The 71,446-nt window shown below is 37.0% G+C and overlaps 19 non-coding genes across 19 annotated transcripts; 18 read left to right on the top strand and 1 right to left on the bottom strand.

The window, feature by feature from the left end:
* Nucleotides 1-32,225: 32,225 nt before the first annotated feature.
* TRNAN-AUU (transfer RNA asparagine (anticodon AUU)) lies at nt 32,226-32,299 on the bottom strand. Its single transcript has one exon. It is a non-coding gene; the product is annotated as a tRNA-Asn (tRNA).
* A 6,335-nt stretch (nt 32,300-38,634) lies between these two features.
* Nucleotides 38,635-38,798, top strand: LOC135020321 (U1 spliceosomal RNA). The gene has a single exon (XR_010217758.1). It is a non-coding gene; the product is annotated as a U1 spliceosomal RNA (small nuclear RNA).
* A 152-nt stretch (nt 38,799-38,950) lies between these two features.
* On the top strand, nt 38,951-39,113 carry LOC135020294 (U1 spliceosomal RNA). Its single transcript, XR_010217737.1, has one exon. It is a non-coding gene; the product is annotated as a U1 spliceosomal RNA (small nuclear RNA).
* Nucleotides 39,114-39,759: 646 nt separating this feature from the next.
* LOC135020333 (U1 spliceosomal RNA) lies at nt 39,760-39,923 on the top strand. Its single transcript, XR_010217769.1, has one exon. It is a non-coding gene; the product is annotated as a U1 spliceosomal RNA (small nuclear RNA).
* A 152-nt stretch (nt 39,924-40,075) lies between these two features.
* On the top strand, nt 40,076-40,238 carry LOC135020308 (U1 spliceosomal RNA). Its single transcript, XR_010217749.1, has one exon. It is a non-coding gene; the product is annotated as a U1 spliceosomal RNA (small nuclear RNA).
* Nucleotides 40,239-40,909: 671 nt separating this feature from the next.
* Nucleotides 40,910-41,073, top strand: LOC135020325 (U1 spliceosomal RNA). Its single transcript, XR_010217762.1, has one exon. It is a non-coding gene; the product is annotated as a U1 spliceosomal RNA (small nuclear RNA).
* A 152-nt stretch (nt 41,074-41,225) lies between these two features.
* LOC135020276 (U1 spliceosomal RNA) lies at nt 41,226-41,388 on the top strand. Its single transcript, XR_010217719.1, has one exon. It is a non-coding gene; the product is annotated as a U1 spliceosomal RNA (small nuclear RNA).
* Nucleotides 41,389-42,059: 671 nt separating this feature from the next.
* On the top strand, nt 42,060-42,223 carry LOC135020344 (U1 spliceosomal RNA). The gene has a single exon (XR_010217780.1). It is a non-coding gene; the product is annotated as a U1 spliceosomal RNA (small nuclear RNA).
* A 152-nt stretch (nt 42,224-42,375) lies between these two features.
* LOC135020278 (U1 spliceosomal RNA) lies at nt 42,376-42,538 on the top strand. The gene has a single exon (XR_010217721.1). It is a non-coding gene; the product is annotated as a U1 spliceosomal RNA (small nuclear RNA).
* Nucleotides 42,539-43,209: 671 nt separating this feature from the next.
* Nucleotides 43,210-43,373, top strand: LOC135020257 (U1 spliceosomal RNA). The gene has a single exon (XR_010217701.1). It is a non-coding gene; the product is annotated as a U1 spliceosomal RNA (small nuclear RNA).
* Nucleotides 43,374-43,525: 152 nt separating this feature from the next.
* LOC135020275 (U1 spliceosomal RNA) lies at nt 43,526-43,688 on the top strand. The gene has a single exon (XR_010217718.1). It is a non-coding gene; the product is annotated as a U1 spliceosomal RNA (small nuclear RNA).
* Nucleotides 43,689-44,361: 673 nt separating this feature from the next.
* On the top strand, nt 44,362-44,525 carry LOC135020320 (U1 spliceosomal RNA). The gene has a single exon (XR_010217757.1). It is a non-coding gene; the product is annotated as a U1 spliceosomal RNA (small nuclear RNA).
* Nucleotides 44,526-44,677: 152 nt separating this feature from the next.
* Nucleotides 44,678-44,840, top strand: LOC135020293 (U1 spliceosomal RNA). The gene has a single exon (XR_010217736.1). It is a non-coding gene; the product is annotated as a U1 spliceosomal RNA (small nuclear RNA).
* Nucleotides 44,841-45,511: 671 nt separating this feature from the next.
* LOC135020319 (U1 spliceosomal RNA) lies at nt 45,512-45,675 on the top strand. Its single transcript, XR_010217756.1, has one exon. It is a non-coding gene; the product is annotated as a U1 spliceosomal RNA (small nuclear RNA).
* Nucleotides 45,676-45,827: 152 nt separating this feature from the next.
* LOC135020268 (U1 spliceosomal RNA) lies at nt 45,828-45,990 on the top strand. Its single transcript, XR_010217711.1, has one exon. It is a non-coding gene; the product is annotated as a U1 spliceosomal RNA (small nuclear RNA).
* Nucleotides 45,991-46,661: 671 nt separating this feature from the next.
* Nucleotides 46,662-46,825, top strand: LOC135020337 (U1 spliceosomal RNA). Its single transcript, XR_010217773.1, has one exon. It is a non-coding gene; the product is annotated as a U1 spliceosomal RNA (small nuclear RNA).
* Nucleotides 46,826-46,977: 152 nt separating this feature from the next.
* On the top strand, nt 46,978-47,140 carry LOC135020284 (U1 spliceosomal RNA). The gene has a single exon (XR_010217727.1). It is a non-coding gene; the product is annotated as a U1 spliceosomal RNA (small nuclear RNA).
* Nucleotides 47,141-47,811: 671 nt separating this feature from the next.
* On the top strand, nt 47,812-47,975 carry LOC135020324 (U1 spliceosomal RNA). The gene has a single exon (XR_010217761.1). It is a non-coding gene; the product is annotated as a U1 spliceosomal RNA (small nuclear RNA).
* A 152-nt stretch (nt 47,976-48,127) lies between these two features.
* Nucleotides 48,128-48,290, top strand: LOC135020286 (U1 spliceosomal RNA). The gene has a single exon (XR_010217729.1). It is a non-coding gene; the product is annotated as a U1 spliceosomal RNA (small nuclear RNA).
* Nucleotides 48,291-71,446: the final 23,156 nt, after the last annotated feature.

Here is a 71,446-nt window from a genome sequence, read left to right as displayed (position 1 = left end):
TTGACAAAAACAAACTACATTGTCACCAGAAGAGCAATACAAAATGTACAAGTGATATATTAAAATCATATTTCCAGCTTGAATTTCAATGATGCATTGGGGCAACGATTTTGTGAGAAACATCTTCACCCTTAAATAAAGATTTTCTTAATTCCTTACCTGTGTGCTGATTAGATATCACCTTGTTTTCATATTAAACAGACTTCCACATGAGAAAGCAGCAAGGATGCAGTGGCGTTAATGTTTCCTGGTGTCAACCTGTATTATTTCAGTAGACATTGAAATGAGGATGCATCTTGCTGCCTTTCCAATGAAGCAAGTTTAATTTAGTAATAGGTGAAAAACCATCCTTACAAAGGTGTTAATCAGAGACTTGGCTTTGTGGACACTTTTCAGAGAACAAATTTGTTAGCATAAAAATAAAGCCAGAAAATGAAGAGCTGTTTAATCACGCAATTTGATTTTTTTGCCAGCATATTTCTTTTTCTCTGCAACCCACTGCTAAATTGTGCTTCCTAGATGTTTTTATAAAATCACTGAATCAAATCTAACTCTGATTACATCAGAGAAGGCCAGGTACCCTACACCATAACAGGGGGTATGAAATTTGACTTGTCTACTTAAAGATCACCAAAATCTGATAACAAGGTCAATTGCGTCCCTGGGTGGGATTGAACCACCAACCTTTTGGTTAATAGCCGTACACACTAACTGATTGCGCCACGGAGACACTTTGCAAAAGTTCATACTGACAAATGCTAATAAGCATTCATCTAAAATGTTTCCTAGAAAAACTTTAAAAAGTCAATAATCTGGAGAGTTTTTGTAAGATGTTTCTTCTATCAACCAACGAAGAAACACATTGGTACTTTCCCATGATGAGTGAGTGCTTCAGGATCTCTGGCACTTACATGTGCAGCAGAGTACAGCAATGGAAGCATGCTGGGCCCATAACCCAGAGGTAGGCAGATTGAAACTATCCTCTGCTATATGCGTTTTTTTGTTTGTTAATTAAAGTAATCCAAAACTGGGATTGATATTTTGGCTCTTTTATTTTTACTTAAAGTACAATAACTTTTACCATTTTAATTTGTTTTAATAGTATATTGACAGTATTGTTTTCTTTCAAAAATCCACTTCATTTTCTTTACCCTATTATTAAAATGGTAATTGACAAAAACAAACTACATTGTCACCAGAAGAGCAATACAAAATGTACAAGTGATATATTAAAATCATCTTTCCAGCTTGAATTTCAATGATGCATTGGGGCAACGATTTTGTGAGAAACATCTTCACCCTTAAATAAAGATTTTCTTAATTCCTTACCTGTGTGCTAATTAGATATCACCTTGTTTTCACATTAAACAGACATCCACATGAGAAAGCAGCAAGGATGCAGTGGCGTTAATGTTTCCTGGTGTCAACCTGTATTATTTCAGTAGACATTGAATTGAGGATGCATCTTGCTGCCTTTCCAATGAAGCAAGTTTAATTTAGTAATAGGTGAAAAACCATCCTTACAAAGGTGTTAATCAGAGACTTGGCTTTGTGGACACTTTTCAGAGAACAAATTTGTTAGCATAAAAATAAAGCCAGAAAATAAAGAGCTGTTTAATCACTCAATTGGATTTTTCTGCCAGCATATTTTTTTTCTCTGCAACCCACTGCTAAATTGTGCTTCCTAGCTGTTTTTATAAAATCACTGAATCAAATCTAACTCTGATTACATCAGAGAAGGCCAGGTACCCTACACCATAACAGGGAGTTTGAAATTTTGACTTGTCTACTTAAAGATCACCAAAATCTGATAACAAGGTCAATTACATCCCTGGGTGGGATTGAACCACCAACCTTTTGGTTAATAGCCGTACACACTAACTGATTGCGCCACAGAGACACTTTGCAAAAGTACATACTGACAAATGCTAATAAGCATTCATCTAAAACGTTTCTTAGAAAAACTTAAAAAAGTCAATAATCTGGAGAGTTTTTGTAAGATGTTTCTTCTATCAACCAACGAAGAAACACATTGGTACTTTCCCATGATGAGTGAGTGCTTCAGGATCTCTTGCACTTACATGTGCAGCAGAGTACAGCAATGGAAGCATGCTGGGCCCATAACCCAGAGGTAGCCAGATTGAAACTATCCTCTGCTATATGCATTTTTTTGTTTGTTAATTAAAGTAATCCAAAACTGGGATTGATATTTTGGCTCTTTTATTTTTACTTAAAGTACAATAACTTTTACCATTTTAATTTGTTTTAATAGTATATTGACAGTATTGTTTTCTTTCAAAAATTCACTTCATTTTCTTTACCCTATTATTAAAATGGTAATTGACAAAAACAAACTACATTGTCACCAGAAGAGCAATACAAAATGTACAAGTGATATATTAAAATCATCTTTCCAGCTTGAATTTCAATGATGCATTGGGGCAACGATTTTGTGAGAAACATCTTCACCCTTAAATAAAGATTTTCTTAATTCCTTACCTGTGTGCTAATTAGATATCACCTTGTTTTCACATTAAACAGACTTCCACATGAGAAAGCAGCAAGGATGCAGTGGCGTTAATGTTTCCTGGTGTCAACCTGTATTATTTCAGTAGACATTGAAATGAGGATGCATTTTGCTGCCATTCCAATGAAGCAAGTTTAATTTAGTAATAGGTGAAAAACCATCCTTACAAAGGTGTTAATCAGAGACTTGGCTTTGTGGACACTTTTCAGAGAACAAATTTGTTAGCATAAAAATAAAGCCAGAAAATAAAGAGCTGTTTAATCACTCAATTGGATTTTTCTGCCAGCATATTTTTTTTCTCTGCAACCCACTGCTAAATTGTGCTTCCTAGCTGTTTTTATAAAATCACTGAATCAAATCTAACTCTGATTACATCAGAGAAGGCCAGGTACCCTACACCATAACAGGGGGTATGAAATTTGACTTGTCTACTTAAAGATCACCAAAATCTGATAACAAGGTCAATTACGTCCCTGGGTGGGATTAAACCACCAACCTTTTGGTTAATAGCCGTACACACTAACTGATTGCGCCACAGAGACACTTTGCAAAAGTACATACTGACAAATGCTAATAAGCATTCATCTAAAACGTTTCCTAGAAAAACTTTAAAAAGTCAATAATCTGGAGAGTTTTTGTAAGATGTTTCTTCTATCAACCAACGAAGAAACACATTGGTACTTTCCCATGATGAGTGAGTGCTTCAGGATCTCTTGCACTTACATGTGCAGCAGAGTACAGCAATGGAAGCATGCTGGGCCCATAACCCAGAGGTAGGCAGATTGAAACTATCCTCTGCTATATGCATTTTTTTGTTTGTTAATTAAAGTAATCCAAAACTGGGATTGATATTTTGGCTCTTTTATTTTTACTTAAAGTACAATAACTTTTACCATTTTAATTTGTTTTAATAGTATATTGACAGTATTGTTTTCTTTCAAAAATTCACTTCATTTTCTTTACCCTATTATTAAAATGGTAATTGACAAAAACAAACTACATTGTCACCAGAAGAGCAATACAAAATGTACAAGTGATATATTAAAATCATCTTTCCAGCTTGAATTTCAATGATGCATTGGGGCAACGATTTTGTGAGAAACATCTTCACCCTTAAATAAAGATTTTCTTAATTCCTTACCTGTGTGCTAATTAGATATCACCTTGTTTTCACATTAAACAGACTTCCACATGAGAAAGCACCAAGGATGCAGTGGCGTTAATGTTTCCTGGTGTCAACCTGTATTATTTCAGTAGACATTGAAATGAGGATGCATCTTGCTGCCTTTCCAATGAAGCAAGTTTAATTTAGTAATAGGTGAAAAACCATCCTTACAAAGGTGTTAATCAGAGACTTGGCTTTGTGGACACTTTTCAGAGAACAAATTTGTTAGCATAAAAATAAAGCCAGAAAATAAAGAGCTGTTTAATCACTCAATTGGATTTTTCTGCCAGCATATTTTTTTTCTCTGCAACCCACTGCTAAATTGTGCTTCCTAGCTGTTTTTATAAAATCACTGAATCAAATCTAACTCTGATTACATCAGAGAAGGCCAGGTACCCTACACCATAACAGGGGGTTTGAAATTTTGACTTGTCTACTTAAAGATCACCAAAATCTGATAACAAGGTCAACTAGGTACCTGGGTGGGATTGAACCACCAACCTTTTGGTTAATAGCCGTACATACTAACTGATTGCGCCACAGAGACACTTTGCAAAAGTCCATACTGACAAAGGCTAATAAGCATTCATCTAAAACGTTTCCTAGAAAAACTTTAAAAAGTCAATAATCTGGAGAGTTTTTGTAAGATATTTCTTCCATCAACCAACGAAGAAACACATTGGTACTTTCCCATGATGAGTGAGTGCTTCAGGATCTCTTGAACTTACATGTGCAGCAGAGTACTGCAATGGAAGCATGCTGGGCCCATAACCCAGAGGAAGGCAGATTGAAACTATCCTCTGCTATATGCATTTTTTTTTTGTTAATTAAAGTAATCCAAAACTGGGATTGATATTTTGTCTCTTTTATTTTTATTTAAAGTACAATAACTTTTACCATTTTAATTTGTTTTAATAGTATATTGACAGTATTGTTTTCTTTCAAAAATCCACTTCATTTTCTTTACCCTATTATTAAAATGGTAATTGACAAAAACAAACTACATTGTCACCAGAAGAGCAATACAAAATGTACAAGTGATATATTAAAATCATATTTCCAGCTTGAATTTCAATGATGCATTGGGGCAACGATTTTGTGAGAAACATCTTCACCCTTAAATAAAGATTTTCTTAATTCCTTACCTGTGTGCTAATTAGATATCACCTTGTTTTCATATTAAACAGACTTCCACATGAGAAAGCAGCAAGGATGCAGTGGCGTTAATGTTTCCTGGTGTCAACTTGTATTATTTTAGTAGACATTGAAATGAGGTTGCATCTTGCTGCCTTTCCAATGAAGCAAGTTTAATTTAGTAATAGGTGAAAAACCATCCTTACAAAGGTGTTAATCAGAGACTTGGCTTTGTGGACACTTTTCAGAGAACAAATTTGTTAGCATAAAAATAAAGCCAGAAAATGAAGAGCTGTTTAATCACTCAATTGGATTTTTCTGCCAGCATATTTTTTTTCTCTGCAACCCACTGCTAAATTGTGCTTCCTAGCTGTTTTTATAAAATCACTGAATCAAATCTAACTCTGATTACATCAGAGAAGGCCAGGTACCCTACACCATAACAGGGGGTTTGAAATTTTGACTTGTCTACTTAAAGATCACCAAAATCTGATAACAAGGTCAATTAGGTCCCTGGGTGGGATTGAACCACCAACCTTATGGTTAATAGCCGTACACACTAACTGATTGCGCCACAGAGACACTTTGCAAAAGTACATACTGACAAATGCTAATAAGCATTCATCTAAAACGTTTCCTAGAAAAACTTAAAAAAGTCAATAATCTGGAGAGTTTTTGTAAGATGTTTCTTCTATCAACCAACAAAGAAACACATTGGTACTTTCCCATGATGAGTGAGTGCTTCAGGATCTCTTGCACTTACATGTGCAGCAGAGTACAGCAATGGAAGCATGCTGGGGCCATAACCCAGAGGTAGGCAGATTGAAACTATCCTCTGCTATATGCATTTTTTTGTTTGTTAATTAAAGTAATCCAAAACTGGGATTGATATTTTGGCTCTTTTATTTTTACTTAAAGTACAATAACTTTTACCATTTTAATTTGTTTTAATAGTATATTGACAGTATTGTTTTCTTTCAAAAATCCACTTCATTTTCTTTACCCTATTATTAAAATGGTAATTGACAAAAACAAACTACATTGTCACCAGAAGAGCAATACAAAATGTACAAGTGATATATTAAAATCATCTTTCCAGCTTGAATTTCAATGATGCATTGGGGCAACGATTTTGTGAGAAACATCTTCACCCTTAAATAAAGATTTTCTTAATTCCTTACCTGTGTGCTAATTAGATATCACCTTGTTTTCACATTAAACAGACTTCCACATGAGAAAGCAGCAAGGATGCAGTGGCGTTAATGTTTCCTGGTGTCAACCTGTATTATTTCAGTAGACATTGAAATGAGGATGCATCTTGCTGCCTTTCCAATGAAGCAAGTTTAATTTAGTAATAGGTGAAAAACCATCCTTACAAAGGTATTAATCAGAGACTTGGCTTTGTGGACACTTTTCAGAGAACAAATTTGTTAGCATAAAAATAAAGCCAGAAAATGAAGAGCTGTTTAATCACGCAATTTGATTTTTTTGCCAGCATATTTCTTTTTCTCTGCAACCCACTGCTAAATTGTGCTTCCTAGATGTTTTTATAAAATCACTGAATCAAATCTAACTCTGATTACATCAGAGAAGGCCAGGTACCCTACACCATAACAGGGGGTATGAAATTTGACTTGTCTACTTAAAGATCACCAAAATCTGATAACAAGGTCAATTACGTCCCTGGGTGGGATTAAACCACCAACCTTTTGGTTAATAGCCGTACACACTAACTGATTGCGCCACAGAGACACTTTGCAAAAGTACATACTGACAAATGCTAATAAGCATTCATCTAAAACGTTTCCTAGAAAAACTTTAAAAAGTCAATAATCTGGAGAGTTTTTGTAAGATGTTTCTTCTATCAACCAACGAAGAAACACATTGGTACTTTCCCATGATGAGTGAGTGCTTCAGGATCTCTTGCACTTACATGTGCAGCAGAGTACAGCAATGGAAGCATGCTGGGCCCATAACCGAGAGGTAGGCAGATTGAAACTATCCTCTGCTATATGCATTTTTTTGTTTGTTAATTAAAGTAATCCAAAACTGGGATTGATATTTTGGCTCTTTTATTTTTACTTAAAGTACAATAACTTTTACCATTTTAATTTGTTTTAATAGTATATTGACAGTATTGTTTTCTTTCAAAAATCCACTTCATTTTCTTTACCCTATTATTAAAATGGTAATTGACAAAAACAAACTACATTGTCACCAGAAGAGCAATACAAAATGTACAAGTGATATATTAAAATCATCTTTCCAGCTTGAATTTCAATGATGCATTGGGGCAACGATTTTGTGAGAAACATCTTCACCCTTAAATAAAGATTTTCTTAATTCCTTACCTGTGTGCTAATTAGATATCACCTTGTTTTCACATTAAACAGACTTCCACATGAGAAAGCAGCAAGGATGCAGTGGCGTTAATGTTTCCTGGTGTCAACCTGTATTATTTCAGTAGACATTGAAATGAGGATGCATCTTGCTGCCTTTCCAATGAAGCAAGTTTAATTTAGTAATAGGTGAAAAACCATCCTTACAAAGGTGTTAATCAGAGACTTGGCTTTGTGGACACTTTTCAGAGAACAAATTTGTTAGCATAAAAGTAAAGCCAGAAAATAAAGAGCTGTTTAATCACTCAATTGGATTTTTCTGCCAGCATATTTTTTTTCTCTGCAACCCACTGCTAAATTGTGCTTCCTAGCTGTTTTTATAAAATCACTGAATCAAATCTAACTCTGATTACATCAGGGAAGGCCAGGTACCCTACACCATAACAGGGGGTTTGAAATTTTGACTTGTCTACTTAAAGATCACCAAAATCTGATAACAAGGTCAATTAGGTCTCTGGGTGGGATTGAACCACCAACCTTTTGGTTAATAGCCGTACATACTAACTGATTGCGCCACAGAGACACTTTGCAAAAGTCAATACTGACAAAGGCTAATAAGCATTCATCTAAAACGTTTCCTAGAAAAACTTTAAAAAGTCAATAATCTGGAGAGTTTTTGTAAGATGTTTCTTCCATCAACCAACGAAGAAACACATTGGTACTTTCCCATGATGAGTGAGTGCTTCAGGATCTCTTGAACTTACATGTGCAGCAGAGTACTGCAATGGAAGCATGCTGGGCCCATAACACAGTGGTAGGCAGATTGAAACTATCCTCTGCTATATGCATTTTTTTTTTGTTAATTAAAGTAATCCAAAACTGGGATTGATATTTTGTCTCTTTTATTTTTACTTAAAGTACAATAACTTTTACCATTTTAATTTGTTTTAATAGTATATTGACAGTATTGTTTTCTTTCAAAAATCCACTTCATTTTCTTTACCCTATTATTAAAATGGTAATTGACAAAAACAAACTACATTGTCACCAGAAGAGCAATACAAAATGTACAAGTGATATATTAAAATCATATTTCCAGCTTGAATTTCAATGATGCATTGGGGCAACGATTTTGTGAGAAACATCTTCACCCTTAAATAAAGATTTTCTTAATTCCTTACCTGTGTGCTAATTAGATATCACCTTGTTTTCACATTAAACAGACTTCCACATGAGAAAGCAGCAAGGATGCAGTGGTGTTAATGTTTCCTGGTGTCAACCTGTATTATTTTAGTAGACATTGAAATGAGGATGCATCTTGCTGCCTTTCCAATGAAGCAAGTTTAATTTAGTAATAGGTGAAAAACCATCCTTACAAAGGTGTTAATCAGAGACTTGGCTTTGTGGACACTTTTCAGAGAACAAATTTGTTAGCATAAAAATAAAGCCAGAAAATGAAGAGCTGTTTAATCACTCAATTGGATTTTTCTGCCAGCATATTTTTTTTCTCTGCAACCCACTGCTAAATTGTGCTTCCTAGCTGTTTTTATAAAATCACTGAATCAAATCTAACTCTGATTACATCAGAGAAGGCCAGGTACCCTACACCATAACAGGGGGTTTGAAATTTTGACTTGTCTACTTAAAGATCACCTAAATCTGATAACAAGGTCAATTAGGTCCCTGGGTGGGATTGAACCACCAACCTTATGGTTAATAGCCGTACACACTAACTGATTGCGCCACAGAGACACTTTGCAAAAGTACATACTGACAAATGCTAATAAGCATTCATCTAAAACGTTTCCTAGAAAAACTTAAAAAAGTCAATAATCTGGAGAGTTTTTGTAAGATGTTTCTTCTATCAGCCAACAAAGAAACACATTGGTACTTTCCCATGATGAGTGAGTGCTTCAGGATCTCTTGCACTTACATGTGCAGCAGAGTACAGCAATGGAAGCATGCTGGGGCCATAACCCAGAGGTAGGCAGATTGAAACTATCCTCTGCTATATGCATTTTTTTGTTTGTTAATTAAAGTAATCCAAAACTGGGATTGATATTTTGGCTTTTATTTTTACTTAAAGTACAATAACTTTTACCATTTTAATTTGTTTTAATAGTATATTGACAGTATTGTTTTCTTTCAAAAATCCACTTCATTTTCTTTACCCTATTATTAAAATGGTAATTGACAAAAACAAACTACATTGTCACCAGAAGAGCAATACAAAATGTACAAGTGATATATTAAAATCATCTTTCCAGCTTGAATTTCAATGATGCATTGGGGCAACGATTTTGTGAGAAACATCTTCACCCTTAAATAAAGATTTTCTTAATTCCTTACCTGTGTGCTAATTAGATATCACCTTGTTTTCACATTAAACAGACTTCCACATGAGAAAGCAGCAAGTATGCAGTGGCGTTAATGTTTCCTGGTGTCAACCTGTATTATTTCAGTAGACATTGAAATGAGGATGCATCTTGCTGCCTTTCCAATGAAGCAAGTTTAATTTAGTAATAGGTGAAAAACCATCCTTACAAAGGTGTTAATCAGAGACTTGGCTTTGTGGACACTTTTCAGAGAACAAATTTGTTAGCATAAAAATAAAGCCAGAAAATGAAGAGCTGTTTAATCACGCAATTTGATCTTTTTGCCAGCATATTTCTTTTTCTCTGCAACCCACTGCTAAATTGTGCTTCCTAGATGTTTTTATAAAATCACTGAATCAAATCTAACTCTGATTACATCAGAGAAGGCCAGGTACCCTACACCATAACAGGGGGTATGAAATTTGACTTGTCTACTTAAAGATCACCAAAATCTGATAACAAGGTCAATTACGTCCCTGAGTGGGATTAAACCACCAACCTTTTGGTTAATAGCCGTACACACTAACTGATTGCGCCACAGAGACACTTTGCAAAAGTACATACTGACAAATGCTAATAAGCATTCATCTAAAACGTTTCCTAGAAATACTTTAAAAAGTCAATAATCTGGAGAGTTTTTGTAAGATGTTTCTTCTATCAACCAACAAAGAAACACATTGGTACTTTCCCATGATGAGTGAGTGCTTCAGGATCTCTTGCACTTACATGTGCAGCAGAGTACAGCAATGGAAGCATGCTGGGGCCATAACCCAGAGGTAGGCAGATTGAAACTATCCTCTGCTATATGCATTTTTTTGTTTGTTAATTAAAGTAATCCAAAACTGGGATTGATATTTTGGCTCTTTTATTTTTACTTAAAGTACAATAACTTTTACCATTTTAATTTGTTTTAATAGTATATTGACAGTATTGTTTTCTTTCAAAAATCCACTTCATTTTCTTTACCCTATTATTAAAATGGTAATTGACAAAAACAAACTACATTGTCACCAGAAGAGCAATACAAAATGTACAAGTGATATATTAAAATCATCTTTCCAGCTTGAATTTCAATGATGCATTGGGGCAACGATTTTGTGAGAAACATCTTCACCCTTAAATAAAGATTTTCTTAATTCCTTACCTGTGTGCTAATTAGATATCAACTTGTTTTCACATTAAACAGACTTCCACATGAGAAAGCAGCAAGGATGCAGTGGCGTTAATGTTTCCTGGTGTCAACCTGTATTATTTCAGTAGACATTGAAATGAGGATGCATCTTGCTGCCTTTCCAATGAAGCAAGTTTAATTTAGTAATAGGTGAAAAACCATCCTTACAAAGGTGTTAATCAGAGACTTGGCTTTGTGGACACTTTTCAGAGAACAAATTTGTTAGCATAAAAATAAAGCCAGAAAATGAAGAGCTGTTTAATCACTCAATTGGATTTTTCTGCCAGCATATTTTTTTTCTCTGCAACCCACTGCTAAATTGTGCTTCCTAGCTGTTTTTATAAAATCACTGAATCAAATCTAACTCTGATTACATCAGAGAAGGCCAGGTACCCTACACCATAACAGGGGGTTTGAAATTTTGACTTGTCTACTTAAAGATCACCAAAATCTGATAACAAGGTCAATTAGGTCCCTGGGTGGGATTGAACCACCAACCTTATGGTTAAATAGCCGTACATACTAACTGATTGCGCCACAGAGACACTTTACAAAAGTCCATACTGACAAAGGCTAATAAGCATTCATCTAAAACGTTTCCTAGAAAAACTTTAAAAAGTCAATAATCTGGAGAGTTTTTGTAAGATGTTTCTTCCATCAACCAACGAAGAAACACATTGGTACTTTCCCATGATGAGTGAGTGCTTCAGGATCTCTTGCACTTACATGTGCAGCAGAGTACTGCAATGGAAGCATGCTGGGCCCATAACCCAGAGGTAGGCAAATTGAAACTATCCTCTGATATATGCATTTTTTTTTGTTAATTAAAGTAATCCAAAACTGGGATTGATATTTTGTCTATTTTATTTTTACTTAAAGTACAATAACTTTTACCATTTTAATTTGTTTTAATAGTATATTGACAGTATTGTTTTCTTTCAAAAATCCACTTCATTTTCTTTACCCTATTATTAAAATGGTAATTGACAAAAACAAACTACATTGTCACCAGAAGAGCAATACAAAATGTACAAGTGATATATTAAAATCATATTTCCAGCTTGAATTTCAATGATGCATTGGGGCAACGATTTTGTGAGAAACATCTTCACCCTTAAATAAAGATTTTCTTAATTCCTTACCTGTGTGCTAATTAGATATCACCTTGTTTTCATATTAAACAGACTTCCACATGAGAAAGCAGCAAGGATGCAGTGGCGTTAATGTTTCCTGGTGTCAACTTGTATTATTTCAGTAGACATTGAAATGAGGATGCATCTTGCTGCCTTTCCAATGAAGCAAGTTTAATTTAGTAATAGGTGAAAAACCATCCTTACAAAGGTGTTAATCAGAGACTTGGCTTTGTGGACACTTTTCAGAGAACAAATTTGTTAGCATAAAAATAAAGCCAGAAAATGAAGAGCTGTTTAATCACTCAATTGGATTTTTCTGCCAGCATATTTTTTTTCTCTGCAACCCACTGCTAAATTGTGCTTCCTAGCTGTTTTTATAAAATCACTGAATCAAATCTAACTCTGATTACATCAGAGAAGGCCAGGTACCCTACACCATAACAGGGGGTTTGAAATTTTGACTTGTCTACTTAAAGATCACCAAAATCTGATAACAAGGTCAATTAGGTCCCTGGGTGGGATTGAACCACCAACCTTATGGTTAATAGCCGTACATACTAACTGATTGCGCCACAGAGACACTTTGCAAAAGTCCATACTGACAAAGGCTAATAAGCATTCATCTAAAACGTTTCCTAGAAAAACTTTAAAAAGTCAATAATCTGGAGAGTTTTTGTAAGATGTTTCTTCCATCAACCAACGAAGAAACACATTGGTACTTTCCCATGATGAGTGAGTGCTTCAGGATCTCTTGCACTTACATGTGCAGCAGAGTACTGCAATGGAAGCATGCTGGGCCCATAACCCAGAGGTAGGCAGATTGAAACTATCCTCTGCTATATGCATTTTTTTTTGTTAATTAAAGTAATCCAAAACTGGGATTGATATTTTGTCTCTTTTATTTTTACTTAAAGTACAATAACTTTTACCATTTTAATTTGTTTTAATAGTATATTGACAGTATTGTTTTCTTTCAAAAATCCACTTCATTTTCTTTACCCTATTATTAAAATGGTAATTGACAAAAACAAACTACATTGTCACCAGAAGAGCAATACAAAATGTACAAGTGATATATTAAAATCATCTTTCCAGCTTGAATTTCAATGATGCATTGGGGCAACGATTTTGTGAGAAACATCTTCACCCTTAAATAAAGATTTTCTTAATTCCTTACCTGTGTGCTAATTAGATATCACCTTGTTTTCACATTAAACAGACTTCCACATGAGAAAGCAGCAAGGATGCAGTGGCGTTAATGTTTCCTGGTGTCAACCTGTATTATTTCAGTAGACATTGAAATGAGGATATATCTTGCTGCCTTTCCAATGAAGCAAGTTTAATTTAGTAATAGGTGAAAAACCATCCCTACAAAGGTGTTAATCTGAGACTTGGCTTTGTGGACACTTTTCAGAGAACAAATTTGTTAGCATAAAAATAAAGCCAGGAAATGAAGAGCTGTTTAATCACGCAATTTGATTTTTTTGCCAGCATATTTCTTTTTCTCTGCAACCCACTGCTAAATTGTGCTTCCTAGCTGTTTTTATAAAATCACTGAATCAAATCTAACTCTGATTACATCAGAGAAGGCCAGGTACCCTACACCATAACAGGGGGTTTGAAATTTTGACTTGTCTACTTAAAGATCACCAAAATCTGATAACAAGGTCAATTACGTCCCTGGGTGGGATTGAACCACCAACCTTTTGGTTAATAGCCGTACACACTAACTGATTGCGCCACGGAGACACTTTGCAAAAAGTACATACTGACAAATGCTAATAAGCATTCATCTAAAACGTTTCCTAGAAAAACTTAAAAATGTCAATAATCTGGAGAGTTTTTGTAAGATGTTTCTTCTATCAACCAACGAAGAAACACATTGGTACTTTCCCATGATGAGTGAGTGCTTCAGGATCTCTTGCACTTACATGTGCAGCAGAGTACAGCAATGGAAGCATGCTGGGCCCATAACCCAGAGGTAGGCAGATTGAAACTATCCTCTGCTATATGCATTTTTTTTTTTGTTAATTAAAGTAATCCAAAACTGGGATTGATATTTTGGCTCTTTTATTTTTACTTAAAGTACAATAACTTTTACCATTTTAATTTGTTTTAATAGTATATTGACAGTATTGTTTTCTTTCAAAAATCCACTTCATTTTCTTTACCCTATTATTAAAATGGTAATTGACAAAAACAAACTACATTGTCACCAGAAGAGCAATACAAAATGTACAAGTGATATATTAAAATCATCTTTCCAGCTTGAATTTCAATGATGCATTGGGGCAACGATTTTGTGAGAAACATCTTCACCCTTAAATAAAGATTTTCTTAATTCCTTACCTGTATGCTAATTAGATATCACCTTGTTTTCACATTAAACAGACTTCCACATGAGAAAGCAGCAAGGATGCAGTGGCGTTAATGTTTCCTGGTGTCAACCTGTATTATTTCAGTAGACATTGAAATGAGGATGCATCTTGCTGCCTTTCCAATGAAGCAAGTTTAATTTAGTAATAGGTGAAAAACCATCCTTACAAAGGTGTTAATCAGAGACTTGGCTTTGTGGACACTTTTCAGAGAACAAATTTGTTAGCATAAAAATAAAGCCAGAAAATGAAGAGCTGTTTAATCACTCGATTGGATTTTTCTGCCAGCATATTTTTTTCTCTGCAACCCACTGCTAAATTGTGCTTCCTAGCTGTTTTTTACAAAATCACTGAATCAAATCTAACTCTGATTACATCAGAGAAGGCCATGTACCCTACACCATAAGAGGAGGTTTGAAATTTTGACTTGTCTACTTAAAGATCACCAAAATCTGATAACAAAGTCAATTACGTCCCTGGGTGGGATTGAACCACCAACCTTTTGGTTAATAGCCGTACACACTAACTGATTGCGCCACAGAGACACTTTGCAAAAGTACATACTGACAAATGCTAATAAGCATTCATCTAAAACGTTTCCTAGAAAAACTTTAAAAAGTCAATAATCTGGAGAGTTTTTGTAAGATGTTTCTTCCATCAACCAACGAAGAAACACATTGGTACTTTCCCATGATGAGTGAGTGCTTCAGGATCTCTTGCACTTACATGTGCAGCAGAGTACTGCAATGGAAGCATGCTGGGCCCATAACCCAGAGGTAGGCAGATTGAAACTATCCTCTGATATATGCATTTTTTTTTGTTAATTAAAGTAATCCAAAACTGGGATTGATATTTTGTCTATTTTATTTTTACTTAAAGTACAATAACTTTTACCATTTTAATTTGTTTTAATAGTATATTGACAGTATTGTTTTCTTTCAAAAATCCACTTCATTTTCTTTACCCTATTATTAAAATGGTAATTGACAAAAACAAACTACATTGTCACCAGAAGAGCAATACAAAATGTACAAGTGATATATTAAAATCATATTTCCAGCTTGAATTTCAATGATGCATTGGGGCAACGATTTTGTGAGAAACATCTTCACCCTTAAATAAAGATTTTCTTAATTCCTTACCTGTGTGCTAATTAGATATCACCTTGTTTTCATATTAAACAGACTTCCACATGAGAAAGCAGCAAGGATGCAGTGGCGTTAATGTTTCCTGGTGTCAACTTGTATTATTTCAGTAGACATTGAAATGAGGATGCATCTTGCTGCCTTTCCAATGAAGCAAGTTTAATTTAGTAATAGGTGAAAAACCATCCTTACAAAGGTGTTAATCAGAGACTTGGCTTTGTGGACACTTTTCAGAGAACAAATTTGTTAGCATAAAAATAAAGCCAGAAAATGAAGAGCTGTTTAATCACTCAATTGGATTTTTCTGCCAGCATATTTTTTTTCTCTGCAACCCACTGCTAAATTGTGCTTCCTAGCTGTTTTTATAAAATCACTGAATCAAATCTAACTCTGATTACATCAGAGAAGGCCAGGTACCCTACACCATAACAGGGGGTTTGAAATTTTGACTTGTCTACTTAAAGATCACCAAAATCTGATAACAAGGTCAATTAGGTCCCTGGGTGGGATTGAACCACCAACCTTATGGTTAATAGCCATACATACTAACTGATTGCGCCACAGAGACACTTTGCAAAAGTCCATACTGACAAAGGCTAATAAGCATTCATCTAAAACGTTTCCTAGAAAAACTTTAAAAAGTCAATAATCTGGAGAGTTTTTGTAAGATGTTTCTTCTATCAACCAACGAAGAAACACATTGGTACTTTCCCATGATGAGTGAGTGCTTCAGGATCTCTTGCACTTACATGTGCAGCAGAGTACAGCAATGGAAGCATGCTGGGCCCATAACCGAGAGGTAGGCAGATTGAAACTATCCTCTGCTATATGCATTTTTTTGTTTGTTAATTAAAGTAATCCAAAACTGGGATTGATATTTTGGCTCTTTTATTTTTACTTAAAGTACAATAACTTTTACCATTTTAATTTGTTTTAATAGTATATTGACAGTATTGTTTTCTTTCAAAAATCCACTTCATTTTCTTTACCCTATTATTAAAATGGTAATTGACAAAAACAAACTACATTGTCACCAGAAGAGCAATACAAAATGTACAAGTGATATATTAAAATCATCTTTCCAGCTTGAATTTCAATGATGCATTGGGGCAACGATTTTGTGAGAAACATCTTCACCCTTAAATAAAGATTTTCTTAATTCCTTACCTGTGTGCTAATTAGATATCACCTTGTTTTCACATTAAACAGACTTCCACATGAGAAAGCAGCAAGGATGCAGTGGCGTTAATGTTTCCTGGTGTCAACCTGTATTATTTCAGTAGACATTGAAATGAGGATGCATCTTGCTGCCTTTCCAATGAAGCAAGTTTAATTTAGTAATAGGTGAAAAACCATCCTTACAAAGGTGTTAATCAGAGACTTGGCTTTGTGGACACTTTTCAGAGAACAAATTTGTTAGCATAAAAGTAAAGCCAGAAAATAAAGAGCTGTTTAATCACTCAATTGGATTTTTCTGCCAGCATATTTTTTTTCTCTGCAACCCACTGCTAAATTGTGCTTCCTAGCTGTTTTTATAAAATCACTGAATCAAATCTAACTCTGATTACATCAGGGAAGGCCAGGTACCCTACACCATAACAGGGGGTTTGAAATTTTGACTTGTCTACTTAAAGATCACCAAAATCTGATAACAAGGTCAATTAGGTCCCTGGGTGGGATTGAACCACCAACCTTTTGGTTAATAGCCGTACATACTAACTGATTGCGCCACAGAGACACTTTGCAAAAGTCCATACTGACAAAGGCTAATAAGCATTCATCTAAAACGTTTCCTAGAAAAACTTTAAAAAGTCAATAATCTGGAGAGTTTTTGTAAGATGTTTCTTCCATCAACCAACGAAGAAACACATTGGTACTTTCCCATGATGAGTGAGTGCTTCAGGATCTCTTGAACTTACATGTGCAGCAGAGTACTGCAATGGAAGCATGCTGGGCCCATAACACAGTGGTAGGCAGATTGAAACTATCCTCTGCTATATGCATTTTTTTTTTGTTAATTAAAGTAATCCAAAACTGGGATTGATATTTTGTCTCTTTTATTTTTACTTAAAGTACAATAACTTTTACCATTTTAATTTGTTTTAATAGTATATTGACAGTATTGTTTTCTTTCAAAAATCCACTTCATTTTCTTTACCCTATTATTAAAATGGTAATTGACAAGAACAAACTACATTGTCACCAGAAGAGCAATACAAAATGTACAAGTGATATATTAAAATCATCTTTCCAGCTTGAATTTCAATGATGCATTGGGGCAACGATTTTGTGAGAAACATCTTCACCCTTAAATAAAGATTTTCTTAATTCCTTACCTCTGTGCTAATTAGATATCACCTTGTTTTCACATTAAACAGACTTCCACATGAGAAAGCAGCAAGGATGCAGTGGTGTTAATGTTTCCTGGTGTCAACCTGTATTATTTTAGTAGACATTGAAATGAGGATGCATCTTGCTGCCTTTCCAATGAAGCAAGTTTAATTTAGTAATAGGTGAAAAACCATCCTTACAAAGGTGTTAATCAGAGACTTGGCTTTGTGGACACTTTTCAGAGAACAAATTTGTTAGCATAAAAATAAAGCCAGAAAATGAAGAGCTGTTTAATCACTCAATTGGATTTTTCTGCCAGCATATTTTTTTTCTCTGCAACCCACTGCTAAATTGTGCTTCCTAGCTGTTTTTATAAAATCACTGAATCAAATCTAACTCTGATTACATCAGAGAAGGCCAGGTACCCTACACCATAACAGGGGGTTTGAAATTTTGACTTGTCTACTTAAAGATCACCAAAATCTGATAACAAGGTCAATTAGGTCCCTGGGTGGGATTGAACCACCAACCTTATGGTTAATAGCCGTACACACTAACTGATTGCGCCACAGAGACACTTTGCAAAAGTACATACTGACAAATGCTAATAAGCATTCATCTAAAACGTTTCCTAGAAAAACTTAAAAAAGTCAATAATCTGGAGAGTTTTTGTAAGATGTTTCTTCTATCAGCCAACAAAGAAACACATTGGTACTTTCCCATGATGAGTGAGTGCTTCAGGATCTCTTGCACTTACATGTGCAGCAGAGTACAGCAATGGAAGCATGCTGGGGCCATAACCCAGAGGTAGGCAGATTGAAACTATCCTCTGCTATATGCATTTTTTTGTTTGTTAATTAAAGTAATCCAAAACTGGGATTGATATTTTGGCTCTTTTATTTTTACTTAAAGTACAATAACTTTTACCATTTTAATTTGTTTTAATAGTATATTGACAGTATTGTTTTCTTTCAAAAATCCACTTCATTTTCTTTACCCTATTATTAAAATGGTAATTGACAAAAACAAACTACATTGTCACCAGAAGAGCAATACAAAATGTACAAGTGATATATTAAAATCATCTTTCCAGCTTGAATTTCAATGATGCATTGGGGCAACGATTTTGTGAGAAACATCTTCACCCTTAAATAAAGATTTTCTTAATTCCTTACCTGTGTGCTAATTAGATATCACCTTGTTTTCACATTAAACAGACTTCCACATGAGAAAGCAGCAAGGATGCAGTGGCGTTAATGTTTCCTGGTGTCAACCTGTATTATTTCAGTAGACATTGAAATGAGGATGCATCTTGCTGCCTTTCCAATGAAGCAAGTTTAATTTAGTAATAGGTGAAAAACCATCCTTACAAAGGTGTTAATCAGAGACTTGGCTTTGTGGACACTTTTCAGAGAACAAATTTGTTAGCATAAAAATAAAGCCAGAAAATGAAGAGCTGTTTAATCACGCAATTTGATCTTTTTGCCAGCATATTTCTTTTTCTCTGCAACCCACTGCTAAATTGTGCTTCCTAGATGTTTTTATAAAATCACTGAATCAAATCTAACTCTGATTACATCAGAGAAGGCCAGGTACCCTACACCATAACAGGGGGTATGAAATTTGACTTGTCTACTTAAAGATCACCAAAATCTGATAACAAGGTCAATTACGTCCCTGAGTGGGATTAAACCACCAACCTTTTGGTTAATAGCCGTACACACTAACTGATTGCGCCACAGAGACACTTTGCAAAAGTACATACTGACAAATGCTAATAAGCATTCATCTAAAACGTTTCCTAGAAATACTTTAAAAAGTCAATAATCTGGAGAGTTTTTGTAAGATGTTTCTTCTATCAACCAACAAAGAAACACATTGGTACTTTCCCATGATGAGTGAGTGCTTCAGGATCTCTTGCACTTACATGTGCAGCAGAGTACAGCAATGGAAGCATGCTGGGGCCATAACCCAGAGGTAGGCAGATTGAAACTATCCTCTGCTATATGCATTTTTTTGTTTGTTAATTAAAGTAATCCAAAACTGGGATTGATATTTTGGCTCTTTTATTTTTACTTAAAGTACAATAACTTTTACCATTTTAATTTGTTTTAATAGTATATTGACAGTATTGTTTTCTTTCAAAAATCCACTTCATTTTCTTTACCCTATTATTAAAATGGTAATTGACAAAAACAAACTACATTGTCACCAGAAGAGCAATACAAAATGTACAAGTGATATATTAAAATCATCTTTCCAGCTTGAATTTCAATGATGCATTGGGGCAACGATTTTGTGAGAAACATCTTCACCCTTAAATAAAGATTTTCTTAATTCCTTACCTGTGTGCTAATTAGATATCACCTTGTTTTCACATTAAACAGACTTCCACATGAGAAAGCAGCAAGGATGCAGTGGCGTTAATGTTTCCTGGTGTCAACCTGTATTATTTCAGTAGACATTGAAATGAGGATGCATCTTGCTGCCTTTCCAATGAAGCAAGTTTAATTTAGTAATAGGTGAAAAACCATCCTTACAAAGGTGTTAATCAGAGACTTGGCTTTGTGGACACTTTTCAGAGAACAAATTTGTTAGCATAAAAGTAAAGCCAGAAAATAAAGAGCTGTTTAATCACTCAATTGGATTTTTCTGCCAGCATATTTTTTTTCTCTGCAACCCACTGCTAAATTGTGCTTCCTAGCTGTTTTTATAAAATCACTGAATCAAATCTAACTCTGATTACATCAGGGAAGGCCAGGTACCCTACACCATAACAGGGGGTTTGAAATTTTGACTTGTCTACTTAAAGATCACCAAAATCTGATAACAAGGTCAATTAGGTCCCTGGGTGGGATTGAACCACCAACCTTTTGGTTAATAGCCGTACATACTAACTGATTGCGCCACAGAGACACTTTGCAAAATTCCATACTGACAAAGGCTAATAAGCATTCATCTAAAACGTTTCCTAGAAAAACTTTAAAAAGTCAATAATCTGGAGAGTTTTTGTAAGATGTTTCTTCCATCAACCAACGAAGAAACACATTGGTACTTTCCCATGATGAGTGAGTGCTTCAGGATCTCTTGAACTTACATGTGCAGCAGAGTACTGCAATGGAAGCATGCTGGGCCCATAACACAGAGGTAGGCAGATTGAAACTATCCTCTGCTATATGCATTTTTTTTTTGTTAATTAAAGTAATCCAAAACTGGGATTGATATTTTGGCTCTTTTATTTTTACTTAAAGTACAATAACTTTTACCATTTTAATTTGTTTTAATAGTATATTGACAGTATTGTTTTCTTTCAAAAATCCACTTCATTTTCTTTACCCTATTATTAAAATGGTAATTGACAAAAACAAACTACATTGTCACCAGAAGAGCAATACAAAATGTACAAGTGATATATTAAAATCATCTTTCCAGCTTGAATTTCAATGATGCATTGGGTCTACAATTTTGTGAGAAACATCTTCACCCTTAAATAAAGATTTTCTTAATTCCTTACCTGTGTGCTAATTAGATATCACCTTGTTTTCACATTAAACAGACTTCCACATGAGAAAGCAGCAAGGATGCAGTGGTGTTAATGTTTCCTGGTGTCAACCTGTATTATTTCAGTAGACATTGAAATGAGGATACATCTTGCTGCCTTTCCAATGAAGCAAGTTTAATTTAGTAATAGGTGAAAAACCATCCCTACAAAGGTGTTAATCAGAGACTTGGCTTTGTGGACACTTTTCAGAGAACAAATTTGTTAGCATAAAAATAAAGCCAGAAAATGAAGAGCTGTTTAATCACGCAATTTGATTTTTTTGCCAGCATATTTCTTTTTCTCTGCAACCCACTGCTAAATTGTGCTTCCTAGATGTTTTTATAAAATCACTGAATCAAATCTAACTCTGATTACATCAGAGAAGGCCAGGTACCCTACACCATAACAGGGGGTATGAAATTTGACTTGTCTACTTAAAGATCACCAAAATCTGATAACAAGGTCAATTACGTCCCTGGGTGGGATTGAACCACCAACCTTTTGGTTAATAGCCGTACACACTAACTGATTGCGCCACAGAGACACTTTGCAAAAGTACATACTGACAAATGCTAATAAGCATTCATCTAAAACGTTTCCTAGAAAAACTTTAAAAAGTCAATAATCTGGAGAGTTTTTGTAAGATGTTTCTTCTATCAACCAACGAAGAAACACATTGGTACTTCCCCATGATGAGTGAGTGCTTCTGGATCTCTTGCACTTACATGTGCAGCAGAGTACAGCAATGGAAGCATGCTGGGCCCATAACCCAGAGGTAAGCAGATTGAAACTATCCTCTGCTATATGCATTTTTTTGTTTGTTAATTAAAGTAATCCAAAACTGGGATTGATATTTTGGCTCTTTTATTTTTACTTAAAGTACAATAACTTTTACCATTTTAATTTGCTTTAATAGTATATTGACAGTATTGTTTTCTTTCAAAAATCCACTTCATTTTCTTTACCCTATTATTAAAATGGTAATTGACAAAAACAAACTACATTGTCACCAGAAGAGCAATACAAAATGTACAAGTGATATATTAAAATCATCTTTCCAGCTTGAATTTCAATGATGCATTGGGGCAACGATTTTGTGAGAAACATCTTCACCCTTAAATAAAGATTTTCTTAATTCCTTACCTGTGTGCTAATTAGATATCACCTTGTTTTCACATTAAACAGACTTCCACATGAGAAAGCAGCAAGGATGCAGTGGCGTTAATGTTTCCTGGTGTCAACCTGTATTATTTCAGTAGACATTGAAATGAGGATGCATCTTGCTGCCTTTCCAATGAAGCAAGTTTAATTTAGTAATAGGTGAAAAACCATCCTTACAAAGGTGTTAATCAGAGACTTGGCTTTGTGGACACTTTTCAGAGAACAAATTTGTTAGCATAAAAATAAAGCCAGAAAATAAAGAGCTGTTTAATCACTCAATTGGATTTTTCTGCCAGCATATTTTTTTTCTCTGCAACCCACTGCTAAATTGTGCTTCCTAGCTGTTTTTATAAAATCACTGAATCAAATCTAACTCTGATTACATCAGAGAAGGCCATGTACCCTACACCATAAAAGGGGGTTTGAAATTTTGACTTGTCTACTTAAAGATCACCAAAATCTGATAACAAGGTCAATTAGGTCCATGGGTGGGATTGAACCACCAACCTTTTGGTTAATAGCCGTACATACTAACTGATTGCGCCACAGAGACACTTTGCAAAAGTCTATACTGACAAAGGCTAATAAGCATTCATCTAAAACGTTTCCTAGAAAAACTTTAAAAAGTCAATAATCTGGAGAGTTTTTGTAAAATGTTTCTTCCATCAACCAACGAAGAAACACATTGGTACTTTCCCATGATGAGTGAGTGCTTCAGGATCTCTTGAACTTACATGTGCAGCAGAGTACTGCAATGGAAGCATGCTGGGCCCATAACCCAGAGGTAGGCAGATTGAAACTATCCTCTGCTATATGCATTTTTTTTTGTTAATTAAAGTAATCCAAAACTGGGATTGATATTTTGTCTCTTTTATTTTTACTTAAAGTACAATAACTTTTACCATTTTAATTTGTTTTAATAGTATATTGACAGTATTGTTTTCTTTCAAAAATCCACTTCATTTTCTTTACCGTATTATTAAAATGGTAATTGACAAAAACAAACTACATTGTCACCAGAAGAGCAATACAAAATGTACAAGTGATATATTAAAATCATATTTCCAGCTTGAATTTCAATGATGCATTGGGGCAACGATTTTGTGAGAAACATCTTCACCCTTAAATAAAGATTTTCTTAATTCCTTACCTGTGTGCTAATTAGATATCACCTTGTTTTCATATTAAACAGACTTCCACATGAGAAAGCAGCAAGGATGCAGTGGCGTTAATGTTTCCTGGTGTCAACTTGTATTATTTTAGTAGACATTGAAATGAGGATGCATCTTGCTGCCTTTCCAATGAAGCAAGTTTAATTTAGTAATAGGTGAAAAACCATCCTTACAAAGGTGTTAATCAGAGACTTGGCTTTGTGGACACTTTTCAGAGAACAAATTTGTTAGCATAAAAATAAAGCCAGAAAATGAAGAGCTGTTTAATCACTCAATTGGATTTTTCTGCCAGCATATTTTTTTTCTCTGCAACCCACTGCTAAATTGTGCTTCCTAGCTGTTTTTATAAAATCACTGAATCAAATCTAACTCTGATTACATCAGAGAAGGCCAGGTACCCTACACCATAACAGGGGGTTTGAAATTTTGACTTGTCTACTTAAAGATCACCAAAATCTGATAACAAGGTCAATTAGGTCCCTGGGTGGGATTGAACCACCAACCTTATGGTTAAATAGCCGTACATACTAACTGATTGCGCCACAGAGACACTTTACAAAAGTCCATACTGACAAAGGCTAATAAGCATTCATCTAAAACGTTTCCTAGAAAAACTTTAAAAAGTCAATAATCTGGAGAGTTTTTGTAAGATGTTTCTTCCATCAACCAACGAAGAAACACATTGGTACTTTCCCATGATGAGTGAGTGCTTCAGGATCTCTTGCACTTACATGTGCAGCAGAGTACTGCAATGGAAGCATGCTGGGCCCATAACCCAGAGGTAGGCAGATTGAAACTATCCTCTGATATATGCATTTTTTTTTGTTAATTAAAGTAATCCAAAACTGGGATTGATATTTTGTCTATTTTATTTTTACTTAAAGTACAATAACTTTTACCATTTTAATTTGTTTTAATAGTATATTGACAGTATTGTTTTCTTTCAAAAATCCACTTCATTTTCTTTACCCTATTATTAAAATGGTAATTGACAAAAACAAACTACATTGTCACCAGAAGAGCAATACAAAATGTACAAGTGATATATTAAAATCATATTTCCAGCTTGAATTTCAATGATGCATTGGGGCAACGATTTTGTGAGAAACATCTTCACCCTTAAATAAAGATTTTCTTAATTCCTTACCTGTGTGCTAATTAGATATCACCTTGTTTTCATATTAAACAGACTTCCACATGAGAAAGCAGCAAGGATGCAGTGGCGTTAATGTTTCCTGGTGTCAACTTGTATTATTTCAGTAGACATTGAAATGAGGATGCATCTTGCTGCCTTTCCAATGAAGCAAGTTTAATTTAGTAATAGGTGAAAAACCATCCTTACAAAGGTGTTAATCAGAGACTTGGCTTTGTGGACACTTTTCAGAGAACAAATTTGTTAGCATAAAAATAAAGCCAGAAAATGAAGAGCTGTTTAATCACTCAATTGGATTTTTCTGCCAGCATATTTTTTTTCTCTGCAACCCACTGCTAAATTGTGCTTCCTAGCTGTTTTTATAAAATCACTGAATCAAATCTAACTCTGATTACATCAGAGAAGGCCAGGTACCCTACACCATAACAGGGGGTTTGAAATTTTGACTTGTCTACTTAAAGATCACCAAAATCTGATAACAAGGTCAATTAGGTCCCTGGGTGGGATTGAACCACCAACCTTATGGTTAATAGCCGTACATACTAACTGATTGCGCCACAGAGACACTTTGCAAAAGTCCATACTGACAAAGGCTAATAAGCATTCATCTAAAACGTTTCCTAGAAAAACTTTAAAAAGTCAATAATCTGGAGAGTTTTTGTAAGATGTTTCTTCCATCAACCAACGAAGAAACACATTGGTACTTTCCCATGATGAGTGAGTGCTTCAGGATCTCTTGCACTTACATGTGCAGCAGAGTACTGCAATGGAAGCATGCTGGGCCCATAACCCAGAGGTAGGCAGATTGAAACTATCCTCTGCTATATGCATTTTTTTTTGTTAATTAAAGTAATCCAAAACTGGGATTGATATTTTGTCTCTTTTATTTTTACTTAAAGTACAATAACTTTTACCATTTTAATTTGTTTTAATAGTATATTGACAGTATTGTTTTCTTTCAAAAATCCACTTCATTTTCTTTACCCTATTATTAAAATGGTAATTGACAAAAACAAACTACATTGTCACCAGAAGAGCAATACAAAATGTACAAGTGATATATTAAAATCATCTTTCCAGCTTGAATTTCAATGATGCATTGGGGCAACGATTTTGTGAGAAACATCTTCACCCTTAAATAAAGATTTTCTTAATTCCTTACCTGTGTGCTAATTAGATATCACCTTGTTTTCACATTAAACAGACTTCCACATGAGAAAGCAGCAAGGATGCAGTGGCGTTAATGTTTCCTGTTGTCAACCTGTATTATTTCAGTAGACATTGAAATGAGGATATATCTTGCTGCCTTTCCAATGAAGCAAGTTTAATTTAGTAATAGGTGAAAAACCATCCCTACAAAGGTGTTAATCTGAGACTTGGCTTTGTGGACACTTTTCAGAGAACAAATTTGTTAGCATAAAAATAAAGCCAGGAAATGAAGAGCTGTTTAATCACGCAATTTGATTTTTTTGCCAGCATATTTCTTTTTCTCTGCAACCCACTGCTAAATTGTGCTTCCTAGCTGTTTTTATAAAATCACTGAATCAAATCTAACTCTGATTACATCAGAGAAGGCCAGGTACCCTACACCATAACAGGGGGTTTGAAATTTTGACTTGTCTACTTAAAGATCACCAAAATCTGATAACAAGGTCAATTACGTCCCTGGGTGGGATTGAACCACCAACCTTTTGGTTAATAGCCGTACATACTAACTGATTGCGCCACGGAGACACTTTGCAAAAAGTACATACTGACAAATGCTAATAAGCATTCATCTAAAACGTTTCCTAGAAAAACTTAAAAATGTCAATAATCTGGAGAGTTTTTGTAAGATGTTTCTTCTATCAACCAACGAAGAAACACATTGGTACTTTCCCATGATGAGTGAGTGCTTCAGGATCTCTTGCACTTACATGTGCAGCAGAGTACAGCAATGGAAGCATGCTGGGCCCATAACCCAGAGGTAGGCAGATTGAAACTATCCTCTGCTATATGCATTTTTTTTTGTTAATTAAAGTAATCCAAAACTGGGATTGATATTTTGTCTCTTTTATTTTTACTTAAAGTACAATAACTTTTACCATTTTAATTTGTTTTAATAGTATATTGACAGTATTGTTTTCTTTCAAAAATCCACTTCATTTTCTTTACCCTATTATTAAAATGGTAATTGACAAAAACAAACTACATTGTCACCAGAAGAGCAATACAAAATGTACAAGTGATATATTAAAATCATCTTTCCAGCTTGAATTTCAATGATGCATTGGGGCAACGATTTTGTGAGAAACATCTTCACCCTTAAATAAAGATTTTCTTAATTCCTTACCTGTATGCTAATTAGATATCACCTTGTTTTCACATTAAACAGACTTCCACATGAGAAAGCAGCAAGGATGCAGTGGCGTTAATGTTTCCTGGTGTCAACCTGTGTTATTTCAGTAGACATTGAAATGAGGATGCATCTTGCTGCCTTTCCAATGAAGCAAGTTTAATTTAGTAATAGGTGAAAAACCATCCTTACAAAGGTGTTAATCAGAGACTTGGCTTTGTGGACACTTTTCAGAGAACAAATTTGTTAGCATAAAAATAAAGCCAGAAAATGAAGAGCTGTTTAATCACTCGATTGGATTTTTCTGCCAGCATATTTTTTTCTCTGCAACCCACTGCTAAATTGTGCTTCCTAGCTGTTTTTTACAAAATCACTGAATCAAATCTAACTCTGATTACATCAGAGAAGGCCATGTACCCTACACCATAAGAGGAGGTTTGAAATTTTGACTTGTCTACTTAAAGATCACCAAAATCTGATAACAAAGTCAATTACGTCCCTGGGTGGGATTGAACCACCAACCTTTTGGTTAATAGCCGTACACACTAACTGATTGCGCCACAGAGACACTTTGCAAAAGTACATACTGACAAATGCTAATAAGCATTCATCTAAAACGTTTCCTAGAAAAACTTTAAAAAGTCAATAATCTGGAGAGTTTTTGTAAGATGTTTCTTCCATCAACCAACGAAGAAACACATTGGTACTTTCCCATGATGAGTGAGTGCTTCAGGATCTCTTGCACTTACATGTGCAGCAGAGTACTGCAATGGAAGCATGCTGGGCCCATAACCCAGAGGTAGGCAGATTGAAACTATCCTCTGATATATGCATTTTTTTTTGTTAATTAAAGTAATCCAAAACTGGGATTGATATTTTGTCTATTTTATTTTTACTTAAAGTACAATAACTTTTACCATTTTAATTTGTTTTAATAGTATATTGACAGTATTGTTTTCTTTCAAAAATCCACTTCATTTTCTTTACCCTATTATTAAAATGGTAATTGACAAAAACAAACTACATTGTCACCAGAAGAGCAATACAAAATGTACAAGTGATATATTAAAATCATATTTCCAGCTTGAATTTCAATGATGCATTGGGGCAACGATTTTGTGAGAAACATCTTCACCCTTAAATAAAGATTTTCTTAATTCCTTACCTGTGTGCTAATTAGATATCACCTTGTTTTCATATTAAACAGACTTCCACATGAGAAAGCAGCAAGGATGCAGTGGCGTTAATGTTTCCTGGTGTCAACTTGTATTATTTCAGTAGACATTGAAATGAGGATGCATCTTGCTGCCTTTCCAATGAAGCAAGTTTAATTTAGTAATAGGTGAAAAACCATCCTTACAAAGGTGTTAATCAGAGACTTGGCTTTGTGGACACTTTTCAGAGAACAAATTTGTTAGCATAAAAATAAAGCCAGAAAATGAAGAGCTGTTTAATCACTCAATTGGATTTTTCTGCCAGCATATTTTTTTTCTCTGCAACCCACTGCTAAATTGTGCTTCCTAGCTGTTTTTATAAAATCACTGAATCAAATCTAACTCTGATTACATCAGAGAAGGCCAGGTACCCTACACCATAACAGGGGGTTTGAAATTTTGACTTGTCTACTTAAAGATCACCAAAATCTGATAACAAGGTCAATTAGGTCCCTGGGTAGGATTGAACCACCAACCTTATGGTTAATAGCCATACATACTAACTGATTGCGCCACAGAGACACTTTGCAAAAGTCCATACTGACAAAGGCTAATAAGCATTCATCTAAAACGTTTCCTAGAAAAACTTTAAAAAGTCAATAATCTGGTGAGTTTTTGTAAGATGTTTCTTCCATCAACCAACGAAGAAACACATTGGTACTTTCCCATGATGAGTGAGTGCTTCAGGATCTCTTGCACTTACATGTGCAGCAGAGTACTGCAATGGAAGCATGCTGGGCCCATAACCCAGAGGTAGGCAGATTGAAACTATCCTCTGCTATATGCATTTTTTTTTGTTAATTAAAGTAAAACAAAACTGGGATTGATATTTTGTCTCTTTTATTTTTACTTAAAGTACAATAACTTTTACCATTTTAATTTGTTTTAATAGTATATTGACAGTATTGTTTTCTTTCAAAAATCCACTTCATTTTCTTTACCGTATTATTAAAATGGTAATTGACAAAAACAAACTACATTGTCACCAGAAGAGCAATACAAAATGTACAAGTGATATATTAAAATCATATTTCCAGCTTGAATTTCAATGATGCATTGGGGCAACGATTTTGTGAGAAACATCTTCACCCTTAAATAAAGATTTTCTTAATTCCTTACCTGTGTGCTAATTAGATATCACCTTGTTTTCATATTAAACAGACTTCCACATGAGAAAGCAGCAAGGATGCTGTGGCGTTAATGTTTCCTGGTGTCAACTTGTATTATTTTAGTAGACATTGAAATGAGGATGCATCTTGCTGCCTTTCCAATGAAGCAAGTTTAATTTAGTAATAGGTGAAAAACCATCCTTACAAAGGTGTTAATCAGAGACTTGGCTTTGTGGACACTTTTCAGAGAACAAATTTGTTAGCATAAAAATAAAGGCAGAAAATGAAGAGCTGTTTAATCACTCAATTGGATTTTTCTGCCAGCATATTTTTTTTCTCTGCAACCCACTGCTAAATTGTGCTTCCTAGCTGTTTTTATAAAATCACTGAATCAAATCTAACTCTGATTACATCAGAGAAGGCCAGGTACCCTACACCATAACAGGGGGTTTGAAATTTTGACTTGTCTACTTAAAGATCACCAAAATCTGATAACAAGGTCAATTAGGTCCCTGGGTGGGATTGAACCACCAACCTTATGGTTAAATAGCCGTACATACTAACTGATTGCGCCACAGAGACACTTTGCAAAAGTCCATACTGACAAAGGCTAATAAGCATTCATCTAAAACGTTTCCTAGAAAAACTTTAAAAAGTCAATAATCTGGAGAGTTTTTGTAAGATGTTTCTTCCATCAACCAACGAAGAAACACATTGGTACTTTCCCATGATGAGTGAGTGCTTCAGGATCTCTTGCACTTACATGTGCAGCAGAGTACTGCAATGGAAGCATGCTGGGCCCATAACCCAGAGGTAGGCAGATTGAAACTATCCTCTGATATATGCATTTTTTTTTGTTAATTAAAGTAATCCAAAACTGGGATTGATATTTTGTCTATTTTATTTTTACTTAAAGTACAATAACTTTTACCATTTTAATTTGTTTTAATAGTATATTGACAGTATTGTTTTCTTTCAAAAATCCACTTCATTTTCTTTACCCTATTATTAAAATGGTAATTGACAAAAACAAACTACATTGTCACCAGAAGAGCAATACAAAATGTACAAGTGATATATTAAAATCATATTTCCAGCTTGAATTTCAATGATGCATTGGGGCAACGATTTTGTGAGAAACATCTTCACCCTTAAATAAAGATTTTCTTAATTCCTTACCTGTGTGCTAATTAGATATCACCTTGTTTTCATATTAAACAGACTTCCACATGAGAAAGCAGCAAGGATGCAGTGGCGTTAATGTTTCCTGGTGTCAACTTGTATTATTTCAGTAGACATTGAAATGAGGATGCATCTTGCTGCCTTTCCAATGAAGCAAGTTTAATTTAGTAATAGGTGAAAAACCATCCTTACAAAGGTGTTAATCAGAGACTTGGCTTTGTGGACACTTTTCAGAGAACAAATTTGTTAGCATAAAAATAAAGCCAGAAAATGAAGAGCTGTTTAATCACTCAATTGGATTTTTCTGCCAGCATATTTTTTTTCTCTGCAACCCACTGCTAAATTGTGCTTCCTAGCTGTTTTTATAAAATCACTGAATCAAATCTAACTCTGATTACATCAGAGAAGGCCAGGTACCCTACACCATAACAGGGGGTTTGACATTTTGACTTGTCTACTTAAAGATCACCAAAATCTGATAACAAGGTCAATTAGGTCCCTGGGTGGGATTGAACCACCAACCTTATGGTTAATAGCCGTACATAGTAACTGATTGCGCCACAGAGACACTTTGCAAAAGTCCATACTGACAAAGGCTAATAAGCATTCATCTAAAACGTTTCCTAGAAATACTTTAAAAAGTCAATAATCTGGAGAGTTTTTGTAAGATGTTTCTTCCATCAACCAACGAAGAAACACATTGGTACTTTCCCATGATGAGTGAGTGCTTCAGGATCTCTTGCACTTACATGTGCAGCAGAGTACTGCAATTGAAGCATGCTGGGCCCATAACCCAGAGGTAGGCAGATTGAAACTATCCTCTGCTATATGCATTTTTTTTTGTTAATTAAAGTAATCCAAAACTGGGATTGATATTTTGTCTCTTTTATTTTTACTTAAAGTACAATAACTTTTACCATTTTAATTTGTTTTAATAGTATATTGACAGTATTGTTTTCTTTCAAAAATCCACTTCATTTTCTTTACCCTATTATTAAAATGGTAATTGACAAAAACAAACTACATTGTCACCAGAAGAGCAATACAAAATGTACAAGTGATATATTAAAATCATCTTTCCAGCTTGAATTTCAATGATGCATTGGGGCAACGATTTTGTGAGAAACATCTTCACCCTTAAATAAAGATTTTCTTAATTCCTTACCTGTGTGCTAATTAGATATCACCTTGTTTTCACATTAAACAGACTTCCACATGAGAAAGCAGCAAGGATGCAGTGGCGTTAATGTTTCCTGGTGTCAACTTGTATTATTTCAGTAGACATTGAAATGAGGATGCATCTTGCTGCCTTTCCAATGAAGCAAGTTTAATTTAGTAATAGGTGAAAAACCATCCTTACAAAGGTGTTAATCAGAGACTTGGCTTTGTGGACACTTTTCAGAGAACAAATTTGTTAGCATAAAAATAAAGCCAGAAAATGAAGAGCTGTTTAATCACTCAATTGGATTTTTCTGCCAGCATATTTTTTTTCTCTGCAACCCACTGCTAAATTGTGCTTCCTAGCTGTTTTTTATAAAATCACTGAATCAAATCTAACTCTGATTACATCAGAGAAGGCCATGTACCCTACACCATAAGAGAAGGTTTGAAATTTTGACTTGTCTACTTAAATATCACCAAAATCTGATCACAAGGTTAATTACGTCCCTGGGTGGGATTGAACCACCAACCTTTTGGTTAATAGCCAAACACACTAACCGATTGCGCCACAGAGACACTTTGCGAAAAGTACATACTGACAAAGGCTAATAAGCATACATCTAGAACGTTTCCTAGAAAAACATTAAAAAATCAATAATCTGGAGAGTTTTTGTAAGATGTTTCATCCATCAACCAACGAATAAACACATTGGTACTTTCCCATGATGAGTGAGTGCTTCAGGATCTCTTGCACTTACATGGGCAGCAGAGTACTGCAATGGAAGCATGCTGGACCCATAACCCAGAGGTAGGCAGATTGAAACTATCCTTTGCTATATGCATTTTTTTTGTTAATTTAAGTAATCAAAACTGGGATTGATATTTTTGCTCTTTTATTTTTACTTAAAGTACAATAACTTTTACCATTTTAATTTGTTTTAATAGTATATTGACAGTATAGTTTTCTTTCAAAAATCCACTTAATTTTCTTTACCCTGTTATTAAATTGGTAATTGACAAAAAAACTACATTGTCACCAGAAGAGCAATACAAAATGTACAAGTGATATATTAAAATCATCTTTCCAGCTTGAATTTCAATGATGCATTGGGTCAACAATTTTGTGAGAAACATCTTCACCCTTAAATAAAGATTTTCTTAATTCCTTACCTGTGTGCTAATTAGATATCACCTTGTTTTCACATTAAACAGACTTCCACATGAGAAAGCAGCAAGGATGCAGTAGCGTTAATGTTTCCTGGTGTCAACTTGTATTATTTCAGTAGACATTGAAATGAGGATGCATCTTGCTGCCTTTCCAATGAAGCAAGTTTAATTTAGTAATAGGTGAAAAACCATCCTTACAAAGGTGTTAATCAGAGACTTGGCTTTGTGGACACTTTTCAGAGAACAAATTTGTTAGCATAAAAATAAAGCCAGAAAATGAAGAGCTGTTTAATCACTCAATTGGATTTTTCTGCCAGCATATTTTTTTTCTCTGCAACCCACTGCTAAATTGTGCTTCCTAGCTGTTTTTTATAAAATCACTGAATCAAATCTAACTCTGATTACATCAGAGAAGGCCAGGTACCCTACACAATAAGAAGGGGTTTGAAATTTTGACTTGTCTACTTAAATATCACCAAAATCTGATCACAAGGTCTATTACGTCCCTGGGTGGGATTGAACCACCAACCTTTTGGTTAATAGCCGAACACACTAACCGATTGCGCCACCGAGACACTTTGCAAACAGTACATACTGACAAAGGCTAATAAGCATTCATCTAGAACGTTTCCTAGAAAAACATTAAAAAATCAATAATCTGGAGAGTTTTTGTAAGATGTTTCTTCCATCAACCAACGAATAAACACATTGGTACTTTCCCATGATGAGTGAGTGCTTCAGGATCTCTTGCACTTACATGTGCAGCAGAGTACTGCAATGGAAGCATGCTGGACCCATAACCCAGAGGTAGGCAGATTGAAACTATCCTTTGCTATATGCATTTTTTTTTGGTTAATTTAAGTAATCAAAACTGGGATTGATATTTTTGCTCTTTTATTTTTACTTAAAGTACAATAACTTTTACCATTTTAATTTGTTTTAATAGTATATTGACAGTATAGTTTTCTTTCAAAAATCCACTTAATTTTCTTTACCCTATTATTAAAATGGTAATTGACAAAAAAAACTACATTGTCACCAGAAGAGCAATACAAAATGTACAAGTGATATATTAAAATCATCTTTCCTGCTTGAATTTCAATGATGCATTGGGGCAACAATTTTGTGAGAAACATCTTCACCCTTAAATAAAGATTTTCGTAATTTCTTACCTGTGTGCTAATTAGATATCACCTTGTTTTCACATTAAACAGACTTCCACATGAGAAAGCAGCAAGGATGCAGTGGCGTTAATGTTTCCTGGTGTCAACCTGTATTATTTCAGTAGACATTGAAATGAGGATGCATCTTGCTGCCTTTCCAATGAAGCAAGTTTAATTTAGTAATAGGTGAAAAACCATCCCTACAAAGGTGTTAATCAGAGACTTGGCTTTGTGGACACTTTTCAGAGAACAAATTTGTTAGCATAAAAATAAAGCCAGAAAATAAAGAGCTGTTTAATCACTCAATTGGATTTTTCTGCCAGCATATTTTTTTTCTCTGCAACCCACTGCTAAATTGTGCTTCCTAGCTGTTTTTATAAAATCACTGAATTAAATCTAACTCTGATTACATCAGAGAAGGCCAAGTACCCTACACCATAACAGGGGGTATGAAATTTTGACTTGTCTACTTAAAGATCACCAAAATCTGATAACAAGGTCAATTGGGTCCCTGGGTGGGATTGAACCACCAACCTTTTGGTTAATAGCCGTACATACTAACTGATTGCGCCACAGAGACACTTTGCAAAAGTCCATACTGACAAAGGCTAATAAGCATTCATCTAAAACGTTTCCTAGTAAAACTTTAAAAAGTCAATAATCTGGAGAGTTTTTGTAAGATGTTTCTTCTATCAACCAACGAAGAAACACATTGGTACTTTCCCATGATGAGTGAGTGCTTTAGGATCTCTTGCACTTACATGTGCAGCAGAGTACAGCAATGGAAGCATGCTGGACACATAACCCAGAGGTAGGCAGATTGAAACTATCCTCTGCTGTATGCTTTTTTTTTTTGTTAATTTAAGTAATCAAAACTGGGATTGATATTTTTGCTCTTTTATTTTTACTTAAAGTACAATAACTTTTACCATTTTAATTTGTTTTAATAGTATATTGACAGTATAGTTTTCTTTCAAAAATCCACTTAATTTTCTTTACCCTATTATTAAAATGGTAATTGACAAAAAAAACTACATTGTCACCAGAAGAGCAATACAAAATGTACAAGTGATATATTGAAATCATCTTTCCAGCTTGAATTTCAATGATGCATTGGGGCAACAATTTTGTGAGAAACATCTTCACCCTTAAATAAAGATTTTCGTAATTTCTTACCTGTGTGCTAATTAGATATCACCTTGTTTTCACATTAAACAGACTTCCACATGAGAAAGCAGCAAGGATGCAGTGGCGTTAATGTTTCCTGGTGTCAACCTGTATTATTTCAGTAGACATTGAAATGAGGATGCATCTTGCTGCCTTTCCAATGAAGCAAGTTTAATTTAGTAATAGGTGAAAAACCATCCCTACAAAGGTGTTAATCAGAGACTTGGCTTTGTGGACACTTTTCAGAGAACAAATTTGTTAGCATAAAAATAAAGCCAGAAAATGAAGAGCTGTTTAATCACGCAATTGGATTTTTTTGCCAGCATATTTCTTTTTCTCTGCAACCCACTGCTAAATTGTGCTTCCTAGATGTTTTTATAAAATCACTGAATCAAATCTAACTCTGATTACATCAGAGAAGGCCAGGTACCCTACACCATAACAGGGGGTATGAAATTTGACTTGTCTACTTAAAGATCACCAAAATCTGATAACAAGGTCAATTAGGTCCCTGGGTGGGATTGAACCACCAACCTTTTGGTTAATAGCCGTACATACTAACTGATTGCGCCACAGAGACACTTTGCAAAAGTTTATACTGACAAAGGCTAATAAGCATTCATCTAAAACGTTTCCGAGAAAAACTTTAAAAAGTCAATAATCTGGAGAGTTTTTGTAAGATGTTTCTTCCATCAACCAACGAAGAAACACATTGGTACTTTCCCATGATGAGTGAGTGCTTCAGGATCTCTTGCACTTACATGTGCAGCAGAGTACTGCAATGGAAGCATGCTGGGCCCATAACCCACAGGTAGGCAGATTGAAACTATCCTCTGCTACATGCATTTTTTTTGTTGTTAAAGTAATCCAAAACTGGGATTGATATTTTGGCTCTTTTATTTTTACTTAAAGTACAATAACTTTTACCATTTTAATTTGTTTTAATAGTATATTGACAGTATTGTTTTCTTTCAAAAATCCACTTCATTTTCTTTACCCTATTATTAAAATGGTAATTGACAAAAACAAACTACATTGTCACCAGAAGAGCAATACAAAATGTACAAGTGATATATTAAAATCATCTTTCCAGCTTGAATTTCAATGATGCATTGGGGCAACGATTTTGTGAGAAACATCTTCACCCTTAAATAAAGATTTTCTTAATTCCTTACCTGTGTGCTAATTAGATATCACCTTGTTTTCATATTAAACAGACTTCCACATGAGAAAGCAGCAAGGATGCAGTGGCGTTAATGTTTCCTGGTGTCAACCTGTATTATTTCAGAAGACATTGAAATGAGGATGCATCTTGCTGCCTTTCCAATGAAGCAAGTTTAATTTAGTAATAGGTGAAAAACCATCCTTACAAAGGTGTTAATCAGAGACTTGGCTTTGTGGACACTTTTAAGAGAACAAATTTGTTAGCATAAAAATAAAGCCAGAAAATAAAGAGCTGTTTAATCACTCAATTGGATTTTTCTGCCAGCATATTTTTTTTCTCTGCAACCCACTGCTAAATTGTGCTTCCTAGCTGTTTTTATAAAATCACTGAATCAAATCTAACTCTGATTACATCAGAGAAGGCCAAGTACCCTACACCATAACAGGGGGTTTGAAATTTTGACTTGTCTACTTAAAGATCACCAAAATCTGATAACAAGGTCAATTAGGTCCCTGGGTGGGATTGAACCACCAAACTTTTGGTTAATAGCCGTACATACTAACTGATTGCGCCACAGAGACACTTTGCAAAAGTCCATACTGACAAAGGCTAATAAGCATTCATCTAAAACGTTTCCTAGCAAAACTTTAAAAAGTCAATAATCTGGAGAGTTTTTGTAAGATGTTTCTTCCATCAACCAATGAATAAACACATTGGTACTTTCCCATGATGAGTGAGTGCTTCAGGATCTCTTGCACTTACATGTGCAGCAGAGTACTGCAATGGAAGCATGCTGGACCCATAACCCAGAGGTAGGCAGATTGAAACTATCCTTTGCTATATGCATTTTTTTTTGTTAATTTAAGTAATCAAAACTGGGATTGATATTTTTGCTCTTTTATTTTTACTTAAAGTACAATAACTTTTACCATTTTAATTTGTTTTAATAGTATATTGACAGTATAGTTTTCTTTCAAAAATCCACTTAATTTTCTTTACCCTATTATTAAAATGGTAATTGACAAAAAAAACTACATTGTCACCAGAAGAGCAATACAAAATGTACAAGTGATATATTAAAATCATCTTTCCAGCTTGAATTTCAATGATGCATTGGGGCAACAATTTTGTGAGAAACATCTTCACCCTTAAATAAAGATTTTCGTAATTTCTTACCTGTGTGCTAATTAGATATCACCTTGTTTTCACATTAAACAGACTTCCACATGAGAAAGCAGCAAGGATGCAGTGGCGTTAATGTTTCCTGGTGTCAACCTGTATTATTTCAGTAGACATTGAAATGAGGATGCATCTTGCTGCCTTTCCAATGAAGCAAGTTTAATTTAGTAATAGGTGAAAAACCATCCCTACAAAGGTGTTAATCAGAGACTTGGCTTTGTGGACACTTTTCAGAGAACAAATTTGTTAGCATAAAAATAAAGCCAGAAAATGAAGAGCTGTTTAATCACGCAATTTGATTTTTTTGCCAGCATATTTCTTTTTCTCTGCAACCCACTGCTAAATTGTGCTTCCTAGATGTTTTTATAAAATCACTGAATCAAATCTAACTCTTATTACATCAGAGAAGGCCAGGTACCCTACACCATAACAGGGGGTATGAAATTTGACTTGTCTACTTAAAGATCACCAAAATCTGATAACAAGATCAATTAGGTCCCTGGGTGGGATTGAACCACCAACCTTTCGGTTAATAGCCGTACATACTAACTGATTGCGCCACAGAGACCCTTTTACTTGCCTTACAGAGCAGCTCTGGAGCTGTTACAGTGCCCAGCTGCTGCAAGAAAACAGCTTGAATGCTTAAGGGGCTGGGGCATAGCCAACATGAGCCCCACACCGAAGGAGGGTGGAGGTGTTTAATGCGAACTAGGGGTCATCCAAGCGCCGCAAAAGGCCGCCATGCCCTGCACGTCCCTTTTCTCTTTTCATATGCAGACGAGGGTTGAAGCCAACTTTGACCCACTGCTTGGATGACATCACCATATGCAAATCAATCTGCTGCAGGCCTTCCACCAGGAATGCTTGCACTAGTTGTTGCATTTGGTTTGTTGTTTGGGGGTGCTTCAGTATTAGGCAGCCTTCTGCCCTCCCATGTTCATCTGAAAATATGTGTTCTCCCTGCAGTTGTTGTCCCCAGATGAGAGTTCCCTTGTGCTGCCTCAGTTGAATCTCCTTTACTTGACAGAGATGTGCCTGAGCAGCGGCCCTCCCCAGCCCTATCTCAAATCATACTTATTTTGCATAGGAGATACCATGGTCATGAAGATTGTTCTCCCAGGGTGAGGTTCATTCATTGCATTCTGGGTATGCTGACCCCTGTGATTTCCCCAAATGTGGGAAACTCAACTGCATTATTTGTGGTAGTGGGGGACTGTGTTTGTGCTTTCCTCTGGTCAGCTCTGGTAAAAGTCAGATTTCTTTGTCTCAGATCTTCCTCTAGCCTTGTTCTTCTTTCGAGAGTTCCCTTGTGCTGCCTCAGTTGGATCTCCTTCACTTGACAGGGGGGTGCACGAGCAGCGACCCTCCCCAGCTCTAGCCCAACTCCTATTTACCTGCCAGGTGAGATACTATGATCAGGAAGGTGCTTCTCCCAGGGCAAGGCTCACCCATTGCACTCTGGGTGTGCTGCTCCTGCGATTTCCCCAAATGTGGGACACTTGACTGCATAATTTGTGTTTCCTCTGGTCGGCTCTCATATAATTCAGATCTCTTTGTCTCAGGTCTTTCTCCAGCCTAGTTTGCTGTCTGTTTCCACTTCTCTTTTCTTGAGCCGCTCCCTTCTATGCAGTTGCACACTATCCTGACCTCTCCCGTCTGCTTACTTTGTGCCTTCCAACGCACAATGCATACTACAGGTAGTGCTGCAGAGCCCACACCCTTTTACATGCTTTACAGAGCAACTCTGGAGCTGTTACAGTGCCCAGCTGCTGCAAGAAATCATCTTGAATGTTTCAGGGTCTGGGGCATAGCCAACATGAGCCCCACACCGAAGGAGGGGTCATCCAAGCGCCACAAAAGGACACCATGCCCTGCACATCCCTTTTTTCTTTTCATATGCAGACGAGGGTTGAAGCCAACTTTGACCCACTGCTTGGATGACATCACCATATGCAAATCCATCTGCTGCAGGCCTTCCCCCAGGAATGCTTGCACTAGTTGTTGCATTTGGTTTGTTGTTTGGGGGTGCTTCAGTATTAGGCAGCCTTCTGCCCTCCCATGTTCATCTGAAAATATGTGTTCTCCCTGCAGTTGTTGTCCCCAGATGAGAGTTCCCTTGTGCTGCCTCAGTTGAATCTCCTTTACTTGACAGAGATGTGCCTGAGCAGCGGCCCTCCCCAGCCCTATCCCAAATCATACTTATTTTGCATAGGAGATACCATGGTCATGAAGATTGTTCTCCCAGGGTGAGGTTCATTCATTGCATTCTGGGTATGCTGACCCCTGTGATTTCCCCAAATGTGGGAAACTCGACTGCATTATTTGTGGTAGTGGGGGACTGTGTTTGTGCTTTCTTCTGGTCAACTCTGGTAAAAATCAGATTTCTTTGTCTCAGATCTTCCTCTAGCCTTGTTCCTCTTTTGAGACTTCCCTTGTGCTGCCTCAGTTGGATCTCCTTCACTTGACAGGGGGGTACCCGAGCAGCGACCCTCCCCAGCTCTAGCCCAACTCCTACTTACCTGCCAGGTGAGATACTATGTTCATGTAGGTGCTTCTCCCAGGGCAAGGCTCACCCATTGCACTCTGGGTGTGCTGCCCCTTTGATTTCCCCAAATGTGGGAAACTTGACTGCATAATTTGTGTTTCCCCTGGTCGTCTCTCGTATAATTCAGATCTCTTTGTCTCAGGTCTCTCTCCAGCCTAGTTTGCTGTCTGTTTCCACTTCTCTTTTCTTGAGCCGCTCCCTTCTATGCCCTTGCGCACTATCCTGACTTCTCCCGTCTGCTTACTTTGTGCCTTCCAACACACAATGCAAACTACAGGTAGTGCTGCAGGGCCCACACCCTTTTACTTGCCTCACAGAGCAGCTCTGGAGCTGTTACAGTACCCAGCTGCTGCAAGAAATCAGCTTGAATGCTTCAGGGGCTGGGGCATTGCCAACATGAGCCCCACACCGAAGGAGGGTGGGGGTGTTTAATGCGAACTAAGGGTCACCCAAGCACCGCAAAAAGCAGCCATGCCCTGCACGCCCCTTTTCTCTTTTCATATGCAGACGAGGGTTGAAGCCAACTTTGACCCACTGCTTGGATGGCATTACCATATGCAAATCAATCTGCTGCAGGCCTTCCCCCAGGAATGCTTGCACTAGTTGTTGCATTTGGTTTGTTGTTTGGGGGTGCTTCAGTATTAGGCAGCCTTCTGCCTTCCCATGTTCATCTGAAAATATGTGTTCTCCCTGCAGTTGTTGTCCCCAGATGAGAGTTCCCTTGTGCTGCCTCAGTTGAATCTCCTTTACTTGACAGAGATGTGCCTGAGCAGCGGCCCTCCCCAGCCCTATCCCAAATCATACTTATTTTGCATAGGAGATACCATGGTCATGAAGATTGTTCTCCCAGGGTGAGGTTCATTCATTGCATTCTGGGTATGCTGACCCCTGTGATTTCCCCAAATGTGGGAAACTCGACTGCATTATTTGTGGTAGTGGGGGACTGTGTTTGTGCTTTCCTCTGCTCAGCTCTGGTAAAAGTCAGATTTCTTTGTCTCAGATCTTCCTCTAGCCTTGTTCTTCTTTCGAGAGTTCCCTTGTGCTGCCTCAGTTGGATCTCCTTCACTTGACAGGGGGGTGCCCGAGCAGCGACCCTCCCCAGCTCTAGCCCAACTCCTACTTACCTGCCAGGTGAGATACTATGATCAGGAAGGTGCTACTCCCAGGGCAAGGCTCACCCATTGCACTCTGGGTGTGCTGCTCCTGCGATTTCCCCAAATGTGGGAAACTTGACTGCATAATTTGTGTTTCCTCTGGTCGGCTCTCGTATAATTCAGATCTCTTTGTCTCAGGTCTTTCTCCAGCCTAGTTTGCTGTCTGTTTCCACTTCTCTTTTCTTGAGCCGCTCCCTTCTATGCCCTTGCGCACTATCCTGACCTCTCCCGTCTGCTTACTTTGTGCCTTCCAACGCACAATGCATACTACAGGTAGTGCTGCAGGGCCCACACCCTTTTACATGCTTTACAGAACAGCTCTGGAGCTGTTACAGTGCCCAGCTGCTGCAAGAAATCATCTTGAATGCTTCAGGGGCTGGGGCATAGCCAACATGAGCCCCACACCGAAGGAGGGTGGAGATGTTTAATGCGAATTAAGGGTCATCCAAGCGCCACAAAAGGACGCCATGCCCTGCACATCCCTTTTTTCTTTTCATATGCAGACGAGGGTTGAAGCCAACTTTGACCCACTGCTTGGATGACATCACCATATGCAAATCCATCTGCTGCAGGCCTTCCCCCAGGAATGCTTACACTAGTTGTTGCATTTGGTTTGTTGCTTGGGGGTGCTTCAGTATTAGGCAGCCTTCTGCCCTCCCATGTTCATCTGAAAATATGTGTTCTCCCAGCAGTTGTTGTCCCCAGATGAGAGTTCCCTTGTGCTGCCTCAGTTGAATCGCCTTTACTTGACAGAGATGTGCCTGAGCAGCGGCCCTCCCCAGCCCTATCCCAAATCATACTTATTTTGCATAGGAGATATCATGGTCATGAAGATTGTTCTCCCAGGGTGAGGTTCATTCATTGCATTCTGGCTATGATGACCCCTGTGATTTCCCCAAATGTGGGAAACTCGACTGCATTATTTGTGGTAGAGGGGGACTGTGTTTGTGCTTTCCTCTGCTCAGCTCTGGTAAAAGTCAGATTTCTTTGTCTCAGATCTTCCTCTAGCCTTGTTCTTCTTTCGAGAGTTCCCTTGTGCTGCCTCAGTTGGATCTCCTTCACTTGACAGGGGGGTGCCCGAGCAGTAACCCTCCCCAGCTCTAGCCCAACTCCTACTTACCTGCCAGGTGAGATACTATGATCATGTAGGTGCTTCTCCCAGGGCAAGGCTCACCCATTGCACTCTGGGTGTGCTGCTCCTGCAATTTCCCCAAATGTGGGAAACTTGACTGCATAATTTGTGTTTCCCCTGGTCGGCTCTCGTATAATTCAGATCTCTTTGTCTCAGGTCTCTCTCCAGCCTAGTTTGCTGTCTGTTTCCACTTCTCTTTTCTTGAACCGGTCCCTTCTATGCCCTTGCGCACTATCCTGACTTCTCCCGTCTGCTTACTTTGTGCCTTCCAACGCACAATGCGAACTACAGGTAGTGCTGCAGGGCCCACACCCTTTTAGTTGCCTTACAGAGCAGCTCTGGAGCTGTTACAGTGCCCAGCTGCTGCAAGAAATCAGCTTGAATGCTTCAGGTGCTGGGGCATAGCCAACATGAGCCCCACACCGAAGGAGGGTGGAGGTGTTTAATGCGAATTAGGGGTCATGCAAGCGTCGCAAAAGGCCGCCATGCCCTGCACATCCCTTTTTTCTTTTCATATGCAGACGAGGGTTGAAGCCAACTTTGACCCACTGCTTGGATGACATCACCATATGCAAATCCATCTGCTGCAGGCCTTCCCCCAGGAATGCTTGTACTAGTTGTTGCATTTGGTTTGTTGTTTGGGGGTGCTTCAGTATTAGGCAGCCTTCTGCCCTCCCATGTTCATCTGAAAATATGTGTTCTCCCTGCAGTTGTTGTCCCCAGATGAGAGTTCCCTTGTGCTGCCTCAGTTGAATCTCCTTTACTTGACAGAGATGTGCCTGAGCAGCGGCCCTCCCCAGCACTATCCCAAATCATACTTATTTTGCATAGGAGATACCATGGTCATGAAGATTGTTCTCCCACGGTGAGGTTCATTCATTGCATTCTGGGTATGCTGACCCCTGTGATTTCCGCAAATGTGGGAAACTCGACTGCATTATTTGTGGTAGAGGGGGACTGTGTTTGTGCTTTCCTCTGGTCAGCTCTGGTAAAAGTCAGATTTCTTTGTCTCAGATCTTCCTCTAGCCTTGTTCCTCTTTCAAGAGTTCCCTTGTGCTGCCTCAGTTGGATCTCCTTCACTTGACAGGGGGGTGCCCGAGCAGCGACCCTCCCCAGCTCTAGCCCATCTCCTACTTACCTGCCAGGTGAGATACTATGATCATGAAGGTGCTTCTCCCAGGGCAAGGCTCACCCATTGCACTCTGGGTGTGCTGCTCCTGCAATTTCCCCAAATGTGGGACACTTGACTGCATAATTTGTGTTTCCCCTGGTCGGCTCTCGTATAATTCAGATCTCTTTGTCTCAGGTCTCTCTCCAGCCTAGTTTGCTGTCTGTTTCCACTTCTCTTTTCTTGAGCCGCTCCCTTCTATGCCCTTGCGCACTATCCTGACTTCTCCCGTCTGCTTACTTTGTGCCTTCCAATGCACAATGCAAACTACAGGTAGTGCTGCAGGGCCCACACCCTTTTACTTGCCTTACAGAGCAGCTCTGGAGCTGTTACAGTGCCCAGCTGCTGCAAGAAATCAGCTTGAATGCTTCAGGGGCTGGGGCATAGCCAACATGAGCCCCACACCGAAGGAGGGTGGAGGTGTTTAATGCGAACTAGGGGTCATCCAAGCGCCGCAAAAGGCCGCCATGCCCTGCACGCCCCTTTTCTCTTTTTTGATATGCAGACGAGGGTTGAAGCCAACTTTGACCCACTGCTTGGATGGCATTACCATATGCAAATCAATCTGCTGCAGGCCTTCCCCCAGGAATGCTTGCACTAGTTGTTGCATTTGGTTTGTTGTTTGGGGGTGCTTCAGTATTAGGCAGCCTTCTGCCCTCCCATGTTCATCTGAAAATATGTGTTCTCCCTGCAGTTGTTGTCCCCAGATGAGAGTTCCCTTGTGCTGCCTCAGTTGAATCTCCTTTACTTGACAGAGATGTGCCTGAGCAGCGGCCCTCCCCAGCCCTATCCCAAATCATACTTATTTTGCATAGGAGATACCATGGTCATGAAGATTGTTCTCCCAGGGTGAGGTTCATTCATTGCATTCTGGGTATGCTGACCCCTGTGATTTCCCCAAATGTGGGAAACTCAACTGCATTATTTGTGGTAGTGGGGGACTGTGTTTGTGCTTTCCTCTGGTCAGCTCTGGTAAAAGTCAGATTTCTTTGTCTCAGATCTTCCTCTAGCCTTGTTCTTCTTTCGAGAGTTCCCTTGTGCTGCCTCAGTTGGATCTCCTTCACTTGACAGGGGGGTGCACGAGCAGCGACCCTCCCCAGCTCTAGCCCAACTCCTATTTACCTGCCAGGTGAGATACTATGATCAGGAAGGTGCTTCTCCCAGGGCAAGGCTCACCCATTGCACTCTGGGTGTGCTGCTCCTGCGATTTCCCCAAATGTGGGACACTTGACTGCATAATTTGTGTTTCCTCTGGTCGGCTCTCATATAATTCAGATCTCTTTGTCTCAGGTCTTTCTCCAGCCTAGTTTGCTGTCTGTTTCCACTTCTCTTTTCTTGAGCCGCTCCCTTCTATGCCCTTGCGCACTATCCTGACCTCTCCCGTCTGCTTACTTTGTGCCTTCCAACGCACAATGCATACTACAGGTAGTGCTGCAGGGCCCACACCCTTTTACATGCTTTACAGAGCAGCTCTGGAGCTGTTACAGTGCCCAGCTGCTGCAAGAAATCATCTTGAATGCTTCAGGGGCTGGGGCATAGCCAACATGAGCCCCACACCGAAGGAGGGTGGAGATGTTTAATGCAAATTAGGGGTCATCCAAGCGCCACAAAAGGACGCCATGCCCTGCACATCCCTTTTTTCTTTTCATATGCAGACGAGGGTTGAAGCCAACTTTGACCCACTGCTTGGATGACATCACCATATGCAAATCCATCTGCTGCAGGCCTTCCCCCAGGAATGCTTGCACTAGTTGTTGCATTTGGTTTGTTGTTTGGGGGTGCTTCAGTATTAGGCAGCCTTCTGCCCTCCCATGTTCATCTGAAAATATGTGTTCTCCCTGCAGTTGTTGTCCCCAGATGAGAGTTCCCTTGTGCTGCCTCAGTTGAATCTCCTTTACTTGACAGAGATGTGCCTGAGCAGCGGCCCTCCCCAGCCCTATCCCAAATCATACTTATTTTGCATAGGAGATACCATGGTCATGAAGATTGTTCTCCCAGGGTGAGGTTCATTCATTGCATTCTGGGTATGCTGACCCCTGTGATTTCCCCAAATGTGGGAAACTCAACTGCATTATTTGTGGTAGTGGGGGACTGTGTTTGTGCTTTCCTCTGCTCAGCTCTGGTAAAAGTCAGATTTCTTTGTCTCAGATCTTCCTCTAGCCTTGTTCTTCTTTCGAGAGTTCCCTTGTGCTGCCTCAGTTGGATCTCCTTCACTTGACAGGGGGGTGCCCGAGCAGCGACCCTCCCCAGCTCTAGCCCAACTCCTACTTACCTGCCAGGTGAGATACTATGATCAGGAAGGTGCTTCTCCCAGGGCAAGGCTCACCCATTGCACTCTGGGTGTGCTGCTCCTGCGATTTCCCCAAATGTGGGAAACTTGACTGCATAATTTGTGTTTCCTCTGGTCGGCTCTCGTATAATTCAGATCTCTTTGTCTCAGGTCTTTCTCCAGCCTAGTTTGCTGTCTGTTTCCACTTCTCTTTTCTTGAGCCGCTCCCTTCTATGCCCTTGCGCACTATCCTGACCTCTCCCGTCTGCTTACTTTGTGCCTTCCAACGCACAATGCATACTACAGGTAGTGCTGCAGGGCCCACACCCTTTTACATGCTTTACAGAACAGCTCTGGAGCTGTTACAGTGCCCAGCTGCTGCAAGAAATCATCTTGAATGCTTCAGGGGCTGGGGCATAGCCAACATGAGCCCCACACCGAAGGAGGGTGGAGATGTTTAATGTGAATTAGGGGTCATCCAAGCGCCACAAAAGGACGCCATGCCCTGCACATCCCTTTTTTCTTTTCATATGCAGACGAGGGTTGAAGCCAACTTTGACCCACTGCTTGGATGACATCACCATATGCAAATCCATCTGCTGTAGGCCTTCCCCCAGGAATGCTTGTACTAGTTGTTGCATTTGGTTTGTTGTTTGGGGGTGCTTCAGTATTAGGCAGCCTTCTGCCCTCCCATGTTCATCTGAAAATATGTGTTCTCCCAGCAGTTGTTGTCCCCAGATGAGAGTTCCCTTGTGCTGCCTCAGTTGAATCTCCTTTACTTGACAGAGATGTGCCTGAGCAGCGGCCCTCCCCAGCTCTATCCCAAATCATACTTATTTTGCATAGGAGATACCATGGTCATGAAGATTGTTCTCCCAGGGTGAGGTTCATTCATTGCATTCTGGGTATGCTGACTCCTATGATTTCCCCAAATGTGGGAAACTCGACTGCATTATTTGTGGTAGTGGGGGACTGTGTTTGTGCTTTCCTCTGGTCAGCTCTGGTAAAAGTCAGATTTATTTGTCTCAGATCTTCCTCTAGCCTTGTTCTTCTTTCGAGAGTTCCCTTGTGCTGCCTCAGTTGGATCTCCTTCACTTGACAGGGGGGTGCCCGAGCATCGACCCTCCCCAGCTCAAGCCCAACTCCTACTTACCTGCCAGGTGAGATACTATGATCATGAAGGTGCTTCTCCCAGGGCAAGGCTCACCCATTGCACTCTGGGTGTGCTGCTCCTGCGATTTCTCCAAATGTGGGAAACTTGACTGCATAATTTGTGTTTCCCCTGGTCAGCTCTCGTATAATTCAGATCTGTTTGTCTCAGGTCTCTCTCCAGCCTAGTTTGCTGTCTGTTTCAACTTCTCTTTTCTTGAGCCGCTACCTTCTATGCCCTTGCGCACTATCTTGACTTCTCCCATCTGCTTACTTTGTGCTTTCCAACGCACAATGCGAACTACAGGTAGTGCTGCAGGGCCCACACCCTTTTACTTGCCTTACAGAGCAGCTCTGGAGCTATTACAGTGCCCAGCTGCTGCAAGTAATCAGCTTGAATGCTTCAGGGGCTGGGGCATAGCCAACATGAGCCCCACACCGAAGTAGGGTGGAGGTGTTTAATGCGAACTAGGGGTCATCCAAGCACCGCAAAAGGCCGCCATGCCCTGCACGCCCCTTTTCTCTTTTCATATGCAGACGAGGGTTGAAGCCAACTTTGACCCACTGCTTGGATGACATCACCATATGCAAATCCATCTGCTGCAGGCCTTCCCCCAGGAATGCTTGTACTAGTTGTTGCATTTGGTTTGTTGTTTGGGGGTGCTTCAGTATTAGGCAGCCTTCTGCCCTCCCATGTTCATCTGAAAATATGTGTTCTCCCTGCAGTTGTTGTCCCCAGATGAGAGTTCCCTTGTGCTGCCTCAGTTGAATCTCCTTTACTTGACAGAGATGTGCCTGAGCAGCGGCCCTCCCCAGCCCTATCCCAAATCATACTTATTTTGCATAGGAGATACCATGGTCATGAAGATTGTTCTCCCAGGGTGAGGTTCATTCATTGCATTCTGGGTATGCTGACCCCTGTGATTTCCCCAAATGTGGGAAACTCGACTGCATTATTTGTGGTAGTGGGGGACTGTGTTTGTGCTTTCCTCTGGTCAGCTCTGGTAAAAGCCAGATTTCTGTGTCTCAGATCTTCCTCTAGCCTTGTTCTTCTTTCGAGAGTTCTCTTGTGCTGCCTCAGTTGGATCTCCTTCACTTGACAGGGGGGTGCCCGAGCAGCGACCCTCCTCAGCTCTTGCCCAACTCCTACTTACCTGCCAGGTGAGATACTATGATCATGAAGGTGCTTCTCCCAGGGCAAGGCTCACCCATTGCACTCTGTGTGTGCTGCTCCAGCGATTTCCCCAAATGTGGGAAACTCGACTGCATAATTTGTGTTTCCCCTGGTCGGCTCTCGTATAATTCAGATCTCTTTGTCTCAGGTCTCTCTCCAGCCTAGTTTGCTGTCTGTTTCCACTTCTCTTTTCTTGAGCCGCTCCATTCTATGCCCTTGCGCACTATCCTGACTTCTCCCGTCTGCTTACTTTGTGCCTTCCAACGCACAATGCGAACTACAGGTAGTGCTGCAGGGCCCACACCCTTTTAGTTGCCTTACAGAGCAGCTCTGGAGCTGTTACAGTGCCCAGCTGCTGCAAGAAATCAGCTTGAATGTTCTTCGTTGATTGATGGAAGAAACATCTTACAAAAACTCTCCAGATTATTGACTTTTTAAAGTTTTTCTAGGAAACGTTCTAGATGAATGCTTATTAGCGTTTGTCAGAATGTACGTTTGCAAAGTGTCACTGTGGCGCAATCAGTTAGCGTGTTCGGTTATTATCCAAAAGGTTGGTGGTTCAATACCACCCAGGGACGTAATTTACCTTGTTATCAGATTTTGGTGATCTTTAAGTAGACAAGTCAAAATTTCAAACCCCCTCTTGTGGTGTAGGGTACCTGACCTTCTCTGATGTAATCAGAGTTATATTTGATTAAGTGATTTTTTAAAAAAAAAACAGCTAGGAAGCACAATTTAGCAGTGGGTTGCAGAGAAAAAGAAATATGCTGGCAAAAAAATCCAATTGAGTGATTAAACAGCTCTTCATTTTCTGGCTTTATTTTTATGCTAACAAATTTGTTCTCTGAAAAGTGTCCACAAAGCCAAGTATCTGATTAACACCTTTGTAGGGATGGTTTTTCACCTATTACTAAATTAAACTTGCTTCATTGGAAAGGCAGCAAGATGCATCTTCATTTCAATATCTACTGAAATAATACAGGTTGACACCAGGAAACATTAACGCCACTGCATCCTTGCTGCTTTCTCATGTGGAAGTCTGTTTAATGTGAAAACAAGGTGATATCTAATTAGCACACAGGTAAGGAATTAAGAAAATCTTTATTTAAGGGTGAAGATGTTTCTCACAAAATCGTTGCCCCAATGCATCATTGAAATTCAAGCTGGAAAGATGATTTTAATATATCACTTGTACATTTTGTATTGCTCTTCTGGTGACAATGTAGTTTCTTTTTGTCAATTACCATTTTAATAATAGGGTAAAGAAAATTAAGTGGATTTTTGAAAGAAAACAATACTGTCAATATACTATTAAACAAATTAAAATGGTAAAAGTTATTGTACTTTAAGTAAAAATAAAAGAGCTAAAATATCAATCCCAATTTTGGATTACTTTAATTAAAAAAAAATGCATATAGCAGAGGATAGTTTCAATCTGCCTACCTCTGGGTTATCGGCCCAGCATGCTTCCATTGCAGTACTCTGCTGCACATGTAAGTGCAAGAGATCCTGAAGCACTCACTCATCATGGGAAAGTACCAATGTGTTTCTTCGTTGGTTGATGGAAGAAACATCTTACAAAAACTCTCCAGATTATTGACTTTTTAAAGTTTTTCTAGGAAACGTTCTAGATGAATGCTTATTAGCCTTTGTCAGTATGAACATTTTGCAAAGTGTCTCTGTGGCGCAATCGGTTAGTGTGTTCGGCTATTAACCAAAAGGTTGGTGGTTCAATCCCACCCAGGGATGTAATTGACCTTGTGATCAGATTTTGGTGATATTTAAGTAGACAAGTCAAAATTTAAAACCCCCTGTTATGGTGTGGGTACCTGTCCTTCCCTGATGTAATCAGAGTTAGATTTGATTCAGTGATTTTATAAAAACAGCTAGGAAGCACAATTTAGCAGTAGGTTGCAGAGAAAAAAAATATGCTGGCAGAAAAATCCAATTGAGTGATTAAACAGCTCTTCATTTTCTGGCTTTATTTTTATGCTAACAAATTTGTTCTCTGAAAAGTGTCCACAAAGCCAAGTCTCTGATTAACACCTTTGTAAGGATGGTTTTTCACCTATTACTAAATTAAACTTGCTTCATTGGAAAGGCAGCAAGATGCATCCTCATTTCAATGTCTACTGAAATAATACAGGTTGACACCAGGAAACATTAACGCCACTGCATCCTTGCTGCTTTCTCATGTGGAAGTCTGTTTAATGTGAAAACAAGGTGATATCTAATTAGCACACAGGTAAGGAATTAAGAAAATCTTTATTTAGGGTGAAGATGTTTCTCACAAAATCGTTGCCCCAATGCATCATTGAAATTCAACCTGGAAAGATGATTTTAATATATCACTTGTACATTTTGTATTGCTCTTCTGGTGACAATGTAGTTTGTTTTTGTCAATTACCATTTTAATAATAGGGTAAAGAAAATTAAGTGGATTTTTGAAAGAAAACAATACTGTCAATATACTATTAAAACAAATTAATTGGTAAAAGTTATTGTACTTTAAGTAAAAATAAAAGATGCAAAATATCAATCCCAGTTTTGGATTACTTTAATTAACAAAAAAAAATGCATATAGCAGAGGATAGTTTCAATCTGCCTACCTCTGGGTTATGGGCCCAGCATGCATCCATTGCTGTACTCTGCTGCACATGTAAGTGCAAGAGATCCTGAAGCACTCACTCATCATGGGAAAGTACCAATGTGTTTCTTTGTTGGTTGATGGAAGAAACATCTTACTAAAACTCTCCAGATTATTGACTTTTTAAAGTTTTTCTAGGAAACGTTTTAGATGAATGCTTATTAGCCTTTGTCAGTATTTACTTCTGCAAAGTGTCTCTGTGGCGCAATCAGTTAGTGTGTACGGCTACTAACCAAAAGGTTGGTGGTTCAATCACACCCAGGGACGTAATTGACCTTGTGATCAGATTTTGGTGATCTTTAAGTAGACAAGTCAAAATTTCAAACCCCCTGTTATGGTGTAGGGTACCTGGCCTTCTCTGATGTAATCAGAGTTAGATTTGATTCAGTGATTTTATAAAAACAGCTAGGAAGCACAATTTAGCAGTGGGTTGCAGAGAAAAAGAAATATGCTGGCAAAAAAATCCAATTGAGTGATTAAACAGCTCTTCATTTCTGGCTTTATTTTTATGCTAACAAATTTGTTCTCTGAAAAGTGTCCACAAAGCCAAGTCTCTGATTAACACCTTTGTAGGGATGGTTTTTCACCTATTACTAAATTAAACTTGCTTCATTGGAAAGGCAGCAAGATGCATCCTCATTTCAATGTCTACTGAAATAATACAGGTTGACACCAGGAAACATTAACGCCACTGCATCCTTGCTGCTTTCTCATGTGGAAGTCTGTTTAATGTGAAAACAAGGTGATATCTAATTAGCACACAAGCAAGGAATTAAGAAAATCTTTATTTAAGGGTGAAGATGTTTCTCACAAAATCGTTGCCCCAATGCATCATTGAAATTCAAGCTGGAAAGATGATTTTAATATATCACTTGTACATTTTGTATTGCTCTTCTGGTGACAATGTAGTTTGTTTTTGTCAATTACCATTTTAATAATAGGGTAAAGAAAATTAAGTGGATTTTTGAAAGAAAACAATACTGTCAATATACTATTAAAACAAATTAATTGGTAAAAGTTATTGTACTTTAAGTAAAAATAAAAGAGGCAAAATATCAATCCCAGTTTTGGATTACTTTAATTAACAAAAAAAATGCATATAGCAGAGGATAGTTTCAATCTGCCTACCTCTGGGTTATGGGCCCAGCATGCTTCCATTGCTGTACTCTGCTGCACATGTAAGTGCAAGAGATCCTGAAGCACTCACTCATCATGGGAAAGTACCAATGTGTTTCTTTGTTGGTTGATGGAAGAAACATCTTACAAAAACTCTCCAGATTATTGACTTTTTAAAGTTTTTCTAGGAAACGTTTTAGATGAATGCTTATTAGCCTTTGTCAGTATTTCCTTCTGCAAAGTGTCTCTGTGGCGCAATCAGTTAGTGTGTACGGCTACTAACCAAAAGGTTGGTGGTTCAATCTCACCCAGGGACGTAATTGACCTTGTGATCAGATTTTGGTGATCTTTAAGTAGACAAGTCAAAATTTCAAACCCCCTGTTATGGTGTAGGGTACCTGGCCTTCTCTGATGTAATCAGAGTTAGATTTGATTCAGTGATTTTATAAAAACAGCTAGGAAGCACAATTTAGCAGTGGGTTGCAGAGAAAAAGAAATATGCTGGCAAAAAAATCCAATTGAGTGATTAAACAGCTCTTCATTTTCTGGCTTTATTTTTATGCTAACAAATTTGTTCTCTGAAAAGTGTCCACAAAGCCAAGTCTCTGATTAACACCTTTGTAGGGATGGTTTTTCACCTATTACTAAATTAAACTTGCTTCATTGGAAAGGAAGCAAGATGCATCCTCATTTCAATGTCTACTGAAATAATACAGGTTGACACCAGGAAACATTAACGCCACTGCATCCTTGCTGCTTTCTCATGTGGAAGTCTGTTTAATGTGAAAACAAGGTGATATCTAATTAGCACACAGGTAAGGAATTAAGAAAATCTTTATTTAAGGGTGAAGATGTTTCTCACAAAATCGTTGCCCCAATGCATCATTGAAATTCAACCTGGAAAGATGATTTTAATATATCACTTGTACATTTTGTATTGCTCTTCTGGTGACAATGTAGTTTGTTTTTGTCAATTACCATTTTAATAATAGGGTAAAGAAAATTAAGTGGATTTTTGAAAGAAAACAATACTGTCAATATACTATTAAAACAAATTAAAATGGTAAAAGTTATTGTACTTTAAGTAAAAATAAAAGAGCAAAAATATCCATCCCAGTTTTGGATTACTTTAATTAACAAAAAAAATGCATATAGCAAAGGATAGTTTCAATCTGCCTACCTCTGGGTTATGGGCCCAGCATGCTTCCATTGCAGTACTCTGCTGCACATGTAAGTGCAAGAGATCCTGAAGCACTCACTCATCATGGGAAAGTACCAATGTGTTTCTTTGTTGGTTGATGGAAGAAACATCTTACAAAAACTCTCCATATTATTGACTTTTTAAAGTTTTTCTAGGAAACGTTCTAGATGAATGCTTATTAGCCTTTGTCAGTATGTAATTTTTGCAAAGTGTCTCTGTGGCGCAATTGGTTAGTGTGTATGGCTATTAACCAAAAGGTTGGTGGTTAAATCCTACCCAGGGACGTAATTGACCTTGTGATCAGATTTTGGTGATATTTAAGTAGACAAGTCAAAATTTCAAACCCCCTCTTATTGTGTAGGGTACCTAGCCTTCTCTGATGTAATCAGAGTTAGATTTGATTCAGTGATTTTATAAAAACAGCTAGGAAGCACAATTTAGCAGTGGGTTGCAGAGAAAAAGAAATATGCTGGCAAAAAAATCCAATTGAGTGATTAAACAGCTCTTCATTTCTGGCTTTATTTTTATGCTAACAAATTTGTTCTCTGAAAAGTGTCCACAAAGCCAAGTCTCTGATTAACACCTTTGTAGGGATGGTTTTTCACATATTACTAAATTAAACTTGCTTCATTGGAAAGGCAGCAAGATGCATCCTCATTTCAATGTCTACTGAAATAATACAAGTTGACACCAGAAAAACATTAACGCCACTGCATCCTTGCTGCTTTCTCATGTGGAAGTCTGTTTAATGTGAAAACAAGGTGATATCTAATTAGCACACAAGCAAGGAATTAAGAAAATCTTTATTTAAGGGTGAAGATGTTTCTCACAAAATCGTTGCCCCAATGCATCATTGAAATTCAAGCTGGAAAGATGATTTTAATAAATCACTTGTACATTTTGTATTGCTCTTCTGGTGACAATGTAGTTTGTTTTTGTCAATTACCATTTTAATAATAGGGTAAAGAAAATTAAGTGGATTTTTGAAAGAAAACAATACTGTCAATATACTATTAAAACAAATTAATTGGTAAAAGTTATTGTACTTTAAGTAAAAATAAAAGATGCAAAATATCAATCCCAGTTTTGGATTACTTTAATTAACAAAAAAAAAATGCATATAGCAGAGGATAGTTTCAATCTGCCTACCTCTGGGTTATGGGCCCAGCATGCTTCCATTGCTGTACTCTGCTGCACATGTAAGTGCAAGAGATCCTGAAGCACTCACTCATCATGGGAAAGTACCAATGTGTTTCTTTGTTGGTTGATGGAAGAAACATCTTACTAAAACTCTCCAGATTATTGACTTTTTAAAGTTTTTCTAGGAAACGTTTTAGATGAATGCTTATTAGCCTTTGTCAGTATTTACTTCTGCAAAGTGTCTCTGTGGCGCAATCAGTTAGTGTGTGCGTCTACTAACCAAAAGGTTGGTGGTTCAATCACACCCAGGGACGTAATTGACCTTGTGATCAGATTTTGGTGATCTTTAAGTAGACAAGTCAAAATTTCAAACCCCCTGTTATGGTGTAGGGTACCTGGCCTTCTCTGATGTAATCAGAGTTAGATTTGATTCAGTGATTTTATAAAAACAGCTAGGAAGCACAATTTAGCAGTGGGTTGCAGAGAAAAAGAAATATGCTGGCAAAAAAATCCAATTGAGTGATTAAACAGCTCTTCATTTCTGGCTTTATTTTTATGCTAACAAATTTGTTCTCTGAAAAGTGTCCACAAAGCCAAGTCTCTGATTAACACCTTTGTAGGGATGGTTTTTCACCTATTACTAAATTAAACTTGCTTCATTGGAAAGGCAGCAAGATGCATCCTCATTTCAATGTCTACTGAAATAATACAGGTTGACACCAGGAAACATTAACGCCACTGCATCCTTGCTGCTTTCTCATGTGGAAGTCTGTTTAATGTGAAAACAAGGTGATATCTAATTAGCACACAAGCAAGGAATTAAGAAAATCTTTATTTAAGGGTGAAGATGTTTCTCACAAAATCGTTGCCCCAATGCATCATTGAAATTCAAGCTGGAAAGATGATTTTAATATATCACTTGTACATTTTGTATTGCTCTTCTGGTGACAATGTAGTTTGTTTTTGTCAATTACCATTTTAATAATAGGGTAAAGAAAATTAAGTGGATTTTTGAAAGAAAACAATACTGTCAATATACTATTAAAACAAATTAATTGGTAAAAGTTATTGTACTTTAAGTAAAAATAAAAGAGGCAAAATATCAATCCCAGTTTTGGATTACTTTAATTAACAAAAAAAATGCATATAGCAGAGGATAGTTTCAATCTGCCTACCTCTGGGTTATGGGCCCAGCATGCTTCCATTGCTGTACTCTGCTGCACATGTAAGTGCAAGAGATCCTGAAGCACTCACTCATCATGGGAAAGTACCAATGTGTTTCTTTGTTGGTTGATGGAAGAAACATCTTACAAAAACTCTCCAGATTATTGACTTTTTAAAGTTTTTCTAGGAAACGTTTTAGATGAATGCTTATTAGCCTTTGTCAGTATTTCCTTCTGCAAAGTGTCTCTGTGGCGCAATCAGTTAGTGTGTATGGCTACTAACCAAAAGGTTGGTGGTTCAATCTCACCCAGGGACGTAATTGACCTTGTGATCAGATTTTGGTGATCTTTAAGTAGACAAGTCAAAATTTCAAACCCCCTGTTATGGTGTAGGGTACCTGGCCTTCTCTGATGTAATCAGAGTTAGATTTGATTCAGTGATTTTATAAAAACAGCTAGGAAGCACAATTTAGCAGTGGGTTGCAGAGAAAAAGAAATATGCTGGCAAAAAAATCCAATTGAGTGATTAAACAGCTCTTCATTTTCTGGCTTTATTTTTATGCTAACAAATTTGTTCTCTGAAAAGTGTCCACAAAGCCAAGTCTCTGATTAACACCTTTGTAGGGATGGTTTTTCACCTATTACTAAATTAAACTTGCTTCATTGGAAAGGCAGCAAGATGCATCCTCATTTCAATGTCTACTGAAATAATACAGGTTGACACCAGGAAACATTAACGCCACTGCATCCTTGCTGATTTCTCATGTGGAAGTCTGTTTAATGTGAAAACAAGGTGATATCTAATTAGCACACAGGTAAGGAATTAAGAAAATCTTTATTTAAGGGTGAAGATGTTTCTCACAAAATCGTTGCCCCAATGCATCATTGAAATTCAAGCTGGAAAGATAATTTTAATAAATCACTTGTACATTTTGTATTGCTCTTCTGGTGACAATGTAGTTTGTTTTTGTCAATTACCATTTTAATAATAGGGTAAAGAAAATTAAGTGGATTTTTGAAAGAAAACAATACTGTCAATATACTATTAAAACAAATTAATTGGTAAAAGTTATTGTACTTTAAGTAAAAATAAAAGATGCAAAATATCAATCCCAGTTTTGGATTACTTTAATTAACAAAAAAAAAATGCATATAGCAGAGGATAGTTTCAATCTGCCTACCTCTGGGTTATGGGCCCAGCATGCTTCCATTGCTGTACTCTGCTGCACATGTAAGTGCAAGAGATCCTGAAGCACTCACTCATCATGGGAAAGTACCAATGTGTTTCTTTGTTGGTTGATGGAAGAAACATCTTACTAAAACTCTCCAGATTATTGACTTTTTAAAGTTTTTCTAGGAAACGTTTTAGATGAATGCTTATTAGCCTTTGTCAGTATTTACTTCTGCAAAGTGTCTCTGTGGCGCAATCAGTTAGTGTGTACGGCTACTAACCAAAAGGTTGGTGGTTCAATCACACCCAGGGACGTAATTGACCTTGTGATCAGATTTTGGTGATCTTTAAGTAGACAAGTCAAAATTTCAAACCCCCTGTTATGGTGTAGGGTACCTGGCCTTCTCTGATGTAATCAGAGTTAGATTTGATTCAGTGATTTTATAAAAACAGCTAGGAAGCACAATTTAGCAGTGGGTTGCAGAGAAAAAGAAATATGCTGGCAAAAAAATCCAATTGAGTGATTAAACAGCTCTTCATTTCTGGCTTTATTTTTATGCTAACAAATTTGTTCTCTGAAAAGTGTCCACAAAGCCAAGTCTCTGATTAACACCTTTGTAGGGATGGTTTTTCACCTATTACTAAATTAAACTTGCTTCATTGGAAAGGCAGCAAGATGCATCCTCATTTCAATGTCTACTGAAATAATACAGGTTGACACCAGGAAACATTAACGCCACAGCATCCTTGCTGCTTTCTCATGTGGAAGTCTGTTTAATGTGAAAACAAGGTGATATCTAATTAGCACACAAGCAAGGAATTAAGAAAATCTTTATTTAAGGGTGAAGATGTTTCTCACAAAATCGTTGCCCCAATGCATCATTGAAATTCAAGCTGGAAAGATGATTTTAATATATCACTTGTACATTTTGTATTGCTCTTCTGGTGACAATGTAGTTTGTTTTTGTCAATTACCATTTTAATAATAGGGTAAAGAAAATTAAGTGGATTTTTGAAAGAAAACAATACTGTCAATATACTATTAAAACAAATTAATTGGTAAAAGTTATTGTACTTTAAGTAAAAATAAAAGAGGCAAAATATCAATCCCAGTTTTGGATTACTTTAATTAACAAAAAAAATGCATATAGCAGAGGATAGTTTCAATCTGCCTACCTCTGGGTTATGGGCCCAGCATGCTTCCATTGCTGTACTCTGCTGCACATGTAAGTGCAAGAGATCCTGAAGCACTCACTCATCATGGGAAAGTACCAATGTGTTTCTTTGTTGGTTGATGGAAGAAACATCTTACAAAAACTCTCCAGATTATTGACTTTTTAAAGTTTTTCTAGGAAACGTTTTAGATGAATGCTTATTAGCCTTTGTCAGTATGTACTTTTGCAAAGTGTCTCTGTGGCGCAATTGGTTAGTGTGTAAGGCTATTAACCAAAAGGTTGGTGGTTCAATCCCACCCAGGGACGTAATTGACCTTGTGATCAGATTTTGGTGATATTTAAGTAGACAAGTCAAAATTTCAAACCCCCTCTTATTGTGTAGGGTACCTGGCCTTCTCTGATGTTATCAGAGTTAGATTTGATTCAGTGATTTTATAAAAAACAGCTAGGAAGCACAATTTAGCAGTTGGTTGCAGAGAAAAAAAATATGCTGGCAAAAAAATCCAATTGAGTGATTAAACAGCTCTTCATTTTCTGGTTTATTTTTATGCTAACAAATTTGTTCTCTGAAAAGTGTCCACAAAGCCAAGTCTCTGATTAACACCTTTGTAGGGATGGTTTTTCACCTATTACTAAATTAAACTTGCTTCATTGGAAAGGCAGCAAGATGCATCCTCATTTCAATGTCTACTGAAATAATACAGTTTGACACCAGGAAACATTAACGCCACTGCATCCTTGCTGCTTTCTCATGTGGAAGTCTGTTTAATGTGAAAACAAGGTGATATCTAATTAGCACACAGGTAAGGAATTAAGAAAATCTTTATTTAAGGGTGAAGATGTTTCTCACAAAATCGTTGCCCCAATGCATCATTGAAATTCAAGCTGGAAAGATGATTTTAATATATCACTTGTACATTTTATATTGCTCTTCTGGTGACAATGTAGTTTGTTTTTGTCAATTACCATTTTAATAATAGGGTAAAGAAAATTAAGTGGATTTTTGAAAGAAAACAATACTGTCAATATACTATTAAAACAAATTAAAATGGTAAAAGTTATTGTACTTTAAGTAAAAATAAAAGAGCAAAAATATCAATCCCAGTTTTGGATTACTTTAATTAACAAAAAAAATGCATATAGCAAAGGATAGTTTCAATCTGCCTATCTCTGGGTTATGGGCCCAGCATGCTTCCATTGCAGTACTCTGCTGCACATGTAAGTGCAAGAGATCCTGAAGCACTCACTCATCATGGGAAAGTACCAATGTGTTTCTTCATTGGTTGATGGAAGAAACATCTTACAAAAACTCTCCAGATTATTGACTTTTTAAAGTTTTTCTAGGAAACGTTCTTGATGAATGCTTATTAGCCTTTGTCAGTATGTACTTTTGCAAAGTGTCTCTGTGGTGCAATTGGTTAGTGTGTAAGGCTATTAACCAAAAGGTTGGTGGTTCAATCCCACCCAGGAACGTAATTGACCTTGTGATCAGATTTTGGTGATATTTAAGTAGACAAGTCAAAATTTCAAACCCCCTCTTATTGTGTAGGGTACCTGGCCTTCTCTGATGTAATCAGAGTTAGATTTGATTCAGTGATTTTATAAAAAACAGGTAGGAAGCACAATTTAGCAGTGGGTTGCAGAGAAAAAAAATATGCTGGCAAAAAAAATCCAATTGAGTGATTAAACAGCTCTTCATTTTCTGGCTTTATTTTTATGCTAACAAATTTGTTCTCTGAAAAGTGTCCACAAAGCCAAGTCTCTGATTAACACCTTTGTAGGGATGGTTTTTCACCTATTACTAAATTAAACTTGCTTCATTGGAAAGGCAGCAAGATGCATCCTCATTTCAATGTCTACTGAAATAATACAAGTTGACACCAGGAAACATTAACGCCACTGCATCCTTGCTGCTTTCTCATGTGGAAGTGTGTTTAATGCGAAAACAAGGTGATATCTAATTAGCACACAGGTAAGGAATTAAGAAAATCTTTATTTAAGGGTGAAGATGTTTCTCACAAAATCGTTGCCCCAATGCATCATTGAAATTCAAGCTGGAAAGATGATTTTAATATATCACTTGTACATTTTGTATTGCTCTTCTGGTGACAATGTAGTTTGATTTTGTCAATTACCATTTTAATAATAGGGTAAAGAAAATTAAGTGGATTTTTGAAAGAAAACAATACTGTCAATATACTATTAAAACAAATTAAAATGGTAAAAGTTATTGTACTTTAAGTAAAAATAAAAGAGCCAAAATATCAATCCCAGTTTTGGATTACATTAATTAAAAAAAAAAAGCATACAGCAGAGGATAGTTTCAATCTGCCTACCTCTGGGTTATGAGCCCAGCATGCTTCCATTGCTGTACTCTGCTGCACATGTAAGTGCAAGAGATCCTGAAGCACTCACTCATCATGGGAAAGTACCAATGTGTTTCTTTGTTGGTTGATGGAAGAAACATCTTACAAAAACTCTCCAGATTATTGACTTTTTAAAGTTTTTCTAGGAATCGTTTTAGATGAATGCTTATTAGCCTTTGTCAGTATGCCCTTTCGTAAAGTGTCTCTGTGGCGCAATCAGTTAGTGTGTACGGCTATTAACTAAAAGGTTGGTGGTTCAATCCCACCCAGGGATGTAATTGATCTTGTTATCAGATTTTGGTGATCTTTAAGTAGACAAGTCAAAATTTCAAACCCCCTCTTATGGTGTAGGGTACCTGGCCTTCTCTGATGTAATCAGAGTTAGATTTGATTCATTGATTTTATAAAAACAGCTAGGAAGCACAATTTAGCAGTGGTTTGCAGAGAAAAAAAATATGCTGGCAGAAAAATCCAATTGAGTGATTAAACAGCTCTTCATTTTCTGGCTTTATTTTTATGCTAACAAATTTGTTCTCTGAAATGTGTCCACAAAGCCAAGTCTCTGATTAACACCTTTGTAAGGATGGTTTTTCACCTATTACTAAATTAAACTTGCTTCATTGGAAAGGCAGCAAGATGCATCCTCATTTCAATGTCTACTGAAATAATACAAGTTGACACCAGGAAACATTAACGCCACTGCATCCTTGCTGCTTTCTCATGTGGAAGTCTGTTTAATGCGAAAACAAGGTGATATCTAATTATCACACAGGTAAGGAATTAAGAAAATCTTTATTTAAGGGTGAAGATGTTTCTCACAAAATCGTTGCCCCAATGCATCATTGAAATTCAAGCTGGAAAGATGATTTTAATATATCACTTGTACATTTTGTATTGCTCTTCTGGTGACAATGTAGTTTGTTTTTGTCAATTACCATTTTAATAATAGGGTAAAGAAAATTAAGTGGATTTTTGAAAGAAAACAATACTGTCAATATACTATTAAAACAAATTAATTGGTAAAAGTTATTGTACTTTAAGTAAAAATAAAAGAGGCAAAATATCAATCCCAGTTTTGGATTACTTTAATTAACAAAAAAAAATGCATATAGCAGAGGCTAGTTTCAATCTGCCTACCTCTGGGTTATGGGCCCAGCATGCTTCCATTGCTGTACTCTGCTGCACATGTAAGTGCAAGAGATCCTGAAGCACTCACTCATCATGGGAAAGTACCAATGTGTTTCTTTGTTGGTTGATGGAAGAAACATCTTACAAAAACTCTCCAGATTATTGACTTTTTAAAGTTTTTCTAGGAAACGTTTTAGATGAATGCTTATTAGCCTTTGTCAGTATTTACTTCTGCAAAATGTCTCTGTGGCGCAATCAGTTAGTGTGTACGGCTACTAACCAAAAGGTTGGTGGTTCAATCACACCCAGGGACGTAATTGACCTTGTGATCAGCTTTTGGTGATCTTTAAGTAGACAAGTCAAAATTTCAAACCCCCTGTTATGGTGTAGGGTACCTGGCCTTCTCTGATGTAATCAGAGTTAGATTTGATTCAGTGATTTTATAAAAACAGCTAGGAAGCACAATTTAGCAGTGGGTTGCAGAGAAAAAGAAATATGCTGGCAAAAAAATCCAATTGAGTGATTAAACAGCTCTTCATTTTCTGGCTTTATTTTTATGCTAACAAATTTGTTCTCTGAAAAGTGTCCACAAAGCCAAGTCTCTGATTAACACCTTTGTAGGGATGGTTTTTCACCTATTACTAAATTAAACTTGCTTCATTGGAAAGGCAGCAAGATGCATCCTCATTTCAATGTCTACTGAAATAATACAGGTTGACACCAGGAAACATTAACGCCACTGCATCCTTGCTGCTTTCTCATGTGGAAGTCTGTTTAATGTGAAAACAAGGTGATATCTAATTAGCACACAGGTAAGGAATTAAGAAAATCTTTATTTAAGGGTGAAGATGTTTCTCACAAAATCGTTGCCCCAATGCATCATTGAAATTCAAGCTGGAAAGATGATTTTAATATATCACTTGTACATTTTGTATTGCTCTTCTGGCGACAATGTAGTTTGTTTTTGTCAATTACCATTTTAATAATAGGGTAAAGAAAATTAAGTGGATTTTTGAAAGAAAACAATACTGTCAATATACTATTAAAACAAATTAATTGGTAAAAGTTATTGTACTTTAAGTAAAAATAAAAGAGCCAAAATATAAATCCCAGTTTTGGATTACTTTAATTAACAAAAAAAAATGCATATAGCAAAGGATAGTTTCAATCTGCCTACCTCTGGGTTATGGGCCCAGCATGCTTCCATTGCAGTACTCTGCTGCACATGTAAGTGCAAGAGATCCTGAAGCACTCACTCATTATGGGAAAGTACCAATGTGTTTCTTCATTGGTTGATGGAAGAAACATCTTACAAAAACTCTCCAGATTATTGACTTTTTAAAGTTTTTCTAGGAAACGTTCTAGATGAATGCTTATTAGCCTTTGTCAGTATGTACTTTTGCAAAGTGTCTCTGTGGCGCAATTGGTTAGTGTGTAAGGCTTTTAACCAAAAGGTTGGTGGTTCAATCCCACCCAGGGACGTAATTGACCTTGTGATCAGATTTTGGTGATATTTAAGTAGACAAGTCAAAATTTCAAACCCCCTCTTATTGTGTAGGGTACCTGGCCTTCTCTGATGTTATCAGAGTTAGATTTGATTCAGTGATTTTATAAAAAACAGCTAGGAAGCACAATTTAGCAGTGGGTTGCAGAGAAAAAGAAATATGCTGGCAAAAAAATCCAATTGAGTGATTAAACAGCTCTTCATTTTCTGGTTTATTTTTATGCTAACAAATTTGTTCTCTGAAAAGTGTCCACAAAGCCAAGTCTCTGATTAACACCTTTGTAGGGATGGTTTTTCACCTATTACTAAATTAAACTTGCTTCATTGGAAAGGCAGCAAGATGCATCCTCATTTCAATGTCTACTGAAATAATACAGGTTGACACCAGGAAACATTAACGCCACTGCATCCTTGCTGCTTTCTCATGTGGAAGTCTGTTTAATGTGAAAACAAGGTGATATCTAATTAGCACACAAGCAAGGAATTAAGAAAATCTTTATTTAAGGGTGAAGATGTTTCTCACAAAATCGTTGCCCCAATGCATCATTGAAATTCAAGCTGGAAAGATGATTTTAATATATCACTTGTACATTTTGTATTGCTCTTCTGGTGACAATGTAGTTTGTTTTTGTCAATTACCATTTTAATAATAGGGTAAAGAAAATTAAGTGGATTTTTGAAAGAAAACAATACTGTCAATATACTATTAAAACAAATTAATTGGTAAAAGTTATTGTACTTTAAGTAAAAATAAAAGAGGCAAAATATCAATCCCAGTTTTGGATTACTTTAATTAACAAAAAAAATGCATATAGCAGAGGATAGTTTCAATCTGCCTACCTCTGGGTTATGGGCCCAGCATGCTTCCATTGCTGTACTCTGCTGCACATGTAAGTGCAAGAGATCCTGAAGCACTCACTCATCATGGGAAAGTACCAATGTGTTTCTTTGTTGGTTGATGGAAGAAACATCTTACAAAAACTCTCCAGATTATTGACTTTTTAAAGTTTTTCTAGGAAACGTTTTAGATGAATGCTTATTAGCCTTTGTCAGTATTTTCTTCTGCAAAGTGTCTCTGTGGCGCAATCAGTTAGTGTGTACGGCTACTAACCAAAAGGTTGGTGGTTCAATCTCACCCAGGGACGTAATTGACCTTGTGATCAGATTTTGGTGATCTTTAAGTAGACAAGTCAAAATCTCAAACCCCCTGTTATGGTGTAGGGTACCTGGCCTTCTCTGATGTAATCAGAGTTAGATTTGATTCAGTGATTTTATAAAAACAGCTAGGAAGCACAATTTAGCAGTGGGTTGCAGAGAAAAAGAAATATGCTGGCAAAAAATCCAATTGAGTGATTAAACAGCTCTTCATTTTCTGGCTTTATTTTTATGCTAACAAATTTGTTCTCTGAAAAGTGTCCACAAAGCCAAGTCTCTGATTAACACCTTTGTAGGGATGGTTTTTCACCTATTACTAAATTAAACTTGCTTCATTGGAAAGGCAGCAAGATGCATCCTCATTTCAATGTCTACTGAAATAATACAGGTTGACACCAGGAAACATTAACGCCACTGCATCCTTGCTGCTTTCTCATGTGGAAGTCTGTTTAATGTGAAAACAAGGTGATATCTAATTAGCACACAGGTAAGGAATTAAGAAAATCTTTATTTAAGGGTGAAGATGTTTCTCACAAAATCGTTGCCCCAATGCATCATTGAAATTCAAGCTGGAAAGATGATTTTAATATATCACTTGTACATTTTGTATTGCTCTTCTGGCGACAATGTAGTTTGTTTTTGTCAATTACCATTTTAATAATAGGGTAAAGAAAATTAAGTGGATTTTTGAAAGAAAACAATACTGTCAATATACTATTAAAACAAATTAATTGGTAAAAGTTATTGTACTTTAAGTAAAAATAAAAGAGCCAAAATATCAATCCCAGTTTTGGATTACTTTAATTAACAAAAAAAAATGCATATAGCAAAGGATAGTTTCAATCTGCCTACCTCTGGGTTATGGGCCCAGCATGCTTCCATTGCAGTACTCTGCTGCACATGTAAGTGCAAGAGATCCTGAAGCACTCACTCATTATGGGAAAGTACCAATGTGTTTCTTCATTGGTTGATGGAAGAAACATCTTACAAAAACTCTACAGATTATTGACTTTTTAAAGTTTTTCTAGGAAACGTTCTAGATGAATGCTTATTAGCCTTTGTCAGTATGTACTTTTGCAAAGTGTCTCTGTGGCGCAATTGGTTAGTGTGTAAGGCTTTTAACCAAAAGGTTGGTGGTTCAATCCCACCCAGGGACGTAATTGACCTTGTGATCAGATTTTGGTGATATTTAAGTAGACAAGTCAAAATTTCAAACCCCCTCTTATTGTGTAGGGTACCTGGCCTTCTCTGATGTTATCAGAGTTAGATTTGATTCAGTGATTTTATAAAAAACAGCTAGGAAGCACAATTTAGCAGTGGGTTGCAGAGAAAAAGAAATATGCTGGCAAAAAAATCCAATTGAGTGATTAAACAGCTCTTCATTTTCTGGTTTATTTTTATGCTAACAAATTTGTTCTCTGAAAAGTGTCCACAAAGCCAAGTCTCTGATTAACACCTTTGTAGGGATGGTTTTTCACCTATTACTAAATTAAACTTGCTTCATTGGAAAGGCAGCAAGATGCATCCTCATTTCAATGTCTACTGAAATAATACAGGTTGACACCAGGAAACATTAACGCCACTGCATCCTTGCTGCTTTCTCATGTGGAAGTCTGTTTAATGTGAAAACAAGGTGATATCTAATTAGCACACAAGCAAGGAATTAAGAAAATCTTTATTTAAGGGTGAAGATGTTTCTCACAAAATCGTTGCCCCAATGCATCATTGAAATTCAAGCTGGAAAGATGATTTTAATATATCACTTGTACATTTTGTATTGCTCTTCTGGTGACAATGTAGTTTGTTTTTGTCAATTACCATTTTAATAATAGGGTAAAGAAAATTAAGTGGATTTTTGAAAGAAAACAATACTGTCAATATACTATTAAAACAAATTAATTGGTAAAAGTTATTGTACTTTAAGTAAAAATAAAAGAGGCAAAATATCAATCCCAGTTTTGGATTACTTTAATTAACAAAAAAAATGCATATAGCAGAGGATAGTTTCAATCTGCCTACCTCTGGGTTATGGGCCCAGCATGCTTCCATTGCTGTACTCTGCTGCACATGTAAGTGCAAGAGATCCTGAAGCACTCACTCATCATGGGAAAGTACCAATGTGTTTCTTTGTTGGTTGATGGAAGAAACATCTTACAAAAACTCTCCAGATTATTGACTTTTTAAAGTTTTTCTAGGAAACGTTTTAGATGAATGCTTATTAGCCTTTGTCAGTATTTCCTTCTGCAAAGTGTCTCTGTGGCGCAATCAGTTAGTGTGTACGGCTACTAACCAAAAGGTTGGTGGTTCAATCTCACCCAGGGACGTAATTGACCTTGTGATCAGATTTTGGTGATCTTTAAGTAGACAAGTCAAAATTTCAAACCCCCTGTTATGGTGTAGGGTACCTGGCCTTCTCTGATGTAATCAGAGTTAGATTTGATTCAGTGATTTTATAAAAACAGCTAGGAAGCACAATTTAGCAGTGGGTTGCAGAGAAAAAGAAATATGCTGGCAAAAAATCCAATTGAGTGATTAAACAGCTCTTCATTTTCTGGCTTTATTTTTATGCTAACAAATTTGTTCTCTGAAAAGTGTCCACAAAGCCAAGTCTCTGATTAACACCTTTGTAGGGATGGTTTTTCACCTATTACTAAATTAAACTTGCTTCATTGGAAAGGCAGCAAGATGCATCCTCATTTCAATGTCTACTGAAATAATACAGGTTGACACCAGGAAACATTAACGCCACTGCATCCTTGCTGCTTTCTCATGTGGAAGTCTGTTTAATGTGAAAACAAGGTGATATCTAATTAGCACACAGGTAAGGAATTAAGAAAATCTTTATTTAAGGGTGAAGATGTTTCTCACAAAATCGTTGCCCCAATGCATCATTGAAATTCAAGCTGGAAAGATGATTTTAATATATCACTTGTACATTTTGTATTGCTCTTCTGGTGACAATGTAGTTTGTTTTTGTCAATTACCATTTTAATAATAGGGTAAAGAAAATTAAGTGGATTTTTGAAAGAAAACAATACTGTCAATATACTATTAAAACAAATTAAAATGGTAAAAGTTATTGTACTTTAAGTAAAAATAAAATAGCCAAAATATCAATCCCAGTTTTGGATTACTTTAATTAACAAAAAAAAAATGCATATAGCAAAGGATAGTTTCAATCTGCCTACCTCTGGGTTATGGGCCCAGCATGCTTCCATTGCAGTACTCTGCTGCACATGTAAGTGCAAGAGATCCTGAAGCACTCACTCATTATGGGAAAGTACCAATGTGTTTCTTCATTGGTTGATGGAAGAAACATCTTACAAAAACTCTCCAGATTATTGACTTTTTAAAGTTTTTCTAGGAAACGTTCTAGATGAATGCTTATTAGCCTTTGTCAGTATGTACTTTTGCAAAGTGTCTCTGTGGCGCAATTGGTTAGTGTGTAAGGCTTTTAACCAAAAGGTTGGTGGTTCAATCCCACCCAGGGACGTAATTGACCTTGTGATCAGATTTTGGTGATATTTAAGTAGACAAGTCAAAATTTCAAACCCCCTCTTATTGTGTAGGGTACCTGGCCTTCTCTGATGTTATCAGAGTTAGATTTGATTCAGTGATTTTATAAAAAACAGCTAGGAAGCACAATTTAGCAGTGGGTTGCAGAGAAAAAGAAATATGCTGGCAAAAAAATCCAATTGAGTGATTAAACAGCTCTTCATTTTCTGGTTTATTTTTATGCTAACAAATTTGTTCTCTGAAAAGTGTCCACAAAGCCAAGTCTCTGATTAACACATTTGTAGGGATGGTTTTTCACCTATTACTAAATTAAACTTGCTTCATTGGAAAGGCAGCAAGATGCATCCTCATTTCAATGTCTACTGAAATAATACAGGTTGACACCAGGAAACATTAACGCCACTGCATCCTTGCTGCTTTCTCATGTGGAAGTATGTTTAATGTGAAAACAAGGTGATATCTAATTAGCACACAAGCAAGGAATTAAGAAAATCTTTATTTAAGGGTGAAGATGTTTCTCACAAAATCGTTGCCCCAATGCATCATTGAAATTCAAGCTGGAAAGATGATTTTAATATATCACTTGTACATTTTGTATTGCTCTTCTGGTGACAATGTAGTTTGTTTTTGTCAATTACCATTTTAATAATAGGGTAAAGAAAATTAAGTGGATTTTTGAAAGAAAACAATACTGTCAATATACTATTAAAACAAATTAATTGGTAAAAGTTATTGTACTTTAAGTAAAAATAAAAGAGGCAAAATATCAATCCCAGTTTTGGATTACTTTAATTAACAAAAAAAATGCATATAGCAGAGGATAGTTTCAATCTGCCTACCTCTGGGTTATGGGCCCAGCATGCTTCCATTGCTGTACTCTGCTGCACATGTAAGTGCAAGAGATCCTGAAGCACTCACTCATCATGGGAAAGTACCAATGTGTTTCTTTGTTGGTTGATGGAAGAAACATCTTACAAAAACTCTCCAGATTATTGACTTTTTAAAGTTTTTCTAGGAAACGTTTTAGATGAATGCTTATTAGCCTTTGTCAGTATTTCCTTCTGCAAAGTGTCTCTGTGGCGCAATCAGTTAGTGTGTACGGCTACTAACCAAAAGGTTGGTGGTTCAATCTCACCCAGGGACGTAATTGACCTTGTGATCAGATTTTGGTGATCTTTAAGTAGACAAGTCAAAATTTCAAACCCCCTGTTATGGTGTAGGGTACCTGGCCTTCTCTGATGTAATCAGAGTTAGATTTGATTCAGTGATTTTATAAAAACAGCTAGGAAGCACAATTTAGCAGTGGGTTGCAGAGAAAAAGAAATATGCTGGCAAAAAAATCCAATTGAGTGATTAAACAGCTCTTCATTTTCTGGCTTTATTTTTATGCTAACAAATTTGTTCTCTGAAAAGTGTCCACAAAGCCAAGTCTCTGATTAACACCTTTGTAGGGATGGTTTTTCACCTATTACTAAATTAAACTTGCTTCATTGGAAAGGCAGCAAGATGCATCCTCATTTCAATGTCTACTGAAATAATACAGGTTGACACCAGGAAACATTAACGCCACTGCATCCTTGCTGCTTTCTCATGTGGAAGTCTGTTTAATGTGAAAACAAGGTGATAACTAATTAGCACACAGGTAAGGAATTAAGAAAATCTTTATTTAAGGGTGAAGATGTTTCTCACAAAATCGTTGCCCCAATGCATCATTGAAATTCAAGCTGGAAAGATGATTTTAATATATCACTTGTACATTTTGTATTGCTCTTCTGGCGACAATGTAGTTTGTTTTTGTCAATTACCATTTTAATAATAGGGTAAAGAAAATTAAGTGGATTTTTGAAAGAAAACAATACTGTCAATATACTATTAAAACAAATTAATTGGTAAAAGTTATTGTACTTTAAGTAAAAATAATAGAGCCAAAATATCAATCCCAGTTTTGGATTACTTTAATTAACAAAAAAAAAATGCATATAGCAAAGGATAGTTTCAATCTGCCTACCTCTGGGTTATGGGCCCAGCATGCTTCCATTGCAGTACTCTGCTGCACATGTAAGTGCAAGAGATCCTGAAGCACTCACTCATTATGGGAAAGTACCAATGTGTTTCTTCATTGGTTGATGGAAGAAACATCTTACAAAAACTCTCCAGATTATTGACTTTTTAAAGTTTTTCTAGGAAACGTTCTAGATGAATGCTTATTAGCCTTTGTCAGTATGTACTTTTGCAAAGTGTCTCTGTGGCGCAATTGGTTAGTGTGTAAGGCTTTTAACCAAAAGGTTGGTGGTTCAATCCCACCCAGGGACGTAATTGACCTTGTGATCAGATTTTGGTGATATTTAAGTAGACAAGTCAAAATTTCAAACCCCCTCTTATTGTGTAGGGTACCTGGCCTTCTCTGATGTTATCAGAGTTAGATTTGATTCAGTGATTTTATAAAAAAACAGCTAGGAAGCACAATTTAGCAGTGGGTTGCAGAGAAAAAGAAATATGCTGGCAAAAAAATCCAGTTGAGTGATTAAACAGCTCTTCATTTTCTGGTTTATTTTTATGCTAACAAATTTGTTCTCTGAAAAGTGTCCACAAAGCCAAGTCTCTGATTAACACCTTTGTAGGGATGGTTTTTCACCTATTACTAAATTAAACTTGCTTCATTGGAAAGGCAGCAAGATGCATCCTCATTTCAATGTCTACTGAAATAATACAGGTTGACACCAGGAAACATTAACGCCACTGCATCCTTGCTGCTTTCTCATGTGGAAGTCTGTTTAATGTGAAAACAAGGTGATATCTAATTAGCACACAAGCAAGGAATTAAGAAAATCTTTATTTAAGGGTGAAGATGTTTCTCACAAAATCGTTGCCCCAATGCATCATTGAAATTCAAGCTGGAAAGATGATTTTAATATATCACTTGTACATTTTGTATTGCTCTTCTGGTGACAATGTAGTTTGTTTTTGTCAATTACCATTTTGATAATAGGGTAAAAAAAATTAAGTGGATTTTTGAAAGAAAACAATACTGTCAATATACTATTAAAACAAATTAATTGGTAAAAGTTATTGTACTTTAAGTAAAAATAAAAGAGGCAAAATATCAATCCCAGTTTTGGATTACTTTAATTAACAAAAAAAATGCATATAGCAGAGGATAGTTTCAATCTGCCTACCTCTGGGTTATGGGCCCAGCATGCTTCCATTGCTGTACTCTGCTGCACATGTAAGTGCAAGAGATCCTGAAGCACTCACTCATCATGGGAAAGTACCAATGTGTTTCTTTGTTGGTTGATGGAAGAAACATCTTACAAAAACTCTCCAGATTATTGACTTTTTAAAGTTTTTCTAGGAAACGTTTTAGATGAATGCTTATTAGCCTTTGTCAGTATTTCCTTCTGCAAAGTGTCTCTGTGGCGCAATCAGTTAGTGTGTACGGCTACTAACCAAAAGGTTGGTGGTTCAATCTCACCCAGGGACGTAATTGACCTTGTGATCAGATTTTGGTGATCTTTAAGTAGACAAGTCAAAATCTCAAACCCCCTGTTATGGTGTAGGGTACCTGGCCTTCTCTGATGTAATCAGAGTTAGATTTGATTCAGTGATTTTATAAAAACAGCTAGGAAGCACAATTTAGCAGTGGGTTGCAGAGAAAAAGAAATATGCTGGCAAAAAATCCAATTGAGTGATTAAACAGCTCTTCATTTTCTGGCTTTATTTTTATGCTAACAAATTTGTTCTCTGAAAAGTGTCCACAAAGCCAAGTCTCTGATTAACACCTTTGTAGGGATGGTTTTTCACCTATTACTAAATTAAACTTGCTTCATTGGAAAGGCAGCAAGATGCATCCTCATTTCAATGTCTACTGAAATAATACAGGTTGACACCAGGAAACATTAACGCCACTGCATCCTTGCTGCTTTCTCATGTGGAAGTCTGTTTAATGTGAAAACAAGGTGATATCTAATTAGCACACAGGTAAGGAATTAAGAAAATCTTTATTTAAGGG

Source organism: Pseudophryne corroboree, unplaced genomic scaffold (assembly GCF_028390025.1).
Source record: "Pseudophryne corroboree isolate aPseCor3 unplaced genomic scaffold, aPseCor3.hap2 scaffold_346, whole genome shotgun sequence".
NCBI lineage: Eukaryota > Metazoa > Chordata > Amphibia > Anura > Myobatrachidae > Pseudophryne > Pseudophryne corroboree.
The sequence above is the reverse complement of the archived record's forward strand: the minus strand, read 5'-3'. Positions and strand labels throughout refer to the sequence as shown.